The sequence below is a fragment of the Macaca nemestrina genome, chromosome 17 (genome assembly GCF_043159975.1).
Source record: "Macaca nemestrina isolate mMacNem1 chromosome 17, mMacNem.hap1, whole genome shotgun sequence".
Classification (NCBI taxonomy): Eukaryota; Metazoa; Chordata; class Mammalia; order Primates; family Cercopithecidae; genus Macaca; species Macaca nemestrina.
This window is the reverse complement of record NC_092141.1, coordinates 21,255,175-21,327,263: the sequence shown is the minus strand read 5'-3', so window position 1 is coordinate 21,327,263 and position 72,089 is coordinate 21,255,175. Positions and strand designations below refer to the sequence as shown.

At 43.9% G+C, this 72,089-nt stretch overlaps 1 protein-coding gene, 1 long non-coding RNA gene and 1 pseudogene across 2 annotated transcripts in view; 1 reads left to right on the top strand and 2 right to left on the bottom strand.

The window, feature by feature from the left end:
- LOC139359324 (eukaryotic translation initiation factor 3 subunit F-like) overlaps window positions 1-1,055 on the bottom strand; it is a 1,256-nt gene extending 201 nt beyond the window's left edge. The window contains 2 exon segments of the mRNA XM_071081943.1: window positions 1-287; window positions 290-1,055. The exon segment at window positions 1-287 is cut by the window's left edge and continues 201 nt beyond it. Of these exon segments, the coding sequence (XP_070938044.1) occupies window positions 1-287; window positions 290-1,028 (1,026 nt within the window). The 5' untranslated portion in view covers window positions 1,029-1,055.
- Window positions 1,056-16,970: 15,915 nt separating this feature from the next.
- Window positions 16,971-32,611, top strand: LOC139359475 (putative uncharacterized protein LINC02693; annotated as a pseudogene).
- A 7,665-nt stretch (window positions 32,612-40,276) lies between these two features.
- Window positions 40,277-42,790, bottom strand: LOC139359323 (uncharacterized). Its single transcript, XR_011615253.1, has 4 exons — window positions 42,492-42,790; window positions 41,462-41,671; window positions 40,774-40,907; window positions 40,277-40,437 (listed from the first exon to the last, which is right to left on the bottom strand). It is a non-coding gene; the product is annotated as an uncharacterized lncRNA (long non-coding RNA).
- Window positions 42,791-72,089: the final 29,299 nt, after the last annotated feature.

Sequence of the window (72,089 nt, the reverse complement as noted above, 5' to 3'; positions counted from 1 at the left end):
GTAGGTCACCATCAGCAGGTCATTGATGTTGCTGTTGAGCATGGTCTCGAAGTCATCAGGAACTATTTTGGGTACTTGGTTAACCAGGCTTATCAGGAAGCGGCCCACAGTATTGTCAGCTGACACCTTTCCAGACAGTACATCCTCTGCATATTGCAACACTGTGCTCAGGGCATCCTGGATGTGAGCTGATGCCCCTCCTACTTGCTGTAAGTCACTTGAGAGTCCAATCACTCTGTTGGGGCTAAAGCAGGTCTTCAAGATCAGGTCAACTCCAATGCGTTCAGGTCATAGTATGCGTATTTCACTGTCAGAGGTGTGAACATCACTCCCATGGTCCTCCCAGGGACACCCATTAAAGTACTGACATAGGCTTTGATGCTCATGCGGCCGTTCTGGAGACTTGTGTCCACAGTGAGGTGGATGGGGTTGGGGGCCTCTCGGCTGTAGTACTCATGGATTAGCACAGAGTGCTCTGTGATGTCATGGCCTGTAGCGTACCAGCCCAGGATGAGCTCATTTCGAGAAACATTTTTATGCAGTTCATACGTGTTCTTAGCAACCATGTCAACAGCCACTTCATCTTCTGACTCATTGTGTGGCACTGAAAAGCAATTGGTGACCTCCACTGAGTGCTTGTCGACAGTTCCCAACAGGGTCCCGATAACTCGGGCAGCACCCTCATTGCCTCTCTCGTAGCTGTCCACAATGGAGGCCAAAATGACTGGGTGCAGCCTGACCACGCGGCCGCCGGGGAAGGGCCCTGGGAGAGCAGGACCAGGCAGAGCGGGCGCTGGGGTCTGCGCTGGAGCTTGCGCTGAGGCCCGGGTCTGGCCAGGAACGGCAGTTGTAGCCGCTGCTGCTGCCGCAGGGTCTGAGGATGCGGCTGGAGCCGCAGCGGGAACCGGAGCCGCAGCCGGTGCTGGCATTGGCGCTGGGACTGAGACTGAGGCCGATGCTGGCGCCGCCACCGGGGCTGCGGCTGGCGTGGCCGGAGGAGCACTTGCTGATACCACCGGTGTGGCCATCTTGTCGAGAAAGGAGGCAGGAGCGGAAATGATCATGTGTGTTTTTACAGCTATCATTTGTTATCCAAACTTTTACTATCATGTTCAACAATTGAATAAAATCAGATAACTTTTTAGGTGAGTCCCTGTCTATATAAACTCTTGCTATTCATACTGGAGCTACATTCATTTAGATAGTGCTCTCCCTCCTGAGTCAAGCTCGGTGCTTGACTCTCCCTATCCAAATCAGAAGCCAAAGAGACTTGGAAGGTTTCGGCAGTCAGTGTACACAAAACACGCACCAAGCTTTTTGTTTAGCCATCTCTAGTTATCTCTAGTGGGTGTAATAACGAGAGACGTTTACTTTTCAAACACATTGCTGTGGTGGTTTAAGTTTTACAAGCATGTTTACATAACTAATTTTTATAAAATACACCTGTTGCTGATACCTCTTGTCCCTGTCTTGATAACCATCACCCAGATTTGCAAAGGAGGCCGTGCTCAAATATTTGGAAAATAATGCCCTCAGAGAGATGTCCCCCAGCCTTGTTCCTCTCGTTCCTGTTTAAAGATTGTGATGTCACTGGATCTTTCCCTAGGGTGGCCCCTGGTTTGCCAGGCTGGACACTCCTGTGTTGAAGATGCATCAACCCATGTACTGCATAAATGTTTTAGATTTTACTGTGAAGCAAACAATTCACTCCTCAGACCCTCAGTCACCTAAGGCCACATCTCAACTTGAGGTTCGGCTTCTCTGGTCCTAACTGGGACTTATCTGACCCTGACAGGAGATAACTTCAGTAGGAACTTTCCCTAATAGCGAGCATGCACGCTTCAAATTGGCTTGCCCTAAAGGTAACATTTACTCATTATAATGGTAAAAAAACATACCCCAGGGTGGCGATTTCAGACATTAATAAGACATGTGATATATGTACTAGCATGTATCACCATAGAGCATGTGTGCCCAGGAGACCACCCAAAACATGCTTGCTAGTAACACCCCTTCACAACCCCTTTCATGAATAATCATACAAGACCCTCATAAGGGAGCTTCCCCAGCCGATCAACGGTGTCTCTTTTTCCAAGCAGCCCGCTCTGACTTGGCTTTCAGAGTGTACTGTCTCTTTAAATGAACTCTGCAGCTGCTTCACTGTCACTGCTTACTTCTTGGCTGAATTCTTTCCTCCAAGAAGACAAGAACTGAAGACCCCACACCAATAGTAACATTACCAACTCTTTCTCCTTTTTCTCTGGAGCTGGTGCTCAGATGGTGAGAGACCTGTGCTAAGGGTCCTAGGGTGGGAGCCTGTTTGCCCCTGTCTGGTCCTCAGCAACATCCTTGGTCAGCTGCCTGGCAACAGCTGTCAATTACCAGAGGGAACAAGTGATCAGCACTAGAGTCAATCACTTCACAGAGGAGCTGAAGTGGACGGGGTCAGCTCAGGTCTCCTGGACCAGGGAAGGAATATCCCATGATGTCAGGTCAGTGTCTTCACTACCTTGGAGGCACCTCTTCATAGACTGCAGGGATCATTAGGTAAAAATGCAGCCTGTTGATTTTTACACCTTGCTGAAAATCTTTGCTAATAGCAATCTGTTAGCTGTGACAGTTACCATTGTTTTTTATTTTTCGTTTTGTTGCTTATTACTGAAGATATTCTACAGAGCTTTAAAGCCTCCTGCAGTAAGAAACTAGTAAAGAAACATACTGTTTGGAGAAAGGAAAATTACCCACAATTCTTGTTCTCTAAGGTGCATGGTTATCATTCCAACAGCCGTTCTCAGCAATGAACTGAGCTCAGATGTGTTTCATTCCCTTAGTATTTTAATCCTCTCCTCAGCTCTCAATTTTTCCCATGAATGGGGGGAGAGGGGTTTGGAGGGATGTCTCCCGTCTTGGGCCCACAGATTTTGAAGTTCAAGTCAGAAGCTCCAGTGATTGCCTGTGTGTAGTAATCAGGGGGTGAGACAGATGTGGGGTTAGTAGTCTTTCCTTCTCTGTACCTCTGGCAGCCTCTCTCCTTAAGTTGGGGCTTCATGGAGTCCCAGAACTTTGAACCTGAAGTAGTGTCAGCAGCCATGCTGCAGCTGGAGTCAGGCCAAATGTTGGTCTTTCTCCCTCGTGACTGGGATGCTTCGAAAAGCCAAACAGGCAGGCTTGGAGAGCGAGTACTTGTGCAACTCAAGGGTATCTTGAACCATTTCATTACGTTGTGTGTGTGTGGGTGTGTACGCATGCACGTGTGTGTTGGGAGGACATATAACAGCCTCAATGAGGGGTGATTGACATGTAGTAGAAGGACTTGTGCACCCGTGAAACCATCACCATTATCAAGACAGCGAGCATGTCCATCCCCCATAGATTTTCTTGTGCTCCTTTGTGATCCCTTCCTCCTGCCTTTCCTGCCATGCTCCACCCCAAGTAACCACTGATCTGCTTTCCATCACAATATATAGATTGGCAAACTACTTATAATACCAGTTCTAATCTCATCAGGTGTGGGAGAAAGAAAGAGATCAGACTGTGACTGTGCCTATGTAGAAAGAAGTAGACATAAGAGACTCCATTTTGTACTGTACTAAGAGAAATTCTTCTGCCTTGAGATGCTGTTAATCTGCAACCCTAGCCCCAACTCTGTGCTTGCAGAGACATGTGCTGTGTTGACTCAAGGTTTAATGGATTTAGGGCTGTGCAGGATGTGCTTTGTTAAAAAAGTGCTTGAAGGCAGTATGCTTGTTAAGTCATCACCATTCTCTAATCTCAAGTTCCCAGGGACACAATACACTGCGGAAGTCCGCAGGGACCTCTGCCCACGAAAGCCAAGGCATTTGGCTTGTTTCTTGGACAAGAACAAGGCATATTGTCCAAGGTTTCTCCCCATGTGATAGCCTGAGATGTGGCCTCATGGGAAGGGAAAGACCTGACCGTCCCCCAGCCTGACACCCATAAAGTGTCTGTGCTGAGGAGAATTAGTGAAAGAGGAAGGCCTTTTTGCAGTTGAGATACGACAAAGGCATCTATCTCCTGCTCGTCCCTGGGAATGGCATGTCTCCGTGTAAAACCCGATCATATGTTCTATTTACTGAGATAGGAGAAAACTGCCTTATGGCCGGAGGTGAGACATGCTGGTGACAATACTGCTCCTTAATGCACCGAGATGTTTGTGTAAAGTCAAACACAAATCTGGCCTACATGCACATCAAGGCACAGCACCTTTCCTTAAACTTATTTATGACACAGAGATCTTTGCTCACATGTTTTCCTGCTGAACCTTTCCCCACCCTACAGTCCTGCCACATCCCCCTCTCCGAGATGGTAGAGATAGTGATCAATAAATACTGAGGGAACTCAGAGACCAGTGCCAGTGCGGGTCCACTGTATGCTGAGTGCCGGTCCCCTGGGCCCGATTTTCTTTTTCTATACTTTGCCTCTGTCTTATTTCTTTTCTCAGTCTCTCCTCCCACCTGACCAGAAATACCCACAGGTGTGGAGGGGCAGGCCACCCCTTCAATCAGGCAAATGCTTTCTTTTTGCAAGTTGGGCTTTTCATTGTGTGCTCAACATTCTTGATTCAGAAACAGTGAGAGAGAAAGGCTGGTGTGGGCCCCTCCTGGGAGGCCTGGCCCTATCCACAGCTCCAGCATGGCTCACATGCCCGGGAGCCCCTGCCCACAGGACAGCCCTGACTGCCCATCCACAAGCTTTGCGGTGTCTGCCATTCCTGGGCAGGCTCTGTACAGTTCAGAACTTTCTCCCAATCCTTGCACCAAAATAACAAATGCCAGAGATAGTACATTTTGAGCCAGTGGCTCCGCCCTCACCTCTAGATGCCCGTAATACTGAGCTGCTAAGCAAAAGGTCCCTCCCTTCTTGCCCTTTTCTTGGGGCCTCACCCTTCATGCTCTGCTCTTCCTCACAGGATCTCTCTTCTATCTGCTCCTCTCCCACCTCCTGCAGTCTCTGGACCCCCATGGCAATACAAACAGACGATTCTATATCCTCAGTCCATTGCAGGACCACAGCTCTGACCCGGCTCTCCTCCGTTTTTGAAGCCCCGCACCTGTGGAGTTGGGAATTAACACCCACTTGACCCCATTGTTGCGTCAGGCCCACCCTCCCCAATGCAGGAAGAGCTCTCGATGTTGGGGAGCTATGGCATTATCCTGCACACATATCGTGTCCTGGCCTGGGAAAATGATGATGATATTTTCTCACAAAATAGACAATAACATCATGAAAGTGCCTAGTTCTTTTTCTAGCATAAAATATATATCAATTTTCTGGTTGGTCTTTAGAAATACCAACATTTGGCCTGACTCCAGCTACAGGGGTTTAGTAAGCATATGTAGATTTTAAAAGCTCCTCAGAAGGCAGGTAAAGATTTCTTCAATAGAAAAAAATCATTACCCCAAAAGGAGTAGATCAATACATTGGATGATAGTAAAATTAAGAAATTCAATAAGAGAGCGAAAAGATAAGTCACAAATGGGAAATACATTTGTCACAAATATAATAGGCAAAGGACTCATGTCCAGAGTGTAAGGAGAATTTCTACAAATAAAAGAAAGAATCCAACAGACAAATGAACAAGAGAAAGGAATAGGAACTTCATTTTTTAAAAAAAGAAAGGAAAGACCCCGTCTCTACTAAAAAAAAATACAAAAAACTAGCTGAGCGAGGTGGTGGGCGCCTGTAGTCCCAGCTACTCGGGAGGCTGAGGCAGGAGAATGGCGGGAACCCGGGAGGCAGAGCTTGCAGTGAGCTGAGATCCGGCCACTGCACTCTAGCCTGGGCGACAGAGCGAGACTCCGTCTCAAAAAAAAAAAAAAAAAAAAAAAAAAAAGAAAAGAAAAAAGAAAAAGGAAGTAAGGAAAGACAAGTGATCATCCAAATGGCTAGAAGCATATAAAAATGCCCAACCTCATAAACTATCAGACAAATGTTATCCACAATGAGAAGCCAATACACACTGACCAGCATGGCTAAAATTAAGAAGACTGTTAATACCAAGTGTTGGTGAGAATGTGAAGTATCTGAAACATTTATACAGTGCTGGTGGAAATGTGAAATAGCACAAGTACTTTGGAAAATTCTTTGGGAACACTGCTAAAGGTGAGCACCCCTATGATCCTGAATTCCCACTCCGATGTGAAAACCCAAAAGAAATGCATCCTGATAGAGGTATACTTCATAATAGCATAGTGTTAATCACAGAAGAATGGACAAATATATATTATACCATGGAATTTTTATGGTAATGAAAATAGTTTAATAACTGCCACACACAGTTGGTGAATTTCACCAACATAATGTTGAGTGAAAGAAGCCTGATGCAAATGAATGTGTGCTGCACTATTTCATTTCCATGAAGCTCCAAAACCAGCAAAATAAACCTATAGTGTTACAAGTCAGCATAGTGATTATCTTAGTGTTTGCATGGGAGCTCTGGTAATATTTTATTTCTTGATCTAAGAGCTGGTGTCCCAAATATGTTCACTTTGTGATAATTCATCAATCTGTTTTCTTGGGATTTGTGGCTTATCTGTACAGATAAACTTCAATTAAAGAAATCATTCAACTCAATGCCAACAACAAAAAAACTTGATATTTTAACATTTTGTGGAGTGTTTATTATGATCCAGTCAGGGTACTAAGTATACTATTTTATTTGATCCTTATAATAACTTAAACAACTTGATTTAAATATGGGCAAAGGACTTGAGAAGACATTTCTCCAAACAAGATATACAAAAAGCACATGGCAAGACCCTTGACATCATTAGTCATCAGGGAATGCAAATCTAAACCACGGTGGGATGCCACTTCACACATGTTAGAATGACTATTACCCAAAAATAAAACAAAACAGAAAATAACAAGCATTGGCAAGGATGTGGAGAAACTGAAACCCCCATGCATTGTTGGTGGGAATGTAAAATGGTGCAGCCGCTGTGGAAAACAGTTTGATGGCTCATCAGAAAACAATACACGGAATTAGCATAAGATCTAGCAATGCCACTTTCAGGTATATACCCAAAACGATAGAACAAAACACATAAAGAGACATGTTCATAGCAGTATTATTCAGAATAACTAAAAGGTGGAAGCCATGTTAAGTGTTCATTGACAGATGAATGGATAAGCAAAATGTGGTATATCCATACAATGGGATATTATTCAGCTTTTAAAAGGAAGGAAAGTTGATACATGCAACAACATGGATAAATCTTCAGGACATTGTGTTCAGTGAAATAAACCAGTCACAAAAAGACAAATACTACAAGATTCCAATTACACGGACACCTAGAATAGTCAAATTCATACAGACAGAAAGTAAAATGATGGTTTCCAGGCCCCAAAGCCAACATAAAGCAGTGGTTGTGGACAGCTTCATTTTCAGCTGAACTTGACTGTATGTTATACTGAAACCAGGGTAATCTGATGTCCAATACTCAGAGCCAGTTAAGACTTTTATTTCTGGCGACCTGGGGAACTGATGGTGCTTTTCAGGCACACCAGGGATAACTCTTATTTCCCAGATGGATTGGCAGATTGTTGTGGGTGCTAGGTCTTTGATGAAATGGATTTAGACACAAATAAATAGCCTGCTGGGATTTTGATTGGGATTGTAGTGAATCTATATTGAATCTATGTTTCAAGAGTATAACATCTTAACAATATTGAGTCTTCTCACTCATGAACAAGATATATCTCCCCATTTATTTATGGCTTCTTTAATTTATCAAAGCAGTGTTTTGTAGTTTTCAGTGTACAGGTCTTTTACATTTTTGTCAGATTTGTTCCTAAGTACTTTACATTTTTCATGCTATTGTAAATGTTGCTAATTTTTTTATTTTAATTTCTTTATTTTATTTTTTACTTCAGAAACAGAAATTTTATCTATTCATAGTATACAATATGATATTTTGCAATATGTATACATTTTGGGATGGCTAAATCCAACCAATAGTATACACATTACATTTTAATTTTGAGTTACAAATCTTTCACTAAACCATTTTTGTACTTTAATTTATGCTGAAACCTCGATAAACCCACTTAATAACTTATTGTAGATTCTATTGAGTATCCTACATAGACAATGATGTCATCCATGAATAACAGCCATTTATGTCTTTCTTTCCAACCTGAATGTCCTTTATTTCTGTTTCTTAGCTGATTGCACAGTCTAGAGCCTCCAATACAGTGCTGGATAGAGGTGGTGAGGGCAGGCATCCCTAGTGTGTTCCTGATGTGAAGGGGAAAGTATTCAGTCTTCCACAATCAGATGTGATGCTAGCTGAAAGATTTTTGGAATTGCCCTTTATCAGCTTGAGGGAGTTCCCTCTATTCCTAGTTTTCCTCAGTTTTTATCAAAAATGGATGTTGGATTTTGCCAAATGCTTTTTCTGTATTGACTGCAGTGATCATATAGTTTTTTAGTTTATTTATATGGCAAATTATATTGATTTATTTTTTATTCTTAAATCAACCCCTCATTCCTAGGATAAATACTACTTGATTATGATGTATTACCTTTCTATTATATTTAGGATTCCATTTGCTAAACTTTTGCATACAATTCTTGCCCTATGTTCGTGAGGAATATTAGTCTGTAGTTTTCTTTTCTTCTAATATCCTCGTCTGGCCAGGGTACAAGGATAATTTTGGTATCAGCATAATGCTGATTTCACAGAATGAGTTGGGAAGTATTTCCTCCTCTTCAGTTTTTTGGAAGAGTTTGTGAAGTATTGTTATTATTTCTTCCCTAAATATTGGGTAAAATTTACTACTATCACCATCTGGGCCTGAATTTCTTTATAGGGAGGTTTTCTTGTTATTCTTTTTTTTTTTTTTTTTTTTTTTTTGATACAGAGTCTCACTCTGTCGCCTGGGCTGGAGTGCAGTGGCACAATGTCAGCTCACTGCAGTCTCTACCTCCCAGATTCAAGCAATTTTCCTACATCAGCCTCCCAGGTAGCTGGTAGCTCCCAAGTAGTGGCACATGCCACCACTCCTGGATAATTTTTTGTATTTTTGGTAGAGACGGGGTTTCACTGTGTTAGCCAGGATGGTCTCTATCTCCTCGTCCCGACCTCGTGATCCACCTGCCTCAGCCTCCCAAAGTGCTGGGATTACATGTATGAGCCATGGATCCCGGCCCCCCCCCCTTTTTTTTTTTAGGGAGAGTCTCCTTCCGTCGCCCAGGTTGGAGTGCAGAGGTGTGACCTCAGCTCACTGCAACCTCCCCATCACAGGTTCAAGCAATTTTTGCCTCAGTCTCCCAAGTAGCTGGGGTTACAGGTGCCTGCCACCACACCCAGCTACTTTTTGTATTTTTAGTAGAGATGGGGTTTCACCATGTTGACCAAGCTGGTCTCGAACTCCTGACCTCAAGTGATCTACCTGCATCAGCCTCCCAAGGTGCTGGGATTACAGGAATAAGCCACTGTGCCTAGCCTATAGGGAGGTTTTAAAACAACAGTTTTCATCACTTCTAGGCCTTTTACCTAAGATCAAGTGTAAAAACAAATTTCAGTTTCTTTAATAGATTCAGGGCTATTCAGGTTATCTATTTCTTCTTGGGTGAACTTTAGTAATTTGTGTCTTTCAAGGAATTTGTCAATTTTATTCATGGTGCTGAATGTAATTGGCACAAAAGTATTCCTGATGTTATTTTACTATCCCTTTATACCTGTAGAATCTTTAGTGATGTCATCTCTCTCATATCTTCTACTGGTAATTTTCTCTCTCTTTTTTCCCTGATCAATCTGGCTAAAAATGTCTCAATGTTATTGATTTTCCCAAAGAACAAGCTTTGGGATTCATTGATTTTCCTCTAACCTATTTTCTTTCATTGATTCCCACTTTGATCTCTATTATTCCATTTTTCTGCTTACTTTGGATTTAATTTGCTTTTCTTTTTCCATCTTTAAGTGAAAACTGAAGTCACTGATTTGAGACCTCTCTTCTTTTCTAATATAATATTTAATGACAAAAATTTTCCTCTAGGCACTGTTTTAGTGACAGCCCACCATATATTCTATGTTGTTTTCTGTTTTCATTCACTTCAAATTTCTTTCTAATTTCCCTTTAGATTTCTCCTTTGACCTATGGGTTATTTTGAAGCGTATTAGATGTTGGATATTTGGGGATTTTCAAGGGTCTTTCTGCCACTGATCTCTAATTTAATTCTAATTTGTCATATGCAGTATGTTCCACAGAGAACATACTGTGCATGATAAATACTTTTGAATTTATTGAGACTTTTAAAAATGGGCCACAATGTGGTCTAGCTTCATAAATGTTCCATGTGCACTTGGAAAAAATCTGTATTCTGCTATCGTAGAGTGAAGTGTTCTACAAATATCAATCAAATCAAGTTAGCTGATAGTGTTGTCCAAATCTACTATATTCTTTTTTTTTTTTTTTTTTTTTTTGAGATGGAGTCTCAGTCTGTAGCCCAGCTTAGACTGCAGTGGTGCAATCTTGGCTCACTGTAACCTCTGCCTCCTGGGTTCAAGTAATTCTCCCTGCCTCAGCCTCCCAAGTACCTGGGATTACAGGGACTTGCCACATGCCCAGCTAATTTTTGTATTTTTAGTAGAGACAGGGTTTTGCCATGTTGGCCAGGCTGGTCTCGAACTCCTGACCTCAGGTGATCTGCCCACCTCGGCCTCCCAAAGTGCTGGGATTACAGGCATGAGCCACTGCACCCAGCCAAATCTACTGTATTCTTACTGATTTTCTGCCCACTTGTTCTATTAATTATTGAGAGAGGGCTTTTAAAATCTCTGATAGTTGTGCATTTGTCTATTTCTCTTTGATGTTTTATTAGTTTTTCTTTTATTCATTCTGAAGCCTTATTAGGTACAAAAACATTTAGGATTGTTGTATCTTCTTCACTGACCACATTGTCAGTATGAAATAACCTTTAATTCCTAGAAATAATTCTTTGCTCTGAAATCTATTTTGATATTAATATAGCCACTCTAAATTTCTTTTGACTAGTGTTAGCATGGTATATCTTTCTCCATCTTTATACTTTTAACCTATTTATGTCTTTATACTTATAGTGCATTGCTTATAGGCAGAATATAGTTGGGTCTTAGTTTTTCAATGTAATCTGACACTCTGCCTTTTAGTTGGAGTATTTAGACTATTTACATTTACTGTGATTACTGATATGATTAAGTTGAGCCACTCATCTTGCATATATTTTCTATTCATTTCATCTATTTTTATTTCCTTTTTCCATTGTCCTTTGAATTAATCAAGTATTTTTATCATACCATTTTATCTCATTTTATCTCTCTTGTTAAACAGCTACAGTTTTTTTGTTTTGTTTTGTTTTGTTTTGTTTTTGAGATGGAGTCTCACTCTGTCGCCCAGGCCAGAGTGCAGTGGCACAATCTCGGCTCACTGCAAGCTCTACCTCCCAATTTCACACCATTCTCCTGCCTCAGCCTCCCAAATAGCTGGGACTACAGGCACCCGCCACCACACCTGGCTAATTTTTTGTATTTTTAGTAGAGACAGGGTTTCACCATGTTAGCTAGGATGGTCTCAATCTCCTGATTTCATGATCTGCCTGCCTTGACCTCCCAAAGTGCTGGGATTACAGGCATGAGCCACTGCACCCGGCCTTCAATTCTTTTTTTTTTAATTGTGAACCTTAAGATAATACATTTTATTTGAAGAAAGGTGATGAAGATGTGTTATTTGTGTAGGGTGTTAAAATAATGGTAAGCTATGAGAAAGGGGAAAATGGCTTTGAGGCTATGGAGTTAGTGTGAAAAAAAAAAAAAAGAAAACAGACCAGTACACATGGGAATGTTGGTGTAGTTTTGTACTGGGATCTGCAGTCGCTGAAGCTAAGTATGTAGGCAGAGAATGAATGAGAGATGAATCTGGAATGACAAGTTCAAATTAGTCGTTAGAAGACCTCAAACAATCCCTCCTACAACCCCAATTCTGTAGCTATTGAGAGAATGGTGGACCAGGGGTCTGCTCTCTCTGAACTTGACTCCTCACTTCCCTATGAAAGCTGGCTTTGCTGTGTGCCCTGTGATATATATCTGTTTGTCCTCACTTTACAAATGTATGAACCTTGTCTCTGGTTCACCTCCAGTGCCTAAAAAAATATGTGGCAGAACACATGCTTCAGTAAATATTCTTTTAACCACTGAATATTTTAAGAATTCCACATAATTCTATATGACATTATTAACTATTGTAAATTTTTAAGTGGAGAAAAAGTACCAGGTTGCCTTTATTTCATGAAAGCAAACTTAAGAGTTGTCATGAACACATCTATCCATCTACTTGTATTTGTGCTCATATACTCATATCCCAATTACTATGGATGAATGGAATGATCTATCACCTGAAGTCATTATTTATTTTTCATAACTTCCAATCCAAGGACATTATTCCAGAAATACTTCCTTGTATTTCCTACATTATCAATTTTGCCCTCTCTATGGATGATTTCTATTGGCATGCAAACATGTTATTATTTTTTCTCATCTTATAAAACATTAAACACAGCGATCTTGACTCTACTTCCTCTATAACTACTTACCTTTTCTCTATTCCTTTTTTGAGTGAAGCTTCTTGAAATTGTTGTCTGTGCTTACTGCATTCAACCCCTCTACTTTGTTCTCTCAGAAATCCCTTTCAGTCGAGCTTTCTCCTTATCACTTCACTCAAAGGACTCTTGTGAGGTCATCAGGGCTAGTCACTTTACTAAATCCAATGGCTGATTATCAGGTCTCATTTTATGTCAACTTTCAGCAACATTTGACAAAGTTGGCCACCATTTTCTTGAAATAATGTTTTCCTTTGGCTTTGTGAACATGATACTCTCCTTTACTGGTTGCTTTTCAGTTTCTTTTTCTGATTCCTCTTTACCCTTCTTTATTCAATAGGTTTTTGTGGGGAACAGGCAGTGTTTGGTACATGAATAAGTTTTTTAGTGGCAATATCTGAGATTTTTGTGCATCCATCACCAGAGCAGAGCAGTGTACACTGTACCTAATGTGTAGTCTTTTATCCTCGACCCCTCCCACCCTTTCCCCCAAGTCCAAAGTCCATTGTATCATTCTTATGCCTTTGCATCCTCATAGCTTAGCTCCCACTTGTGAGTAAGAACATACGATGTTTGGTTTTTCCATTCCAGAGTTATTTCACTTGGAATAATGGTCTCCAATTCCATCTAGGTTGCTGCAAATGCCATTATTTCATTCCTTTTTATGGCTAAGTAGTATTCCATGGTGTGGAATTATCTTTATTCACGTTTTCTTTATTCACTCATTGATCGATGAGCATTTGGGCTGGTTCCTTATTTTTGCAATTGTGAACTGTGCTGCTATAAACATGGATGTGCAAGTATCTTTTTCGTGTAATGATTTCTTTTCCTCTGGGTAGATAACCAGAAGTGGGATTGCTGGATCAAATGGTAGATCTACTTTTAGTTCTTCAAGGAATCTCCACACTGTTTTCCATAGTGGTTGTATTAGTTTACATTCCTACCAACAGTGTAAAAGTGTTCCATTTTCACCACATTCACACCAACATCTATTTTAATTTTTTGATTTTTTTATTATGGTTATTCTTGCAGGATTAAGGTTGTATCATGTTGTGGTTATGATTTGCATTTCCCTGATAATTAGTAAGGTCGAGTATTTTTTCATATGTTTGTTGGCCATTAGTATATCTTCTTTTGAGATATACCTAGTGTAAATGATGAGTTAATGGGTGCAGCACACCAACATGGCACATGTATACATATGTAACAAACCTGCACGTTGTGCACATGTACCCTAGAACTTAAAGTATAATAATAAAAAAGAGAAAATTGTCTATTCGTGTCCTTAGCCCACTTTTTGATGAGATTGTTTGTTTTTGCCTGAACAGCTACAATTCTTTGGTTTGTTATTTTAGTGGTTGCTTTAGGGTTTATAGTGCATGTCTTTAACTGATCACAGTCAACCTTCAAGTGGTAATATATGACTTTAGTATAAGAAACTTACATCAGTATACTTCTTCCCTTCTAGTCTTTAAGCCATCACTGTCATCCATTTTATTTTACATATGTCATAGATTCCATATTACCCTATTGTTTTTGTTTAAACAATTATATTTTAAAGAGGCTTAAGTAATAATAACAAATCATATATTTGTCCGTGTTGTTACTATTTCCAGTGCTCCTCATTCCTTTGTGCAGATCTAGATTTCAATATGGTATCCTTCTTACCGCCTAAAAGACATCCTTTAATTTTTCTTGTAGAGCAGATCTCCAGGTAAGAAAGTCCTAAGTCTTTACACATCTAAAAATGTATTTATTTCTTCATATCCATTATTCTCTTTTTGGTAGTATCTAGTTGGCTGCGACTCTAATCCATTAAACTTTCCATTTTGATTACGGTATTTTTCAAATCTAGATTTCTATTTGGTACTTTTTCCCAATCTACTTGATTATTTTCATATTCATGCTCTTTAATCCCCTTGTTTCTTTATGTGTAAGACACACTTTATGTGATGTTTGGTGACTCTAATATCTTAAGCCTCTGTAGGTTGTTTCCTCTGTCCATTGTTTCTGCTGGCTCTTGCCCATTATACATGTTTGCAATTTTTGATTAAGAACTTACATTCCTTGAAGCTGTCTTCCATTTTGCTTTTGCCAGGCACCTGGAAGGCATTAAAAACCTCATGTTACTTTAAATTTGCAGCTTGAGACTTTTTAGATTATACAGCTTGTGTGTGAAGCCACCAGTGGAAGGGCTGCCCATGGTTATATGTTAATGTATACCCACTCTCAGGAGAGATGTTTTCCCTCAGGATGGACAATCCTGCTGCTGTTCCAGGGGCTGCAGGGACTGAGCGGGCAGGAGACAGGGGAGGCCGACAGGTTGATTCACAGTTCCCTCCTACACTAAGCCTATCTTTTTGGTGTCCTACTTTTTGAGGTCTTCTCCTAACCCTCCTAGCTTGGACAGGATCTAAACTTTGTCTGCTATTCTGCTGCCCCATCCTCATCCCAGACTATGAAAAAAGAGTTTCAGTATGACACTTGGCAACTATCTTAAGGGTGAAAAATGGCATCTAATTACTTCTCTGGGTTTCTACTTTCACTTTTTAATTTTGATTTTTTTGCTTGTGAGAACTCTTATTTTGCAGCTCATTGATACATTTTTTAAATGGTTCACGATATGTATTCCAGAAGTTTTTGTTGTTTTCTGGTCCTTGTCAGCCCATGTTGCCGGAAATAAAATTCTTTCAACTTGTTCTTCAACAATTTACAGTACCCATATAGTCCTTCCTGTTCCAGAGGCAATAGAGTGAGAACACACACTTAGGAGCCAAGCTGGCCTGAGATCAAGTAAGATCCACCAGCAATGTGACCTCAGTAGCCTATTTACATTCTGAGCCTCAGTTTCTCACAGAGTGGGTGTGAGAATTAAATGAGGTAATATATGAATAACACTTAAAACAGAGACTGACACTGGTAAGGATGGACTTTCTTGTTATTATTATCTGAAAATTTTGAAAACTTGTGAGCCTGAGTAACAGTTATACATCTTACCCAATGGTTCACTAACCTCTGGTCCCTGGCTACCCCAGCCCCTTCTAGCATGCAGTCACCCACACCCAGGCTTATACTGATGGAGAGGAGTCAACTATGAGCTATTCACTGGATGACAGGCCCAACTACTCTCACAGATGCACCCAAAGTCCAGGACAGAATGCTCACAGATGGCTGCTGGTCTGAGAAATGTCCTCATCATACAAGCCTGAGTGAAAACACAGCCCCTTTACTACTAAAAAATCTGAAAACAAACAAACATAAACAAACATAATTTTAAATTTGGTATTTTTTATGATGTCATTTGTCCCAACAGCCATTTGACATCAATAGTCCTGATTACTAAAAATCTCAATGTTATAGAAATGTTCTCCTCCTTTTGGAAAACCATGTTTACTTTTCCCGAACAATACAGGGCTATCTGCAAACCCCTGAACTGATAACATAGCTCAGGGGCTACCTCTGTCTTAGCAGAGTAGCAGCTGAAAAAAGCAGACAATTCTTAACAAACAGGTAGATCAGGAACGCTCACTACTAAAAACATTATTTATTCGGGGCAAGTGGTATTTCTGATGTGCAAATGAAGCTTAAACTTCAGCTTTAATTTGTAAGAATTAGAAAATGCAGATTAAATCTCTGATGCCATATTGTGAATTCAGTAAAAGTTAACTAATCTACCAGGGAAAGACAAACTTTAGCTATCCTATGCTTATTATTCTGGAAATTTAGTGAAAATTAAACAAGAAGACTCACAGAGTATAAGAATTGTCCCCCCGCCTTAACAGTGCTGTTTTCAGCTTCGGTTGCCTGAAACACTGCAGAATAATTCAGATTTTTTGTGACCCCACCTTTTTATTGAGTAAAACCAAAGTACTAAACTAATAAATGTGAAAAAGGATGTTGGCTTTAAAAAGAAAAAGCCCCAAGACATCGAGCCTCTTAGATATTTTAAAAGTGAAGAGTGAGAAGGAACTCACTGTTGCTAAATAGAATTATAGGATTATGGTCAATTTATAATCTTTTCAATACGGGATTTGAATGTTCTGATACTAGATACGATGTACATACTTTATTTATATAGTACCTCCAGAGAAGGAAAAAAGTCAATATTGGTTTATACAGCATTTGGCATGTTATTCACATATGCAGTGATGTATACGATGTCAGAGCTAGAAAATACCTTAGATGCGATTTGGATTTAGCGCTGGGAGAGCCCGCCCCCGCCGAGCCCGCCCCGTCCCCTCCCACCCCGCCACGCCTCGCCCCGCCCTCTCCGCCCCCTGCCCCTCCGCCCCCTCCCTTTAGTCCCCCGCCCCTCCGCCCCGCCCCCTCTCCGCCCCCGCCCCCCTCCTTCCAGCCCCGCCCCCTGAGGCATGCGCAGTGCGCCTGGCCGGCAGGGGTGCATGTTTGAGGACTGTGCGTGGGTCTCCGAGACCGGTGTCTGAAGTCGTCAGTTTACTGCTTGTAACGAACATAGCGATGACTGGGAACCTGGAAGTAGAGACTCCTTTCCGCCGTCCTTCCGTCCCTAGGGCTGCTGCTAATCCGCCCGCCGGCATCCAGGACCCCTGGCTGGCTGAACGCCCGCACCCATCTCGCGCCCCAGGGCCCGCTGAGCGCCTGGCATAATGGGAAAAAAATCACGACGGAAAGGTCCAACCCCTCACCATGCAGAGGGGAAGCTCGGCCGCACGTGTAAGGACCCTTACGCCCCTTGGGGTTTCACCCCCGCTTCGCTGGTTCCAAAAGCCTGGGTCGGGGCCTCTTTGTCCTGTGGGGGCCTCTCAGCCGCAAAAACACAGGCCGGAGCCCGCGGGCCTCCCACCCGCCATGCATAGGCTGCGCTTCTGCGCCCCAGCACTGCGGCTGCGGGACCACCTGGCTCACTTTTCCATTTGGATGATGTCCCTGTACTTCGTGGCTGCAGGCTCCTCAAGCCCCAGGTCTGTGCGGGAACAAGCAAAGCAGCAGAATATCCGTGCTACATCTTTCTGGAGCACCCATTTTACTACCAGATTTGGAAGGAACGAAGTTAAGTAATTTCCAAGGCAAGTAATTAAAATTTTACGGTGAAAAGGCTGGAAACTCTTCTGCCGGTAATAACTGTCAGACATATCTGTGGCTGAAATGTCAGACTTTCTCTGAGAAAAAAACTGAGAACTTGTTTCCCATTATTTAAAATAGGAAAAATTATAGGGCACAGCAAGTCAATAGAAAAAACCTACCAATTTCCTAACTCACAGTGTGGCAGTAGGTTTAAGTTGCACATAAGTTAGGATGTAAAATGCTTAAATGTTGCCACTTGGTCACCCACATTTGATATGGTTGTTACATGCAGTTGCCTTGTACGCAGTAGCAGTGGCTTGAGACCAGCAATATCACTCGTTTGTCAACACACCAAAGCTTTTCGAAGTCACCGTCATGATCCTGGTGGTCTACCAGTTGTTTCTGGAAGCAACATGTGGCTTTTCCAGCAAACGATTTAGTTTAAAATGTTATAATCTTTGAAAGCTCAAACTTTATCTCTACAACCATCAGCTAAAAAATTTGAGACAGGTTCTTGTCTTTTGCCAAAAGTGCACCACGATAGGGGCTCCACTGATCCACCTGCTTCAGCCTCCCCAGTAGCTGAGACCACAGGTGTGCACCACCATGCCTGTTAATTTTTATTTTTATTTTTGTAAAAACTACATCTCCCCACATTGCCCAGGCTGGTCTTGAACTTCTGGGCTCAAGCAGTTTTCCCGCCTTGGCCTCCCAAAGTGCTGGAATTACAGGCGTGAGCCACCAACTGAGCTAGGAGTTAGAGACCAGCCTGGGCAACATGGCAAAACCCCATCTCTACAAAAAATTTAAAAATTAGCTGGGAGTGGTGGCACTGCCGATACTCCCAGCTACTCAGGAGGCTGAGGTGGGAGGATCCTTGAACCCAGGAGGTCCAGGCTGCAGTGAGCTGTGATTGCACCACTGTACTTCAGCCTGGGCAACAGTGCCAGACCCTGCCCCATCCCCCAAAAGAAAGAAAACTATTAGTTCATAATGTAGTTGATGAAATAATGTAATCCACAAAGAAAGGAGCAATGATAATATGTGTGTAATTACTCAGTATTAAAATATTGTATCTAGTATTACATATATAATATTGAATACCGATAATGAATGGGGCACTGCTTTAAGCACTTTATACTCATTGTCCCACAAGGATTCTCTCTCGGGTAGGTCTGAGTATATTCAATTTAAAGGCTAATTAGTAAGCAACACATAGAATTGAACAGGAAACTGTTTAAAACATAGAAGGCTCTCAAAAATACAATGTGGAATGAGTAATGCAAGTTACAGAGATACATAGCACATTTATAGAAAGTGTAAAAACTTACAAAGTTAAACAGTATGTTTTTAGAGAAACAATATATTATTTAGAGATATTATTATGTAATAAAACTATAATGAAAGTCAGGGAAATAATACTTTTTGTAAAGCTTCAGAAGAATGATTGTCCAGATGGGGAGGCAAAGGGTTACATTTAGGAAGGGCCAACCATGCACGCGGCTTCAAGTGATGGCTACAATGTATTTACTTTACTTTTATGTGAGTCTGTGTGTGTGTGTGTCTGTGTCTGTGTCTGTGTGTAATTTTGTATGTATAAAATAGTTCATAATAATTTTTTTTTGAGTTGGGGTGTTTCTCTGTCTCCCAGGCTGGAGTGCAGTGGCATGATCCCAGCTCACTGCAGCCTCCAACTCTCAGGCTCAAGTGATCCTCCCACCTAAGCCTCCTGAGTACCTGAGATTACAAGTGCACACCACCATGCTTGGCTAAATTGTTTAAATCTTTTGTAGAGATGGGGTCTCACTCTTGTCCAGGCTGGTCTTGAACTCCTGGTCTCAAACAATCCTCCTGCCTCAGCCTCCCCAAGTGCTGATATTACAAGGTTGAGTTGCTCTGCCCAGCCTCATTTTTTTTTTTAAACAGCTTTATTGAGGAAAAATTCACATACCTTATGATCCACTAGGGTTTACTATAATCACAGATATGTGAAACCAACACCATAGTTAAGTTTAGAACATTTTTATCAGTCCTATACCCTTTAGCTATCACCCTGTTATTTCCCCCAGCCCCTACCCCAGCTGTAAGCAACCGCAAAGCTAGTTTCCATCTCAATAGATTTGTCTTCTCTGGGCATTTCATATAAATCGATCCATATAAGTGATTTTTCATGTCTGGCTTCTTCACATTTGTCTCAATCCAGAAGGTGACTGAATTGTTTCACAACTAGGAATACTAAACTGTGGGGTGAATGTTTGGTTCCCAAGTGAATGTGAATGAGGCAGAGTGGAAGGAGAGTTCTTTTACTGAGGGAAAGGGACAAGAACCAATGAAAGAAAGAGATCCAGCAGGAGGGAAGGGAGGAAGAGGGGTGGAGAGCTGCTGGAAGCAGATGAACAGAGCTCTGGGCCTTGACAGCAGAATAGAAGGTGCAATGCTGCGGGGTGCAGGTCCTGAGGGGGAATGTGGAAAACGGCAGGTCATAAACTCTGAATTCCAGCTGCTGGAGATGTGGATCCCAAGGGCCTGGTTATCCCGTCACAGGCAGGGGCTGGAAAGTGGGGTTCTGCTCAGGTCCAATAAGGAAGTGTGTGCACAGGTGGTGTGGACATGTGCGTGGAAGCCCACAGTGTGAGGTGCAGAACTTCAGGGAGAACCTGCATTTGAGCTCCAGGCTGGTTGGAAGTATTCTTTCATTCAGCAGCCTTCTCATTAAGTGTCTGTTGTGTGACAGACATTGCAGAGTTTATAGATGCAATCTTACCTGTCCCAGCCTTCCAAGGACTTCCCTGGAAGACTGGGACATGATTATTTTCCATCTCCCCACGGTTCATGGAACTGTATTCTGCATAAAACGGGCAAAGTAAAACTATCATTGATTAGTACTGGAAGAAACAAAGCTTTTACCTTCATGTTTTTTACAAAATGCAGTATCTGAGATGTAGCATTCTGTATCTTTGGCTTCTTTAATGTTAGCTATACAGAAAAAATAGAAAATGAAAAAAATTTTCTAATATTAAATATTCACATTGATGTCTGTATTAGTCTATTTTGTGTTGCTATAAAAGAACACCTGAGGCTGGGTAATTTATGAAGAAAAGAGGTTTATTTGGCTCATGATTCTGCAGGCTGTACCAGCCTGGCACCAGCATCTGTTTCTGGTGAGGACCCTGGGAAGCCTCCAGTCATGGTGAAGGGGGAAGTGGAGCAAGGAAGAAAGCAGGTGGGTGCCATGTGCTTTCAAACAACCAGCTCTCATGTTTCATAGAGGAAGGACTCACTCACTACAACCAGGACAGCACGAAGCCATTCCTGAAGGATCTTCCCCCAAGACCCAAACACCTCTCACTAGGCCCCACTTTCTTTTTTTTTCTTTTTTCTTTTTTTTTTTTTTTTTGAGACAGAGTCTCACTCTGCCACCCAGACTGGAGTGCAGTGGCATGATCTCGGCTCACCGCAAGCTCCACCTCCCAGGTTCATGCCATTCTCCTGCCTCAGCCTCCCAAGTAGCTGGGATTACAGGCGCCCACTACCACGCCTGGTTAATTTTTTGTTTTAGTGGAGATGGTGTTTCACCATGTTAACCAGGATGGTCTCGATCTCCTGACCTTGTGATCTGCCCGCCTCAGCCTCCCAAAGTGCTGGGATTACAGGCGTGCACCACTGCACCTGGCCTAGGCCCCGCTTTCAACATTGGAAATCAAATTTCTTTTTTTTGTTTTGTTAAGGATATAATCTGACTCTGTCACCCAGGGTGGAGTGCAGTAGTGCAGTTGTAGCTCACTATAGAAGCCATGGCTGAGCTGAGCCATAGCTTACTGTGGCATCCAACTCCTGGGGCTCCAGAGATCCTCCCACCTCCGCCTCCTGAGTAGCTGGGATAACAGGCTCAATCCACCATGCCCAACTAATTTTTTTATTTTTTGTAGAGACAGGGTCTCACTAGGAGATCAAATTTCAACATGAGATTTGGAGAGGACAAATTTTCAAACTATCAATGTCAATAGTTTTTTTTTTTTCCTCATAAAGAGTATCTATGTGTTAGGAACTTTAGATGTTTAAAAAGTGGTGGCAGGGGAGAAATATATAATAAGGGACACACACTGTATAATTTCCTCACATTTTAAATTACTCTGATAACTAATACATACATAGATTTATGGGTCTGGAATTTTTTCAGTGAGACATTTGTTTATAATTAAAATGTGGATTTGATCTCCTTATTCCTTTTTAATTCAGTCCCAGGCCTGAGCCACCATCCAAACATTCCTACATTGAAACTGGGATTTTTCCCTGAAAATGTTGCTTGTTAGGAAAACAGGAGACAGTTGCCTTGAGCCCTCTGGCCTTGGCCGCCAGGCCGCTCTCACAGAGGAGTGTTATTCAGTGGGAAGTCGTGCTCCCTGCATGGCACCACAGCCCCTCAGCTCTGAACTCAGCAAACACTGTCCCATTTTTCCCTCAGTAACAAGCACAGAGGCACCACCACAGGCTAGTACCCAGTGGGAACTCAGTCTTGGGAACTTACTGGAATTGTTGAAAGATATGTCCCTTTTTAGTAATGCATATGGCCCTAAATATTAGGTACAATCTGACTTCAGATTCAAGTCATCATGTGTTTTGGCTCAGCTGTGGCCTGCATATGGTATTGTTGATATTAGAAATGAAAATGCTGGTGAGCCACAGAAAGAAAAATCCCGTGTTTTCTGAAACTTTCAAACACCTTTGGCCTTGTTCGTTAATCACCTGGAAGGAAGAGAACCTATAAAAACTGCAAACGCAGTGGCCAGCAGCCAGCCCTTGAGAGGCTTGCTGAGCTGTGAGGTCTGAAGGAGGAAGCAGCTCTGCATTGCTTCTGCAGCCCCAGTTAAAGCAATGTTGAATTCCAGCGTGATATTGAAATGAATGGTTTTTTTTTGTTTGTTTTTTGTTTTTTGTTTTTTTTGTTTTTTTTTTTTTGAGACGGAGTCTCGCTCTGCCGCCCAGGTTGGAGTACAGTGGCCGGATCTCAGCTCACTGCAAGCTCCGCCTCCCAGGTTCACGCCATTCTCCTGCCTCAGCCTCCCGTGTAGCTGGGACTACAGGCGCCTGCCACCTCGCCTGGTTAGTTTTTTGTATTTTTTAGTAGAGACGGGGTTTCACCGTGTTAGCCAGGATGGTCTCGATCTCCTGACCTCGTGATCCGCCCACCTCGGCCTCCCAAAGTGCTGGGATTACAGGCTTGAGCCACCGCGCCCGGCCGAAATGAATGTATTTTATTGTAATGTTACACCTTACATTTTTTATTAAGTCCTTTGTTCATAAATGGAAACAACAAAATGACAAATTATTTAACATTTTCATATTTTACAACCTTCCTGGCCGCTAGCAAAAAAAAAAAAAAAAAAAAAAAGAAAGAAAAAGAAATTTGATTCCCAATGTTGAAAGCAGGGCCTAGTGAGAGGTGTTTGGGTCTTGGGGGCAGATCCTGCAGGAACGGCTTGGTGCTGTCCCGGTGGCAGTGAGTGAGTCCTTGCTCTATGAAACATGAGAGCTGGTTGTTTGAAAGCACCTGGCACCCACCTCCTTTCTTCGTTGCTCCACTTCCCCTTCCATCATGACTGGAGGCAGCCTGAGCTTCAGAAGGGAGGCCATCCTCTAAGACAGCCTGTCCGATATAAACAGAATATGATCTAGGCCTGTCTGTAGTTTTAAATTTTCTACTAGCCAGGTTGAAGAAACTAAAGAGAAGCAGGTGGAATTGATTTGTGATAATATAATTTATTTGACCCAATATATCCAAAATATCATTTTAATGTGTGATCAGTATAAAATTATTAATGAAACATTTTACATTTCTTTGTCCTAAATCTTTAAAACTCACCCCATATTTTACACTTCTAGCATATCCCAGTTCGGAGCAGCCACATTCCTGATGTTCTGAGGGCTCTGACTTCCTGACCTCAGGAAGGTGAAGGGCCTGAACCGAATTTCTCTGCCAGAAGCCAGGGAGCTCCCCCTCCCTACCCACATCTCTTTTCGGTCCCAAAGGAAGAGAGAGTGCCCTAAGAGGGCAGGGGCTGCCAGCAGGAGGTGGCCACAGGTACAACACTGCTACCCATCTGCTGCTTGGTGGGGCCATTCTCCCTCCAGAGATCAGAGGATAGCGGGGTCCCAGGAGGTGGGCCCTGTCCACAGCCTTGACCTCCAGAGATTAGATTTGGAGGGAATAGATTCCAGACAAATGCTTTACCTTGCTATTTGGCCTTGGCCCTAGTGGTCAGGCTGTCATCTGTTTCCTCCTGTGTTGTGTGATACTGTGTGAGTTTTAAGCACATACATGTGTACATGCATTTCTTTTTTTTTTTTTTTTTTTTTTTTTTTTTTTTTTTTTGACGCGGAGTCTTGCTCTGTGCCCCAGGCTGGAGTGCAGTGGCACGATCTCGGCTCACTGCAAGCTCCGCTCCCCCGGGTTCACGCCATTCTCCTGCCTCAGCCTCCCGAGTAGCTGGGACTACAGGAGCCCGCCACCTCGCCCGGCTAATTTTCTTGTATTTTTAGTAGAGACGGGGTTTCACCGTGTTAGCCAGGATGGTCTCGATCTCCTGACCTCATGATCCGCCCGTCTCGGCCTCCCAAAGTGCTGGGATTACAGGCTTGAGCCACCGCGCCCGGCCTACATGCATTTCTTTATAATTCGAGGGACCCAACTTCTAATAAGGGGAAAAGGAATTAGGTACCTAGATGGTCCCTACCGTTTGCCAGCTAACTTGTAATCAGCATGTTGTTAATCCTGGCATCCTGTCTGCTCTGGGTGTGTTAGTTCACTGTTACTGTGTAATAAGCCGTCCCAAAACTTATTTAGCTCATGATTGAGCAGGTCAGCAATTTATGGCAGTCTCCTGCCATAAATGAATTGTGATACCTATAAAACCTGCCATACCTTATAAGGCATAGCAATCTTCATGTGTGTGTATGGGAGAAGGGTGTCAGTGACCAGGCAGCTCTGCTGTTGAGAGTGAGTTGGCTGTGGACTGGGCAACTTCGGTTCTCTTCCCCATAATGTTTCATCCTCTAGCAGGCTAACCTGGGCTTGTTAATTGAGATGGCAGGGTTCTGAAAGAAAAGGAAGAAGCATTCAAGACCTTTTGAGACTGGGCCCAAAACTGCCAGCTGGATCCAAGTCTTGGGAAACAGATTCTACCCCTGGATGGGAGCAGCTGTAAAAGCACATTGCAAAGGATGCAGACACAGGGAGGGACGAAGAATCGCTATTGTTGCAGTTAGCATCACTATGCCTTTTCTTGCAGACAAAATGTATATAACTGTCCAAGTCAAGTAACTTGTCCAAAGCCCCACAGCTACTAAGCGGGCTGTGCTGGGCCTCAGTATCTGCTCTGCCTGACTCCAGAACACAGCCACCTCCATGGGCCGCACTATCACACGGCTTCCCTGGGCCTTCCAGGTTCTGGAGGGTGACTCTTCTGCAATAGAGGCAGGATTCCAGCAAGATTCTCATCCTTGAAGTGTTCTTCACCATTAGGAATATTCCTCTCCAGATAATGATTGGGAAGCGTCTTGGAATAACTTGGAATAATTTTGGGGAAATGGTTGAAGGCTGAGTTAAGAAATCAAGGCACTAGCACTATATTTTTCATTTCTAATCATAGGAGAAATTTGAAAACACGTATAAAGCACTCCACATGTTTGGAAATTCTTTTCATCCCATCTTGGCATTTGGAGGCTATTACTGGTCTTCAACACAGACTAAATCAAAATGCTGTGCCCCAAACAACCTCTTCCTCTGAAAGCACCTGCTGTAAAGATAGATCTGCTGAGAAGACATTTCCTCCTGCTGCAGTTTAGTCAAGCAGCTGAGCATGTCTTGAAGCCGTCCTTTGATTTCAACAGGGCAGAGCCATTTTCTAAGACTGCCCGCCACCCCTCCCTGTAAAGCTGAGATGCTGCAATGAGGCAAATCCCCACAGCACACAAGGGAATCAGGCACAGCCAATGCATCCTTTAGCACAGCTAAGGTTCTCACCCTTGATGCACCTTACAATTACCTGGGTGGCAGGGGGCTTTTAAAATTCCCAAAACTGAAGTTGCAACAGACCAGTGAAATCAGAATCCCTGGGGCAGGATCCAGACATCCTTGCTGTTTAAAGCTCTCCAGCTGGTTACAGTGTGTGGCCAGCGTTGAGAACCACTGCTTGAAACCAACATCTTTTGATGAACTAGTAGCAAATGATTTCTCAAATGAATGTAAAGTCTTTGCTGCTGAGCTATAGCCTTTCAGTCTTACTTGCATTATTTACATACTATCTTTTGCAGGACCTGACCTCTGCTACTCATTTTGTTTGACTCAACTCAATTTCACAAGTACTGAGTGCATATGATGTGCAGAGCACCATGCTAGTTATTGTGTCCTTGGTTTGGGGAGGACTTTGCTGGGAAATAAAATCACATCATCAGAAATAAGAGTCTTGCTACTTACCAAATTGAGGCAAAAATGGGAAGACCTAGGGGGTCTCACCCAAGGGTTAGGACATTAATAGATACATCAGAATATGACAGTTCATCTGATGATGCTGTGAGTAGAAGTGTCCCACTTTGAAACAAAACAAAACACTGCTGTTACTCAGAGATACTAAATTATGTGTGCAAATATGTGGTATTTAAATATTTTGTTGATATATAGCGTGCATACAGAAATACGAGCATAAAGCTCAACATATATTATGACAAAGTTAATACACGTGGGTAACCAAGAAATAGAAGCAGCCTCACTCATGTGGCCCACAAGCGCTTTCTCCCTGTCTCCTCAAAGGTACCAGTGTCTTAACAGCTGACGTTATAGATCAGTTTCGTCTTTCTGTGCAAGTGTTTCATTACAGAGAAGTTTAAATATATACAAAGTGAAAAAAATTGTATAATAGACCCGTGACCCAGCTTCAACAGCTAGTATTCATGTGCCATTTTTGTTTCTTCTGTACCTCAGCCCTTTCCCTACCCTTCACTTTATGTATTTTTTTAGTTCTTTTTTGGTGAGGTAAGATATACATGCATTGAAAGGCACAAATCTTAATTGTACAGCTTTGAAAAATAAATAACACCCATATAACCATCACCCCTTTTCAGAATGGAATATTTCCATCATCCCCAGAAACCTCCCTCATGCTCATTCCTAGGCAATTTTTAACTCCCCCAGAGGAAAGTACTGTTGTGGGGGTTTTTTAACCATAAGTTCATTTTGCTTGAAATCGTACAATATACATTTTTATGTCCAGCTGTCTCAGCATAATGCTTGTGAGACATCTCCATAGTGTGTATTTTAGTAGTTTGTTCCTTTGTATTGCTGAATAGTATTCTGCTGTATGAATGCACTGTGGTTTGTTCATACATTTCTCTGTTGATGAATATTTGGGCTATTTCCTGCTTTGGGCTATCATATTAGTAAAGATCTATGAATATTCTTATACAAGTACTTTTTTGTGTTGTTTTATTCCTTTATTAGCATTGAAGTGACACATATTTTCATTTTTTGGCAGTTGCTCCAGGGATTACAGTGTGCATCATTAACATTCTCACAGTCTAGAGTTAATATTGTTCTATTACAGTGAGTATAAAATAGAAAAACTTACTACAGAATAGCACCATTTATCTCCTATCCTTTGTGCTGTTGTTGCCATAAATTTCATATCTGTACATGTCAAAAACCCCACAACACAATATTATATTTGCTCTAGTCATAGATCTTTAGATGAAATTAAGAGGGAAAAAAAGAAAAATATATTAATAAATATTTGGAGGGAGATATTTTGAGGCCACAGAAACATACTGTTTCTTCTTTAAGTTTCATCACACCTTTTGCATTCATTGATGACTCTTTCCTGCAGTAATGATTACTGTAGTGTTCTAGTGGTAGTTTTCTATTTGTGCTATCCTTCAACATTTATTACTTGGAATTCTTCTGTAAGGAGATTTGTCTTTCCTTCCTGATTTATTTAATCTTTTCTATATCAGTATGGACTTGTGACTATTTCTTTTATGTTCTGGGTTATAATTTAGTGCTGTCATAATTATTTGCCACTTACATTGTTCCACCTTGAGTCACAGAGAGCTCTTCCAGGTTGGCTTCTTTTGACATGTCTCCACCCTTTTATGTTTTTTAAAAGCACATTTTATTTTCTGGCACTGCAAGATGCTCTAGTCTCATCTTGTGTTTTTCATGGCAGGCCTAGAATTAGTCATTTCTCCAAGAAGCCTGGGTTTCTTTTATAGGAGAATGGTATTTAGAAACTAAGATCTGGGTACTGGGTGTGCTCATTAATACTGGGATATCACTGCTTCTAGGCTCTCTCAGCATAGTTTGGAAACACGTGAATGTTTCCAAACATGTATGCATGAATACAAACTCAGCATCTACCTATCTCTATCTGTCTATCTAAACAGATACATTAAAATAGATAAGGGTTCATACTGACATTCCTAACTCTAGTGCAGCACCTCAGGATTTATTCTAGCATTCTCCCTTTGCTTATTTGTAACTCTTTCACCTACAGAGAGAAACTGGGATCTAATTCTCTAAAATATATTTGCTAACACGGAAAATCATTTCAGAATTGCTAACCCATACCCTGAAACAAATTCGCCAACAGTATGTTTGTGTACAGTTCTTGAGTCTTACAGTATGCAGTCAAAACAGTATTTTCCAAGGTTACTTAGGTGAAGACTTTTTTTCCTCACACTCTTCAATATGGGTTAGTCATAATTTGTAATGCAGTAAGATTCATTTGTCACCCACTGCATTCCATCCGACCCCCTCACCATCTTTGTTGATTTTTAAATTTATGTAGAATAAAACCTGTAGTAGACGCTTTTTCTACATCAGTTGAGATAATTGTGATTTGCCACTCCATTCTGTTAATGCAGTGATGTTTGAATGTTCAACCATCCTTGCATTCCAGGAATAAATTCTTCTTGGTCATAGTGTATAATTATTTTAATATACTGCTGAATTTAGTTTGTTGGTATTTTGTTGAGGATTTCTGCATTGGTATGCATCAGGGAAGTGATATGGATCTCTAGTTTTCTTGTCTACTTTTTTTTTCTGGCTTTGGTATCAGGGTAATTCTGACCTCATAGAATAAGTTTAGAAATGTTCTCTCATTTTCAATTTTTTCGAAGAGTTGGATTAATGTTATTTAAATGTTTGGTAAGATTCACCAGTGAAATCATCTGGTTCAGGGCCTTTCTTTGTCAGAAAGTTTTTGATGACTGATTCAATCTTAGTAGTTACGGGGTCTATTCTAATTTTCTGTTTTTTCATTATTCAGTCCTAGTAGGTTTTGTATACCTAAGAATTTGTCTATTTTATCTAGACTGTCCTATTTGTTGGCAAACAGTTGTTTATAGTACACCTCTTATAATTCTTTATTTCTGTAGAATTCATAATAATGTCCCACTGTTATTTCTGACTTTGAGTCTCTTTTTCTTAGTCAATCTAGCTAAAGTTTTGTCAGTTTTGTTCATCTTTTCAAAAACCAACTTTTGGTTTTGTGTATTTACTGATAAGGAGGGATTTATTTCTGTCATATACTGTTTGTTGTTTATATGTCTTACAGCTTTTTTGTTCTTCATTTCCTACATACTGTCTTCTTTTGTATTTAATTGATTTTTGATAATGAAATGTTTTAATTTCCTCATTTCCTTTTGTATATATTCTATTGTGTGTGTGTGTATGTGTATGTGTGTGTCATCATGGGTATTACATTTAACTTGCAAGTTTATTCATTTTATTCAATTGTATAAACATACTGTAATTTATTTATCCATTCTACCCTTTATGGCCTTTTGGATTTTAATTATTGGACTTTTTGTTAGAGCAGTTTTAGATTTACATGAAAAAAAGAGTCAGGGAATTCTCATATACCCAGTCTCCTGCCCACATGCTCTGTTGTTACCCTTACAACCTTGCCTTGTGGTACGTTTGTTACAGTTGATGAACAATGTAGAAATATTATTATTAACTAAAATTCATTAGAGGTCACTCTTTGTGTTGTACCTTCTATAATTTTGAGAAATGTGTAATGACATGACATGTATCCATCATTAATGCAGCATTCAGAATAGTTTCACTGTCTTAAAATATCCATTGTGCCTCAGCTATTTGTTTCTTTCTTTCACCCTCCCTTTCCCACAACCCTGATAACTGTTGCTCTCTTTACTGTTTCCATACAATATCATGTGCAATTTTACAGAATATTGTATGGTTGGAATTCTATAGTACATAGCATTCAAGTGGGCTCCTTTCACTTACCAATATGCATTTAAGTTTCCTGTGTGTCTTTTCATGGCTTGTGAGCTCAGTTTTAAATCAAGGAATAATAATTTATTGTGTGAATCCACAACAGTTTATCCATTCACCTACTGAAAGGCATCTTGATTGCCTCCAAGTTTTAGCAATTATGAATAAAGCTGTCATAAACATTTACGTGGAAGTTTTTGTGTGAATATAAGTTGTCAGCTTATATATAAGGGTATACTTAGCTTTATAAGGAACTGCCAGGCCAGGCACAGTAACTCATATCTGTAATCCCAGCACTTTGGAAGGTTGAGATGGAAGGATTGCTTGAGCCCAGGAGTTCATGACCAGCCTGGGCAATATAATTAGACCTTGTCTCTACAAAATAAATTTAAAAATTAACCAGGCATGGTGGTGCCTGTTGGTGTTAATATCATTGTTATGCAACCTGCTCTAGGAAGTGACGATCCTGTGTTCTCTTAGATGAACGTAATGAGAATCACTCAAGTCAGTAGTCACAATCCATCATTAGCAGAAGCTCAGAAAATAAGATGTTAAATGCCTGGCCATTAAGTTTTCTTATCTTTGTTTATTTCTACAGAATCATCTCCCTTGCCCCACAAACGTGAAAGAAAAGACAAGAGAAGCACCACAGAAGAGGAGGGGAGAAGTGCCCCAGAAGAAAGTCAACCAGTCTCTGAAGCTTCGCCCAGGTGGGCACAGGCCAGCCAGCCTCTCCTCTGGTTGCCCAGCCAGCTGCAGGCTGTCATATAACCTTCCACCCGGCGTGCTTTTGAGTGTGTGGAAGTGCTGTACGCCCTCTTCTTTGAAAACCTGTTGAGCAAATGCCTCCACATTTTATGCCCCTTCAACCTCCACCTCCAAGGGCCCCCAAGACCAAACATGCTGTGCACACACAGCAGCTCTTTGTGTCCCGCTCCTGGCCAATCTCCTGCATCACCTCGTTGAGCTCCATTGAACTCCGCAGTCTGCATGCTCTGTGGAACTCAGGGTCGTCTTGCTCCATGGAACTCAGGGTCTTCATTTTCCATGGAACTCAAAGTCTTCTTGCTCTGTGGAACTTGAGGTCTCCTGGCTCCGTGGAACTCAGGGTCCTTGTGCTCTGTGGTACTCGGGGTCTGTGTTCTCCAGGGAACTCAGGGTCCTTGTGCTCTGTGGTACTCGGGGTCTGTGTGCTCCATGTAACTCAGGGTCTGCATGCTCCATGGAAAGCACTGGGACACACTTGACCCCCCACACCCACACATACATCCTTCATTTTGTTCCTGCCCCTCACCTGTCCACCCTGTGAGGCTTCTTCACGCCCACTCTGCTTTGAGCTCACGCCGGGTCTTTCGGGCTGGCCTGAAGCATGGGTGTTGGTAGGAGGAAGTGGCTGAGGTCACACGTTCAGGCAAATTCTGCTGGTGTCGCACCTGATGGAGCTGCCTGGGGAGGATGTTTCCTTGGAGGACGTGCCCTGGTGTCCACTGGCTTCTTATGGTGCCCACACTGCTGCTGATGCCATGGAGGAGCCACAGGGCCACACTGGGGGCTGTTCGGGAATTGGTGGCTTTCATCTCCAGGTTAGGTAGGAACTGGCAGGCACCTTGGCTGTCCTTGTGGCCTCTGCCCTGACCCTGGTCCTCCCCAGATTGCTGATTTTCTGGGCTGCTGCTCTTCCAGGAGGAATTAAAGGTGGGAATGTCTGAAACCTATGTTTTGGATTAGCAGAGACCCTAGGCTCTGTCATGCAGAAAAGGGAAGGATTGCAGATGGTGGCGGGATCTGCCGAAGGCAGGGGCTTCACTGTGATGCTGGAGCCCTCCATGATGGGATGTTTGCATGCAGCCCAGGTTCAGTTAGGTGGCCCATCAGCGAGTCCTGGATCTGGTCTCACTCACAAGCCATGGACAACATGAGCTCAATTTGCCAGGGCTCCCTGGGAAGGGATTGGAGAGCCTGGGAAAGAGGCTGGGCTGCCTGTTACCCCCACCCCACACCCTGCCTCCTGTAACCCCTTAGGAGGTCCACACTTTGAGTTGTCAGCCAGAGACAGTAACTCAAAACCTTGGCTTTGGGCAGCCAGAAGTCCAGAAATGAGGGAGAGGGCAGGCCTAGACACCAAAATAAAAGTCTATATATTTTAATATAAATACCAGAGGTGTTTGAACCAGAACAACTCCATCTTGAATAGGTCCTGGGTAATTTAGACCCCACCCTTAAGCCTGGAGAATCTTGAATGAGGCTGAGACCTACTGGGCTGCATTCTCAGGAAGGCAGGCATTCTAAGTCACAGGATGAGATAGGAGGTCGGCACAAGATACAGGTCACAAAGACCTTGCTGATAAAACAGGTTGCGGTAAAGAAGCCAGCCACAACCAAGATGGTGATGAAAGTGATGTCTGGCTGTCCTCACTGCTCATTGTATGCTAATTATGCATTAGCATGCTAAAAGACACTCCCACCAGCATCATGACAGTTTAGGAATGCCATGGCAATGTCAGAAAGTTACCCTATATTGTCTAAAAGGGGGACAAACCCTCAATTCCAGGAATTGCCCACACCTTTCCTGGAAGACTCATGGATAATCCACCCCTTGTTTAGTATATAATCAAAAAGTAACAATAAGTACAAGCAGTTGAGCACCCCTTGCCACTGTTCTGCCTATGGCGTGGCCATTCTTTCTTTCCTTTACTTTCTCTAATAAACTTGCTTTCACTTTATGGATTTGCCTCAAATTCTTTCTTGCACGAGATCTAAGAATTCTCTGTTGGGGTCTGGATCAGGACCCCTTCCCAGTAACATAAATATGAAACAAAGGTCCATAAATTGCCCCAATTGGAAACACAAAATTTACTATGAGGATTTATATAACAAAGAGATAAAAGGGGCCCTGATTGTCTTTTGTGCCTATACAGCATGGGCTCCAGATTAACAAATGCTAAAATGCACCAATTGACAAAGCTTCATGAACTTAGTCAATGCTGGGACTCAAGTTACAGTTATACCTGGGATAAACACTGCAATGCCTGTAATCCTGGCAAAGTAACTATAGAGGAAAAATAGGCATGCTTTATTTTAACTGTAGCTTTGCCCAAATTTCACATAGGCATAATACTCATTGCCCTAAAATATGCTCAAACACAATGAATAATAAATATGATTCAATTAAGTCTTTGGCACTTATAAATTGGCTTGGATCTTTTAGGTCCCCAGTGAAAATAGCTAATATGACTATGACTATGAGACAAATTGGACCTTGTGGATCCCCAGTTAAAATAGTTCATATGACTCTGTGAGTTATAGCCAGATGTGTTAGTCTGCAAGGGCTACCAGAGCCTGGGTGACTTTAATAATCAGAATGTATTTCCTCGCTGTTCTGGAGGCTGGAATTCCAAGACTGAGGTGTGGGGGATTTGGTTTCTCTGAGGCCTCTCTCCTGACCTGAGATGACCCTTCCTATGAGCACACCCAGCACTGAGGTCTCTATGTCTCCAGATTTCTTCTTTTATAGCGACACCTGTCATGTTGGATTAGGGCCCACCTTAATGGTCTCACTTAAACTTAATCACACCCTTTAAAGCCTGTATCTGTAAATATGGGCACATTCTGAGGTACTGGGGGTAAGGGCTTCAATATGTAATTTTGGGAGAGACACAATTCAGATGTACAGGACCTTCAAGTTTAAAACTTAATATGTAAAACCTTGTTAATAAAAGGGTGATTCTCTCCACTGCTTCTCCATTTGACAGCTCAATCTTGCCTGTGCTTAAGCCTGGAAGAAATAAATGGTGCTTCATGGTGGATTACTACAACCTTAACATTGTAATCCTTTCATTAAGGCCCCTATACCCAATAGCCAGTATTAAAAAATTTACTGACCCCTTCCAATCAACAACTGGTAAAGATTTTGCTATTATAGATTCAGTTATCATGTTCTGTTCAGTGCCTACTTCAATAGCCTCTCTGCCCTAATTCACCTTCACCTGCAATGGGACACAGTACTTCTTTTCTAGGCTACCCATGGGGTACCCCAACAGCATTGCCACCACATACAGTCTTCATAGAGTGCTTAAGTACACCCAGCTTTCTCCAGGAGCTCAGGTTAACCCAGACACTCATCCGAGACAGCATTGCCCTGGAGCTCATAGCTGGAGATGACCTCCCCCAGGGAGTTTGATCTCTACAGGGAAATCAAACTCAGGGAAAACTTTGATCTCTACAAACCATGACATGTAGAGAGGCTCACACATCTGATTCAACAGTCCCTGATCCAGTGGTCCATGGACACATTTGCCCACAAGGAATAACCTAGAATCTCTCTCTGGTGGGGGTCAGGGGCTGAGTAGAACTTAGTTTTTAATCATTAGACATAGGCAAGGTGTTTAAGTTACTGCACTTTCAAGCAGTATGGCCCTCACTCAAAGTGAGGTAAATATTGCTGCAAAGGAGCAACAGCTGCATTGTTGGAGTTTTGCTTTTGAGGGCTGTGTGTGTGTGTGCGCACGCGTGCATTGATTTCTTTCACAAAATACATTTTCAAATATTTCCTTACTCCAATCGACATTGCCCCTTCCTTTTAAATAAAGTTTTTGAAAACTAATAAGCCTATTTTTTAATTTACATTTTTTATTTACATTTCCTTACAAACTGTTTGCTATTAGTCTACAGTGAAAAGTCAACACTTTATAAAATAAGATTAGCATTTAAAAGCTTGTCAATTCTAATACTTTGAAAGGCTATACCCATTTTCAGAAAGTCTGGGCTATTCAAAATATTTTACAAAATTCTGAAACTTTGAAAATTTGCAAGATTTGGGGACAGCAAGATGAGGTGTTTTCTCTAACAGCCAGTTTTGTTCACTGTATTATGAAATAAGTACTTTTTAAATTAACAGCTTGAATTCCAAATTATATTTTTGAAAATCAATAATGATTTTTGTAAAAATAGAAAGTCTGCTGTACCTTTATCTTAAAATTCATTTCTTATCTATTTTCTAGATTTGATGTTTTGCCATTTTAAAGGATACTAGACAAGAGGATCTCAATTTGGATCATTATCTTGGGCTCCTAATATCCTAATATAATTTTAAATCATCCCAAACAATGCATTATTACCATATATATCAACAATTCCCAAACTGCTATAAGCTATGTATACTACTGATATTTTTCAGCTAAAATATACTTATAAATACATAAAAATATAAAAATATTTTTAACTATGTGTTGTTATGCAATAATGCACTTTTCAAAAAGAAACGATATACCAGTCTCAAGAATACCTGGAAGCTGCACGAAAATTCTTGATTCCTTTTAAATATAGTGACAGAAAAAGATATAAATCTAACAATTGGCTGTTTTTATTGTATAAAGTTTTTTCTATAAGTACATGTGAATTAAGTATTTGTTATTCCACCTTTCCCATGTCACCGATGCTGTGTGCCCATGGCACGGCTATTCTAACACTGCAGCTGCGGGGCTGAGGGTGGCAGACCGGGCACTTGCACTGAGCTGCATTCGTCACACAGTTGGACCAGCCCTGAGCCGGGGGCGGAAGTATCCTGACGTGAAAAGCTGTTTGCCGAGTACAATGACCACACGTTTCGTCTATTTTGAATCCACCATCAGAACAAAATCTACACTCTCGACAGATGAGACAGGCAGATATGATCTTTGAACATGAGTGAGAAAGACGTTCACACAGAATCCCATCCTCCCTCACGTGACTGGAGGATTAAAATGGCAGTGGAGGAGTGGATGTTCAGCTCAGGGGTAGATCAGTGTCACTGTCACAGCTATTTTAGGACCTGAAATATTTATAAGAGCCTATTCCAAACCCTAATAATACATATATAATGAACTCAGAACTGTACACAAAGGGAAACAAAAAACCACTCTGACAGTGTCCAGGTCCCTCATCAACTCCCCAGAAGTCAAGGAGGTCAAGGCTGGTCTCAAACTCCTGGGCTCAAGCCATCCGCCCACCTCGGCCTCCCAAAGCTCTGGGATTATGGGCATAAGCCACCACACACGGCCTAGTAAGTTCTTTCGATATGTTTGGAATGAATATGTTTCCAGGATAAAAGCTTACAATGACATCTTTCTTACTTGTAAGATACCTGAAGAGCAGAGAGAGGGTCCCCAGGCTGGCTAAGCATCCGGAACACTGGGGGAGCTTTAAAAACACAGATATAAATGATTGTGCCTCACCCCTTACTTACTGAGTCACAATCCCAGGGATGGAAGCGCCCAGAGAGCTGTCTTTTCAGAACTTCTCCAGCTCTCCAGGTGGTGCTGACAGTCAGGCAGATTTAGAGCCAGTGCTGCAGGCAGCCCGTCCCAGACCTCGGGAGCAGGGGAGTCACCCAGGGCTAGGTCAGACTGAGGGTTCTGGTGCACCAGGGGTGGGGAGGGGCTTGAGAGTTGGCCTTTCCAACAAGCTTCCCAGAGAGGCTGGTTTGCTGATCCTCAGACCAGGCTTTGAGGGTGCACAGCACTCTTCCTCTAGGTGTGTGTCCACATACCTGGCACCTTTGTTGTTGCATTGCCCCAGGCATGAAGTGCAGGGTGCCCCCTCTATGCCTTCAGCCTCACTCTCTCCTCTGCTGACCCCCAAATTGCTGGGGCTTGGACTTGCCTTTATAAAGGGAGCTCTCAGCTCAGGGATGGGCCCTCCCCACTGGCCCCCTCTTCCCAAGGCCCAACATCAGCAGGAGCTGCTAGAGCAATTCATTCTGGGGAGTCTATGTGGTGTGAAAGGCTTAGGGAAACCATTCTGTTTATTGTCAAGGGCCAGGAAGCAAAGCCTGGAAACAAAGTCTGGTATTGCTCGACCCAGTGGTGATGAGTGACAAGATAGGGCCGGGTGCGGAGGAGACTCCCACACACAGCAGGACCGAGTGAGCGCCAATTCTTCCTTCAAACACTGGCACCAAGGAGAGACCGCAGTCCATTCCCATAAAGGCAGTGGACAAATGGAAGCATCGCTTGGTGTGCCAGCTCCTTTGGGGCAGGAGAACAAGAGGTGACTTGAAGCGGGGTCGGGAGCCCCGTCCCAAGCACAGTGGATGTTGAAAGGGGTCCCAGGCTCCCCAGGTCCTGGGCTTCTCTTGATTCTCAATGTTAAGCTTGTTGATTGAATATAGTTGCTTAATGCGGACCCCAAGGCAAGGAAAAGACACAGGCCAAGAACCGGGGGCTTCAGTCAGCTCTGAAAAGTCAGGAAGAGCATTTCTAACATCCAAATGCAAATATCTGCCACCCCAGGCTGCTCCCATCTGGAAACTGCACTGCAGGGCACAGCAGGTCGCAGGTTTGCCTCCACCACCCAGCTCCCGCCTCCCTCACTGTGCGGGATGAGAGGTCCACACACCCATTCCTTCTCACCTTTGAAATGGAAGTGGTGGCTGCAGCCTGGGAGCTGAGGCAGTCCTGAGCAGGTGAGACCACCAACAGGGGCCTTGGGTGCCTGCCAGCCACAGGCTGAGCCATCCAGACTGTGCACAGCCATGCCTCAGCCACCAGGATTTCCTTCCTTGGAACTGGGCCTTCCATCCAGAGAGGCTTGCAGCAAAGAGCAGAAATGGGTTTTTTCAGCCGGGAGTGGTGGCTCACGCCCGTAATCCCAGTACTTTGGGAGGCTGAGGCAGGCAGATCACGAGATCAGGAGATCCAGACCATACTGGCTAACACGGTGAAACCTCGTCTCTATAAAAATACAAAATATTAGCCAGGTGTGGTGGTGGGAGAATGTAGTCTCAGCTACTCAGGGGGCTGAGGCAGGAGTATGGTGTGAACCCGGGAGATGGAGCTTGCAGTGAGCCGAGATAGCGCCACTGCACTCCAGCCTGGGTGACGAGCGAGACTCTGTCTCAAAAAAAAAAAAAAAAAAAAAAGAAGTGGGCTTTCTCTCTGCTGGTGTAGGAAAGCCATGGCAGGAAGGCGGTACCAACAACGCACAACTGCCTGTCCCATGTGGGGTCCCAGACCTCCTGCCTCCCAGATTTCCTGCCCCTTTCCTTTGTAAGTGTGCTCTTTAATTAAGTGTCATCTTTTTAATTGTGTCCAAATGTTCACACGGTCTCAAGTGATGTTGGAGCCACAGCCTGGGGCCAATGCAGGTCCTTCCTCTGGAGCAAAGGGTCTTTGTCACAGTATTTCTCTAAAGCATATCCATCCTGAGTGACACTTATTTTAGAAACAGTTACAATTGGTGAAGCAAGGGTTGAACATTAGAAAATGTCTCTGGATTTCAAAGAAGTTGACCACTATCTATAGGGAACTAGGGATGAGTAACTGCTCTTTAAGTAAATGAGGACAGGCCAGGCAGAGTGGCTCATGCCTGTAACTCCAACACTTCGGAAGGCTGAGGTGGGTGGATCACTTGAGGTCAAGAGTTTGAGACCAGCCTGGCCAACGTGGCAAAACCCCACCTCTACTAAAAATACAAAAATTAGCTGGGCATGGTGGTGCGCACCTGTAATCCCAGCTACTCAGGAGGCTGAGGCAGGAGAATTGCTTGAACCCAGGAGATGAAGGTTGCAGTGAGCTGAGATTATGCCACTGTGCTCCAGCCTGGGCGACAAAGCAAGATTCCATCTCAAACAAAAGTAAATGAGGACAAAATCCCAAAGGCTAGAGCCACCGCCCAGAGCACGCTCAGGATTGAAGTGCCCCTGTGGTTCCCCTCCCACCTGAATGCTCTATTTTAAAATGAAGGTCCAGGACAAGGGGAGAGCATGTCATTACTAAGGCTCAGTGTTAAATAGAGACACTCTTCCACTGATGACAGCCACAATGGGCCACCTGAGCTTTCTTTGCTTTTCCCTGCCATCTGCGTGGTCTTCCACTGCACTTGAACAAGGAGTCCTGAGGGTCCGAGTAACTTGCAGGGATTGCTGTGCTGCCAGGAGGGGGTGAAAGAAGAGACAAGAGCAGCCGACTCCGCTAAAAAGCAAGCCAGGAGAGGGTGGGTATTTAGGAAGCGGGGATTTTTAATTTCAGTAAATTCTGTAATTAAGGAAAAGGGGTGGTGGTGGTGGGGCTCAGGACTGGGTGCTCTGACACTGCCCCTAACGGCAATCACAGTGCTGGCTTTGCTCCTGTGCTGCCATCCCTCCTCCCTCTCAGCAATAGGAAGAAGACGTGTGCTTTTGATGCATGTGGTGCAGCAGGCCTGGGATGCCACATTTCACACAAGCTTCAGGTAACCCCAGTGCTGCTGGTCCATAGACCACGCTGTGAGTAGCAAGGTCACAAACTCCCCTGAAGGAGGGAAGTAGCTGGGCTGGGTTTCTGAGAGACCCTATTACGACTGGAATACTTTGGACCTCCCTTCTTGAGAACCCACAACAGCTGCTGGGTGTGCTGAAGCCATATTCACCCCACCACAAAGACGAAGGTCAGCACCTTTCTCCACACAATGGTATAAGCTTTTGTTTTTATATAAAACCTCAACAGATGAATGAGGCCACTATCAATGATTCCAGAAAGAAAGGCTAAAATAGCAACTATTTTTTTTGACAGAGTCTTGCTCTGTCACCCAGGCTGGAGTGCAGTGGCTCGATCTCCACTCACTGCAACTTCTGACTCCCGGGTTCAAGCAATCTGCTTGCCTCAGCCTCCGGATTAGCTGGGACTACACATACACGCCACGCCTGGCTAATTTTTATACTTTCAGTAGAGACAGGGTTTCACCATGTTGGCCAGGCTGGTCTTGAACTCCTGACCTGAAGTGATCCACCTGTCTTTGCCTCCCAAAGTGCTGGGATTACAGATGTGAGCCACGATACCCGGCCCACAAATACCAACTATTCTTTAAACAAAAAATTATTATGTTGGAGGCACAGTGGCTCATGCTATAATTTCAATACCTTGGGAGGCCAAGGCAGGCAAATTGCTTGAGCCCTGGAGTTGGAGACCAGCCTGGGCAACATGGCGAAACCCTAACTCTACAAAAAGTTTTTTAAAAATTAGCTGGGCATAGTGGCATTCATCTAGTCCCAGCTACTCAGGAAGCTGAGGTGGGAGGATTGCTTGAGCCTGGGAGGTTGAGGTTGCAGTGAGCTGTGATGGCACCACTGCACTCCAGCCTGGGTGACAGAGTGAGACCCTGTCTCAAAAAATATATATATATACACACACACACACACAAATATATATACACACACATATATATGTACACATACACACACACACACACACACTTTGGGAGAGATGTCCCTCATAATTAAACTAGGTTAACACAGATGATTTTATTTAACAGCTGAAATGGTTCTGTTACCTGGGAGCTTGTTTTATATTTAGTTGATCTTGGAGGATCCATCATTAGTCCCCCTAGAAGTGCCCACAGTGACGTGTTCCATGAGTGCTTGATGGAAAACCATACATTTCTAACGCTCTGGTGGCAGGCAGCAGTTATGCGATGGCATGAGGAAAATCCATTTAGTAGAGTTGTCCAAAAGTGCAATGGCCTGGCTCGGTAAGCTGTAAATTATCTGTCCCTGTGAGGGGTAGAAAGTGAGGATGGAGAAGGAAGGAATATGCCAGAGAGGGGTTGAACCAGACGGGCTTCTTCCAGCTGTCAGCTTCATGACTACAGGTACTGTCCACGTCTCCAGGATCCACCTAGGATGCCTCTGATAATGTAACCATGTACCCCCACTTTTCTTGGGCAGTTTATTCCAACAAGTGAGCTGTGGTGCAGGCATTGGACCATGCAGTATCTGTTTGACTTTCAGGGGCTTAGGTCAGCTTGGTGGAGTTCTCTGGGTCCCTCTAGAGAAATATCCAACCCAGCGATGGCCTGCAGGGTCCTGCCCCACCCCTAAAGCACTTACATTCACACAAAATCCTGGAGCTGAATGTTCTCAGCAGGCTTTTTCCTCATAGCCAAAAGCCAGAAACAAATCCAGATGTTCTTCAAGGAGCAAATGGCAAAACACTTGGGGTCATTGTGGAAATGGAGGGAAGCCTTTGCAGAGATGTATAGGAAGAATGAACAGGACTCGGTAATGGATTGTTTATGATGTGGGGGGATACAGGTTGAAGAAACTCTTCTAGAGTCTGGAATGGGGTCCCTAGGTGAGCCGTCACACCATTTATTTAGACAGTAAGTCTGGGTCACAGCCAAGTCAAGGAAGGTGACCTAGACTATAGAGCGGGATCAGTTTTAATATGTAATGTCAAAGAGGCATTTCAGTCTGGAAATCAGCTAGGCAGTTGTGCATATAATTCTGAGTGGAGATAAAATCTGGAGGTTGTAAGAATAGAGTTAATAATTAATGCATTAAAAATCAATTTGGTCACCCAGAGGGCTTGGGGTTCTTTTTTTCCCAGCATACCAATAAAAGAATAACAGAGTTCGGGGTGAGTTATGACGCACTTCAGATTTTAAATCCCAAGCAGGGGTTGTGAGCGCACTGGCAAAAATTGGGGAGGAGCATTCAGAAAGGTAGGACGTTCCAGAAGGAGAAGCATCAGTGTCAGAAGCCAGGAGCAAGATGGAAACAAAAGGGAGCCACTTACCTGGACTGCTCCTTGGACGTGGTAAATGGAAAGTGGCCATTAGATTTTCCATCATGGAACTGTCCAAAGACAAAAGTACAACAGATTTAGTTTAAATATCGTAATTGGCTTTATTCGCTATTCTAGAATCAGGCAACACTTCATTCCGTAAAACAGACTGAGCGTTCCTCCCAGCAGAGCGGGGGAGATGGGCTTCATGGATAGAAAAGGCTGAAGCAGAAACAGAGAATAAAACACGGATTGGTTGCAAAGTTACTTTCCATGTAAACATTAAAGCAGACGGGAGGGACTGCTTATCATGCTGGCTTAACCTGGCCTGTTGGGGATTTGCCTGTTATCTCTCTGTGTCCTGACTTCTCAGAAAGTCAATCAACAACTTAGTTTTGGTTTGGAAAGATGGAACTTTAGCGCGAGGAACTCCATTCCAGTCTAGTCTTGTTACTGAACTCAACCTGAGTCGGCTTGCCCCGTGTGGTAAAACCAAACACACACACTGAGGTTTGCAGCAGGAGAAAGGAGGGTGTTAACTTACAGGACACCAAGCAAGGAGAATGGGGCAGCTTGCACTTCAGACCCAATCTCCTGGATGGTTTACAGGCAAGGGATTTTAAAGGCAGGGGAACATTTCAGGAAAGCAGAGGTTACAGGGAGACCATAAATCAATACAGAGGGTATACCTTGGTTTGGACCAAAAAGGTGGAAGCTCTTGAAGCAAGGGACTTACAGGTCATAGGTGGCTTCAGGATTCTTTGATTGCAATTGGTTAAGGAAGGCAGGCTTTGCCTAAAACCTTGGGGTCAGCAGAAAGGAATGTTAAGGTCTGGCCTATGGGCCTGACTCTCTCCAGGCCCCTGAGGAAGAAATTTAGAACAAAGAGCAGCTGTCAGAGTGCAGCCCTCAGCTCCAGGTCACCTGAGGTCTCTGTGATGATGGTCAGTATTTTCCATCTGAAGTGGGTCTGGGTTTCTGAAAAGCCATTCAGGGACATATGCTAAGATGTAACCTTTAGTTTCAATAGGGGACCAAACACCTTGTGGCTCTGACTTGCTTGAGTGGCTATTACTTGAAGCTATGATTCCCTTCTTGCTTGTCAGGTGGCTCATTTACTTCTCAAGGCCAGCTAGGTGCCTGAATTTCCCTTGAAGGAAATCAAGATTTTCCTTTGTGTCCACGCTTGGAGGAGGCCCAGCAGGCCTCTAATAGGGGTCCCTGCTCCATCTCAGTCTGTTGGGCCTAGTGCAGAAGCTCAGTCCAAACCAATGGCCTCCTGTAAATGTATCTTACAGAAGTCAGCAGTGTCCACAGCAAGGGAGAGTTTCTTGAGCAACCTGCTGGGAAATGTAAGAGTGAAATATGGAGGGAATGTCAGGTGAAAACATTGAAAAGATGAATACTGACAATTATTTACAGAGGGCTAACTCTGAAGTGGTTCCAAGAAACTGGGATCTTGAAAAGCAGGTAGTGGAGGGGAAAAATGGCTTCCCCTTCCCGTTCTAGATTCTTTGGCTGGGCTAGGAATTAAATTGACATAAGACAGGCTAATAGGAGAAAAACCATTTTAATTACGTCTGTATGCACAGGAATCCCACAAAGTATAGACCAGGAGAAGGGCCAGATGAATGAAGCTTAGATAGTGTCCTGAGTTACAGAAAGGAACAGGGGCTTGGGGCTTCTTGGGGATGGGCACAAGTTCTGGGAAGGTGAGGGGAGGCAATGTCTGGTAAATAAAAGGTGTCTTGTTCTGCAAAGGAAAGTCTCTGGGGTGGTGGAAGTTGTCTGGAACCAGCCCTCTTCCTGATACAGATGCTTCACTAATGTAGATTTATTTTATAGTTATAAATTTCTTTTACAAAAGGGCAGCTTTTAAGAGCTACTCCTGTGTCTGCAATTTCTTAGAATAACAGATCAAAATTTGCCTAAGAAGTATATTTTTTGTTCACATATCTGGTTTTGTATTGTCATATTTTGGGGGTGGTGTGTCCTGAGCCCCACCAGCAAGGACCATGTTAGAGGAATATAATTTTTAATTAACTTTTTTAGAGTTGTTTTGAATTCACAGCTGAAGGAACTCAGTATATTCCATCCCAAAATATGCCACTCTGACATAAAGATTATTTTGAGCTGAAGACAACTGAGACCAAGCAGACACAGGACAAACTCTCTGCCCTGCCCCATCTACCAGAAAGGCAGGATGGCTCTTACCAGTCCAGAGGTGGCACCAGAAAAATCAACATCACAAACATGCCAAATCAAGCTTATCAGTCAGCTTCCCCCATGTATCTACCTTCCCACAACTTGTTATCCAAAGAAGCTCAAGGTCCCCTTCCTTTGTCTTTCTACTTCTCTACAAATATATTGCTCTCCCATTAGTGTGCTAATAAGCCCAAGTTCTAACCGCCTTTTTGAGTTATTATTTATCACTGAGCTCTCCCATGTGTATTTGTGATACAGGAATTAATACATGTGTTCTTTTCCCTTATTAACCTGGCTTTCATTGGTCTAAATTTGTGGGGCCAAGGCAATAAATCTAAGATGGGTGGAGGAAAGATTTTTTCTGCACCTATACAGCAAAATTGAGCCGAGCATGCGGAGAGCTCTCATATGCACCCCTCACACCCCACCCAGCAACACACACGCAGCCTGCCCTACTGTCCATGTCCCGCATCAGTGGGGCACATTTGTTACTACTGCTAAACCCACACCAACATATCATTATCACCCAAAGTCTGTAGTTCACATTAGGGTCACTCTTGGTGTTGTATTGTCAGTGAAAAGAGTCAAACTCTGTAAAATATTTGAAGAGATTTATTCTGAGCCAAATATGAGTGACCCAAGGTACAGTCTCAAGAGGCCCTGAGAACATGTGCCCAAAGCGGTTGGGTTACAGTTTGGTTTTACACATCTTAAGGAGACATGAAACATTAATCAGTACATGTGAGACGTACATTGATTCAGTCCAGAAAGGTGGGACAGCTCGAAGGCGGTTGGTGGGAGGAAGGCTTCCGGGTCATAGGTGGATTCAAAGATTTTCGGATTGGCAGTTGATTGAAACAGTTATTATCTAAAAACCTGCAATCAATAGAAAGGACTATCTGGGTCAAGATAAGGGGATTGTGGAGACCAAGGTTCTTACCATGTAGATGAAGCCTCATGGGGGTTGCCCTTAGAGACAATAGATGGCAAATATTTCCTGTTCAGACTCTTAAAAGGTGCTAGACTTTCAGCAAATCTCTAGAGGCTTGGGAGGGCCTGGAAGGGGAAAGAGTTGGCTATGGTAATAGAGATTCTTTACAGATGCAAATTTTCCCTATAAGAGACAGCTTTGCAGAGCCACTTCAAAATATGCAAAAAAAAAATCCTATTTTGGGGTAAAATATTTTTATTTCCTTCTTTATCTGTCATATGATGTTATACAAGAATCAGGTGGGAAAGTAAGCTGTGTTATATATAAGGTTAAATAAAGTCCAACTGTTGAAATGTTATGGTTTACAGGGTATGACTCCCTAGACCCCTTAGATGGGAATTTGGGCAAGAGAGAAAAAATGTCAGTTTAGTCCTCAGTACATTCTGTGAGTTTGGACAGATGTCTAATGCTGTATCCACCATTGTCATATCATACAGAGCAGTTTCAGTCCTGCAAATCCCCTGTGCTCTGCCTGTTCATCCCGCTCTCCCCCAACCCCTGCCAACCACTGCTCTTTTTACTGTCTGCATAGTTTTGCCTTTTCCAGAATGTGACAGAGTTGGAATCTTACAGTACGCAGCCTTTTCAGATTCATTTCTTTCAGTTAGTAATATGCATTTAAGGTTCTTTCATGAAGCTCAATAGTGTTTGGCAGAAACTCAAAGGCAGGGAGAGGAATGGGAAATCTGTGTGGTGGAAAAGGGGAAGAGGAGTCCTGATGGGGTTGCCAGCTGCTTCAGGAAGCCAGAGGTGGCTGCTAGTAAAGTGGCTTCATTGTCTGGGGTGACACCAAAGGTTCATTGTCTTACAACCACAGAGATAAAAGGCGCAGACACAAAAAGGGTGAGGTTAAGAGTGGAAATTTAATAGGTGAAAGAAAGAGAATAGCTCTCTGCTACAGAGAGGGGTCCTGGAAAAATAGGTTGCTGATGCACAGTGAAATGCAAAGAGTTTTATAGATGAGCTAGTGGGTAGCAGTGTCTGATCTACATCAGGTGCAAAAAAAGTTAGGACCAGATGTGCCATCTGCATAGGGCACAAACCTCTGGACACCTCCACACCCATCTTTTATTACACAGGTGGGTAGCTACTCCATGTTGCTTATTTCTTTCTTACTATGCATGTGTTAACAAAAAAAAAAAAAAAATTAGGGAAGGTGAATCCCCCATGGTGGACATGTCTGGCCCCAAGTAGTCCATCAGTTTGGCTGCAGGCCTCCCCCCAGGTAAGTTTCCAGCTTCCTTATCTATGTTTGCAGCTCAGTGTTTCAGGCTGCTCTTTGTTAGAAAGAAATGCTTTCTTGGGCTGCTTTTTGTTAGAAGTTCTGCCAAGGACTGGTTTGCCCTATCTGCCTATTTCTTTCTATCTCCTGTATCACTGGAAGAGGGGATCCTACCTGACTGGAAAGAGGGTGTCTATTTGGTTCTCCCTTTTGGTCCTAAGTTGGAAGCAAGGGCTAAAAGGTGGGAAGCCATCAGTGCAGTCTTGACCATTAGGGCTGCTGTATGCAGAGCTGTAGTTTGGCTTTTCCAGCTGGTTACTTCACAGACTGTGGGTCAGAGCACCACCAGGTTCTTGGGTGGATTTTTTAAATCTCACGGACTGAAACCCTTCTTTATTATCTCCAGTCGCTTGAACGTCTTTCTTTGACAGAGACAGTTTATTCAGTGTTGTTACTTAAAAAAAAGCTGCTACTACTACTACTACAATTACTATTTATAATAGTGCTAATAATTACAATAATGATGAATCACAGCAAGACCAAATAATTATAATTACTGATTTAATATTTATACATAAATATTTATTAAAATATATAATCTATATATTACATATATTTATACATTTATAGTATCTACATAATTATATATTATTTGTGTATTTATGACAATTTATATTAATAAGTAACATAATAAAAAGAAGAATATTATTACTACTACTACTATAAACCTCAGGACTCCCCCATAACCCCAACATAACCGAATATCCCCTTTAACCGTCTGGCCACCCAATCCCACGTTGCCCCTGCCGGTCGAGCTTGCTATATATAAAGGCGGCCGCCAGGTGTCGCCAGACAACCAGCCTGAAAGCCAGCCGGAGGGATCAGGATCGCGGGCAGGCGGGCAGGACGCCAGGCCTTGTCCGGGTCCACCTTGGGTCGCATTTCCACCTCGGGGCTCCCTGGTAGGCATGAGTGGAACCGTGAGATCCCTGGCAGCCAAAAGAAGTCTTGGAAAATTTGGGGGGAAGCGCCCGAGGCCAGGGACAACTGCCGGGCAGGGGACAGACTCCCCAGCGCCTCCTAGGCCAGATCCCCACCCAGCGTGGATTTCAAAATTTACCGGAATCGGCCTGCCTCAGCCTCCCCAGGGGCATTTAGAAATTTCTGCGGACCGAAAACCCCTCCTGCGTCCTCTTCAGAACTGTAACTGTTTATATCTAATCACTATTTATGTAGATTTAGTATTTATAAAGTATAATTTATACGTACAATTATTTAAAATGTAAATAATTTATTTGTTTATAATACTTGCTTATAACAATTACTATTGCTATATAAACCTCAGGTTCCCCCATCCCCCTGCCCCTACCCTTCCCTCCTCACCTCCCCACAGGCCTCCCCCCACGCCCTTCTCCCCTCCCCTTGCTCCCTTCCCCTCGCCCAAATTCTAGTTGCCCATCTGCTGGGTTGGGCTGCTGGTCGGTCTGATCAACTTTCTGAGGCCACATCAAAACTGCAGAAAAGGCTGATCAACCCAGCCACTCTAACAAAGATCATCCATCGGACATCTGGTCACCCCTCTATCTCGGAGCCAGAGGCTGCAGGCTCTTCCCCGGTGGGGAGAGTGGGGCCCCAAAGTCCAACCACAATATCCTCTTATGCAGGCCGCAGCTAAATCCACTGCGCCTTTCCCGTTTTTCTCATACTGCCCAAGCCAGTCTCCACCTACGAGACAAGACTCCGAAAAAGGTGTAAAGCTCAAATCGGATGATCATGACCCACGCGTGGCCACGGACGGTCCCATATTACCCTTTGCAGTCCTCCTGGAACAGCCGGGCCGGTCCTCATCTCCGGGGTGGGGCTGAGATAATGGGTGTAATGGAAGGCCTGAGGACAGGGCCCCAAGCCAGTCCGCGTCCGGGCTGGGTACCCCAACCCCCATTCACACTCTCGGAAGGCCCATCGATTCCCGCGTGTACTAGTTGACCCGCTCAGGCCACAGTACTCCGAGTTCAAGAGCGCGCCTCCAACGCTGACCTGCAGGTTTAATCTCCGACGAAAGGACGAAGAGTACACCCGGCAAAGCTGGGCTCATCCTGCCAGTGCTGCCAGTCGCCTGAACTCTGCAAGGCGCCCTGTGGTCAAATCCCCTTTCTTGCCGGCTTCTCCAGAGCGCCGGAGAGAAAACCTTAACAGTGCAGCCAGGTGGCGCCCGACAGCCGGTGCGAGCAGCCGCGGATCCGATCGGCATAGCTGGCGGTAGAGGCCTCTCCAAGTCCCGGGACACCTGGTATCTCGTTTCTCAGCCGGGGGCAAGCGGAGGAGCTCTCAGTTGGCACGGCCTAGAATGGTGCGACACCGCAGCCGAAGGGGACTTGAAAATTTTTCCTAACCACCGATCCGTTCCGAGGGACTGCTACCTGCTAGGACAGACTGCCCTCGCGGCTCCGGGATGGGCGATCTTCTCCGCGAACCGGGAACGTTTCCGGAGACCCCCGGGGCCGGCGCCCAGCCTCATCTTCCCAGCGCAGCGGGGTCCCGGGCTCCCCGCGGATTCGAAAGTTTTGAGGCGGGAGAGAACGTGAAGTTGAAACTGTGAAATGGAGAACGTGGGTGAATCGCTTTTATCCCGTCTTTTCGGAGTGGGGAAGCCTTTCTAAACCACAAAATAAACCCAGAAGCCATCAAGGAAATGATTGATCAGCTTGACAACATAAAGTTTGAACAAAATACACAAGCAAAGTCCAAAGATAACAAATGACTGTGGGAATCACTTCTGCAAATACGCGGGTGATAAGAATATTGATTTCATTCACAGTAGCCAAGATACGGAAGCAGCCTAAGATCTACCAGTGGGTGAACAGATAAAGAAAACGCGATGTATGCACACCATGCGGTACTATCCCGCCTTTGAATAAAAGGAAATCCTGCCATTGGCGACCACATGGATGAACGTGGAGGCCACTGCATTAAGCAAAGTAAGCCAGGCACAGACACAAATACCACTTGGTCTCTCCTGTATGTGGAATCTGAAAATAGCTGAACTCATAGAAACGGAGAGTAGAACGGTGGCTACCTGAGCCCGGGGGGAAGGGCAGGAGGCGGGGAGACGTTGGTCAAACGGTAGAAGGATTCAGTTAGACAAGAGGAATACGTTTTAGTGATTCACATGACACGGTGACTGTAGTTAATGCATTTTATATGTCAAAATTCCTAAAATAGTAGATTTTAAATGTTCTCACCACAAAAAATAGATGTGTTGGCGATGGATATCTTAATTAGCTTAAAGTAATTGTTCCACCAATGTATACATGTATCAAAACATCACATTGTATCCCATAAATATATACAATTATGACTTGTCAATTAAAATAAACTTTTAAAAATCCTTTTAAAAGATTTCTGCATTATTTACTATGACAACAAAAAAAACTGGGGTGGGGGATAATAGCCATTCATTAAGAGGGGCCAGTTTAAATAAACCCCAGTACATCCACACTATACCCTGTGTGAATTTGTTTTGTTTTGTTTTAGATGAGACAAATGTTGATGATGAAATGTTAAATGAAGAATTTAAAACAAGAATTAAGTTGCCCCTATTTCATCACATTAAATAGCTATAAAGACTATGTGGTATGGACAGAGGGAGATGATCTACAGAACAGAATAGAGACCCAAATAAATGTACCCAGCTGGGTTTTTGACAAGCATGCAAAAGCAACTCGTGGGAGGAAAGGTGGCCTTTCCATCAAATGGGAGTCGGGCAATTGCACATCACAGGCACAGCAAACAAGCAGGCAAACCAAAACCCTTGACCTAGACACTGTCAACTTTAAAATCCTAAGCCCCCACCAAATGAATGGACTCCCTCTTGGCCAAGGGGACCTCAGGAAAATCTTAAAAATTTAGTTCTAGTCATAATGTGGTGGGAGGTCAGACACGCCTCATTATACACCCTGCCTTTTGAGGTTTAGACCAGCATTAATGCTAACATAGAGATCAGAAGACTGACAGAACAGACTCTGTGGCAATAAAATACCAAATTATAAATAGGACCTAAGGCCACGCCAGGCAAGGGTTAAGTCACTACGCCTAAAGAATAAAACTGTATTCTAAGGACCACAAGGCTTTTCTTTTTCTCTAGCAGCTAAACAACCACTGGCCTCCAGATAGACAAGATTAAAACAATTTCCAGCTCCACCACCCACTAACTTACTGAACCCCTGCTCTACCAGACATAACTTCCTGATAAGACCACCAACCATGGAGTGTCTCTGGCTGGTTTACAGAGGCTGCACACTTGTGTGCCTTCATGCCCTGAAAAGACCTGTTGACATATAGGACCTAATTGTAACACATTTAAATGTTAAGTCTCCACCCCAAAGTGAACATGGGTCATATGCTACATGCATGTCTGTTCAATATGCATGTCTCAGGACCACCTTCATGAATATTCATAACTCCTCCTATAACCCATTGAATATGTATGTTTAGCCAACCTGCTCAGCATAAAGCTCCTACCCCAACCCCTCCTCCTTCAAAGTGCCTGTTTCTGGTCCCTTGGCTGGGATGGCCACCTTGCAGGCTGTAATCCTTATGAGAAATAAAGTCTCCTCACCTTTCTAAATGGATAAATTGTGGGGGTTTTACCCTCACACCTCATACAAATATTAACTCCAAATGGATCACACATTTCAATGTAAAATGTAAAACTATAAAACTTCAGGGAAAAATAATTCTTAGAGAAAAATGGGATCTAGGCTAAAAAAGGAGATTTTGTATTTGATATTGAAAGTATGATTCATAAAGAGAGATGGATAAATTGGAAGTCATCAAAATTAAAAACCCAGGCTCTGTGAAAGGTCCTCTTGTTTTGTTTTTTTTTTCCTGAGATGGAGTCTCGCTCTGTTACCCAGGCTGGAGTGCAGTGGTGCAATCAGCTCTGTGCAACTTCCGCCTTCCAGGTTCAAGTGATTCTCCTGCCTCAGCCTCCCAGGCAGCTGGGACTACAGGCATGTGCCACCACTCCTGGCTGAATTTTCTTTTCTTTCTCTCTCTCTCTCTTTTTTTTTTTTTTTTTTTGAGACACAGTCTTGCTCTGTTGCCAAGGTGGAGTGTGGTGGCGCGATCTTGGCTCACTGCAACCTCCGTCTCCTGGGTTCAAGCGATTCTCCTGCCTCAGCCTCCCAAGTAGCTGGGACTACAGGTGCATGTCACCATACCCAGCTAATTTTTGTATTTTTAGTAGAGATGGGGTTTCACCATATTGGTCAGGCTTGTCTTGAACTCCTGACGTGGTGACCCACCTGGCTCGGCCTCCCAAAGTGCTGAGATTACAGGCTTGAGCCACCACGCCCAGCTGAAAGGTCCTTTTAAGAGGATGAAAACAAAGTATAGATCAAAAGAAAATATTTGCAAACCACATATTCTACAGGAATGTGTTAAGAAAAAAAAAACCTCAAAATGTAAAGGTGTTTTTCTTCAAAATCCAATTACAAAATTGACTAAAGACATGTTAAAGTATGCCCCCTGCAGAAAGACAAAATGACTCCCAGGAGACTAACTGAGGTGCTCAAAGTTAAAATGGAACCAAGGCAGTCATAACTGGGTGAGAGAGCCTTCATGTACTCTGTGTTCTTAGAAAGATGTTATAAAAGTATCACAAGACCTCCCACAATCAAACCAAACCAGTTCCGGTTGTCAGTGCCAAGATAACTGTAGCCTGAGCACCCCTCCCCTGGGCACCCTGACGGCCATTTATAAGAAATTTCTGACAGTCTTCTGTTTAGGGCTTAAAGAACAACAAGTCAGAACTCCCCTGCCTTGGCCAATCAGGACTCCCCTGCATCGATCAATCAGGGTTCACCTGTATTGACTAATCAGGATTCAGCTACATCCGCCAATCAGGACAGCACGAGTTTCAGTCCTTCATTTACATAAATGAAAGTAATTGGAAACGTGGACAGAAACTTTTACCATAGAACCCAAATTCTTTCTTAGTTTTCTAGAACCTACTTTCCTTTTACACCGAAGGCTGCAACTCCCCCATTTACAAACTGTTCACTGAAATAGAGTCACTTTCCACATTCCTTTTCAGAAAACTTAGTTCACAGACATGAACTAGCATTTCACTGAGCGGGATGTACAGATGGCAAGTCAGCACATGAGAAGACGTGAGCCTTTTGTGGGAGTGTAAATTAAAATCACGGTGAGACGTCATGACACATCCATCAAATGCCTTCAACAAAATATAGGAACAGCATCAAATGCGGGCGAGGCTGTGGAGGAATGGACTATCTCACACACTGCTGGTGGTAAGATAATATTGTACTGTCACTCTGGAAAACAGTGTGGCTGTTTCAAAAAAGAAAACAGTAACAACAAAAACGTGCGAGTGAAGTGTGGCAGAATACGCCACCCCAAAATATGCCACTTTAGCATAAGGGTTATTTTGAGCTAAAGGCACTTGAAAAACAGCAGACACAAGGAAGATGCCCTGACCTCCCCTTTTTCTCCCTGAAGGTAGGAGGTCAGTCTCCCATGGGAAAGGCACCCTCCCTGTACCAGGAGGAAGGAAGCCATTCTTACCACCAGTGGCAGGGAGTTGGGGCCAAGGGGAATTTGTATGAACAAATCTTGTTGAACTCACCCTCATCTGCCTCATCACTTCTCCACAATGAACTGCCCTAGCCCAGACCCCATTGTCTTGCACATTTTCACAACTTACTCTTTGTCCAACCTAGTATATAAGCGTTCAGGCCTAACTGCTTCTTCGGATCTTTCTTTTTCCTATGGGATTCCATTTACATGTGCAAATCTGTGTGCTTTTCTCCTGTTAATGTGTTTTATGTCCACTTACTTCTTAGGCCCAGCCAGAGACACTAACCGTAGAGGTAAAGTTTTGCTTCCCCTGCATAAGGGCCATGTAACCCAGCAACAAAACCTCTGGGCATTCACCCCAGAGACACGGGAACTTGCTGTGCGTGAAGGGCTGATTCAGCACCTCTGGGGCCGAGGACTTCCCCGACCTCTGCGTGTGAGGGATGTCCAGGTTCCGGCAGGAATTAGAGTATTTCCCAGCCTGAAACTCCTCCTTCCTCATCTTCAGTCAACCAGACACCCCTCGTGGATGCAAAAACTTCATTCAATGTTTTTATAACAATGACAAATAATAATGGTAATCATTACAATAATGATGAAAAACAGCAACAGTAACTATTATTATTATCAACCTTGGGGGATGAAAGGGTAGGGTTCAGACCTCAGCACACACTCCTGGAGAATGACCAGCTACCCCTGCTGGGTTCCAGGGTGGACTGGAGTCGGAGCCCCAGGTTTGCACATGCAACATGCTCTGTGAAGGCAAGGGGTGAGCAGCAGGAGGAACGGAAAATTGCCCTAAGATGATGTGGCAGACCAGTGAGGACCCTGGGAGGGAAAACGGTGGAGGGGCGCACAGGGAGAAGGACACAGGTCGGGCACCCACTGCCTGGTCAGTGAGGTGCCAAAGCTTCCTCCACAAGGGCTGGACTCCTGGTCCACGCCTGCCTACCCGGCCCCAGGCCAGCAAACTGTGGGCACCAGCTCATGGTGCACAGAAATATGCACTCCGGATGAATCGCACAGCTCAATGTTAAATGTAAAAGAGAAAACCTCAGGAGAGAATGCTAAGCTTTTGTGTCCCCTGGAGAAATGTTGTTCAGTGTGGCAGAGCAGAAACCCAGGTGGTCGGCAGCCGTCTGGTGTGGTGCCAGGGCAGAGCACTGACCTGTTAGAGCAGCCTGGAGTTCTGCTCGCCATGACCCACCGTGGCGGCCTCTGCATCTGCAGGGTGAGGCCTTCAGGTTTAGCACCGCAAACCCAGGCATTTGGAGCCTGATGGGCCAGTATCGCTGATCAGGTGCAGATGGGCCGGCTGACTTCACCTGAATTGTAGCTGCCAGGCTTCGTGAGAAATGTGGGTGCTGCTGGTACTGGCCGGCTGGGGTCTCGGGTGCACCATTTCTGCCTGAACACACGTCCCCCAGGCACTTGAGCCCCCAACACCCAAAGCGGCCACGAGGTGCGGGGCCTCCCTCTGGCTAGGCGGAGCAAGGAGACAGAGTGTGGCAGCCAGGCTGGGCCTCAGTGCTCCCAGGGGAGTGGGGGTGTGATGGGTGCCATCAGACCAGATCCACAGGGAAGGTTTGTAGAACTGGGGCTGGGGGCTGGCCTTGAATCCTGAGCCACCCACCAGTGGCAAACTACAGTTTTGCAGAGTTTGACCCTCCGGCACCACTCTAAGGCAGCTAGGCTGGGACAGGACTGGCAACAGCAGCACCAACACCTGTGTGTCCTGAGCGGGGAGGGGTGCTGCACTCACAGGCTCCAACCAGCAATGTCATTAACATTTTTCCCCACTGCAAGGGTCATGCAAACCCTACCAGTTTCATTCCAATGTTTTTTGAAAAACATACTTGAACACAGAGCTGGGAGTTTTGACAGATAGGCTTTAGGAGCTTTGTCACCGCCGCCAGGACACAGGGATCTCCTGATGAGATGCTTAGGGACCTGTGGGGCCCGGAGGCCAGGGGGTTGGGAGCGCCTGGAGTGGCCGGCAGGGAGGCCTCAGAGCCACACCTCCTCCTCCCCTAGTCACCCCAGGAGACCAGGGAGGGGGCATCTGTCATTCTCTGCCTGTCGCTTTCTTCTCCATCCCACCACCTATGCATTGAACATAGAGAACGCATGAGGTCGCATTGTCTGGAGTCAGCCACAACCACTGCTCCATCAAAGGACTCTGCACCGGAGGCCAGCAGGACACCCTGGGCTTCTTGCAGGGGCTAGGCCATGCAGGGCCCCAAGGCAGAGAGAAAGGTTCAACTTGGAGGCTGGTGGTTAGACATAGGTCCTCGAGGGTCCCTTTAAGGTCTCAACCCTAGGATCCCATGGGGTCCCGTTGCTGTGGTTCGAATTTCTCAGTCTCTCCCTTGATTTTGCTGATTTTGACTCTTTACAGATTATATCCTTTTGGGTTTTCTCTCCTTCCAAAGAATTTTTTATTGTAATTATTTCTGACACTGCCTGAGGACTGAGATTTTATGGTTTTCAGGAGTTATGGTTTTCAATACATCTTTATGTTCCCTCGTCTTGTTCTCCTAGAAGCTGGCTCTGTGCTGTTACTGCCTCCACACATGTGCACTTCATTTGTTAGGACTCAAGTGTCACATCTGAAATGGGGGCTAGCGAGGTAGATCTGTAAGAGCCATCCCTTGGTTGAAGCAGCAAGCCCTGGAGTGGCCCAGCAGGTGCTGGTAAGCTGACCTGCGAGAGACTGAATATACAATGACAGCGGCCAGACTACATACAAAAATCAAACTCCGAGCCACTATCTGCAGCAACCAGTCCCAAAGCCAGCCCGGGATCTGCAGCAACAGCCCAGGAAGCCAGCCTGCAGGAAGCCAGCCCGCTATCTCCAGTCAATCCAGGGAGCCTAACACCACCCTGTAACAGTCAGCCCACAACAGCCAGAACTTGACTAGTAACAGCTTCCCTAATTTTTGTGCAGGCTTCCAACTTAGAACCAACCAGAAAAAGTGAAATCTGCTGCCCTAACCGACCACACAGGAGACGCTATTTCTGGTCGGCCACCCCAGCTTCCCCAAGCCAACAGCCTCCACTCGGAGTGTACCTGGATCCTCCCCTTTTCCCATGTGAGCCTTTCCCATCCTCTGCCTGTCTGCAAGTCTCTACCAAAATGCAAGTGGTGATGGCTGACTCCCTTGCTGGGGCCTTTGCGTCTCTCATTTGATTGGTCTTTGTTTATCTCCAGGCTGCTTCCCATGCTACTATAGATGGGCATTTCCTGCCCAACCAGAAAGATTTCACGTGTATGCCTGGGGATGGGGAGTGCCCAGGTGCATTTCTCCTGCCTCCTCCTTCTCTCTTTATCCCGCAGTCTTCCTCCTCACCCAGCTAGCCACAGGTGTCCACACGGAGTACAGTCTGAGGAGAGAGCAGGGTCAAACACAGTCAGGTTCTAGGCGGAGCTGAGTAGTGTTTGACAGGAGCCAGGTGCTCCCCTAGACAGATCTTTTACATCATAAAAATGATTTTGTGCTTGAGGATGTTGCTTCAGATCCACCAGGCATGAAGTCACCGCCTGAAAGTAGGAAGAAAACATCCAATAAAGAGACCTTTTTCACTCCAGCATCCCTCTCCCCGTGTGCCTTCTGAAGCTTCTGCAGCAAGCCTGCAGATGGCTTCAGAAAGTGTTTCCAAGAGGAGCAGTTCACAGCTCTAACACACACACACACACACACACACACACACACACAGTCAACATGGGGGTAAGAATGAGGAGAGTGATGGCATGCGGTGCCTGAGAGAATCTAGTCTCGAGGATTAAGGGAAGGCTCCCCAGGCGAGTGGGAAAGTTGAGCGTGTTCAGCCTCTCAGAGGCGTGGATGGCAGTGTCGTCCAGGCAGAAGACAAATGCACAAGGCTTGAAGCCGGAGCGAACAGCTTCCATATGCAGGAGCCCAAATGCTAGGCGCTTCTATGGCAAATCCAAGAGTGAGGCAGGAGGGGTCAGGGTCCGGCATGCCAGGTCAATGACTTCGTGGACCCAGCAAACCTAGCTAGGCAAAGAGTGGCATGTTACTTCCTTATAATATTTTTAATTAGAATAGTAATATTTTCTCTTTAATGCAAAGAATAAAGAAATTCTTAAATAATACCTATCCCAAGCTCCACTATCCAGAGACACTCATGCTGCTAGAGTTTTTAATGTATCCTTCAAGAGATATTTTCTATATAAACAGAAGGCTGAGATGTATATGCCATTTTTTGTGGTCTGTTCCACCAAAACTTCCTCAAAGGTATTAAGAGCACAACACTTGAAAGCATGTTCACACAGAAACGTGCACACAAACGTTCTTAGGAGCATCATTCATTATAGCCAAGAAGAGGAAACAACCGAAATGTTCACCAACTAATGAGTGAATAAACAAAACATGCTCCAGCCACACAACGCAGCATTCACACGTAAGGAACGCCTCACTGTGGTGAACACTGGAAACAGCACGTTCAGTGAAAGAAGCCGGTCATAAATGACTCCATTCATGGAAATGTCCAGAATAGGCAAATTTGCAGAAATAGAAAGCAGATGAGCAGTTGCTTAGGTCTGGAAGGGATGGGGAGCTTCATGGGATGACCTCTGATAGGTATGGGAAGTCCTTTCAGGATGCTGAAAATGTTCTGCAATTGACTGGATAATGGGTTCCCGGCTCTGTGAATATACTAACAGCAGCTAAATTGTACACTTCAGTGGTGAATTGTTTGAAATGCAAATGATGTCTCACTAAAGCTCTTACTAAGAAATAAATGAGTTGATGGCAAATGACTATCAGGATTATGAGGGTGACATCGCAGAGAAGGGGCTGTGTGTGTGGAGGGGCCAGCACTGCACAGGACGCCAGCCGTCAAAGGGTCCTCTGATGGAAAAATAGGAATTGTGGCCTGAGTAATTAATGAGAAGCTGGTTGTCCTGAATTTGCAGCTAGCAAAAATGTTGTAAGGCAGGAACAAGCTTGGGTTTTCCATAAGCTGCTGCGTAAGAGAATTGGCTGGAAGAAGCACCATTTCGCAAGCACTTACCGTCAAGAAGCAAGAAGTACGAAGCACTCACCGTCAAGTAAGAGGGTCAGGACTCCCAGTAAGGGGGTAGCAGAGAGATGGTGGCAAGTGGACAGATGCACGATACACTTGGGAGGCGACACTAACAGAACTTGTCTCTGGGGGCATGCAAGGAGAACTAGGAAAAAGCATAGGTCATATCAGGGTATGTCAAAAACAGTGACAGGAGCAAATAGATAACTTAAATTGAGGAATGCTGATTTGAGCATTCGCAGACATGGAGTATTGATGGAGAAGGCAAACTCTGTAAAATATTTGAAAGAGGTTTCCTATGAGTGAATGAGTGACAGTGGCCTAGGGAAACGGTCTCAGAGGTCCTAAGGAAGCATTCCCGAGGCAGTCGAGTTACAGTTTGGTTGTATACATTTTAAGGAGGAAAGCATTCTAGGCAAAGACATAAATCAATACATGGAAGGTACATTAGTGTGACCCAAATAATTGGGACATCGTGAAGCAGGGGTTTACAGGTTATACATGAATTCAGAAATTCTCTAATTTGTGGTTGGTTAAAGGAGTAAGCTCTGTCTAAAATTTGATGTCAGCAGAAAGGCATGTTTTAAGTTAAGGATGCTATGTAGCAAGGTTGATGGCCTGCAGGACTGACTAAACCCTTGCCTGGCATGGCCTTAGGTCTTGTTTATAATTTGGTTTTTTATTGACACAGAATCTGCCTTGTCAGTCTCCGAATCTCTAATACTAATGTTGGAGAGTTGCACCTAAACTTCAAAAGGGAGGGGGTGCAAAAACGCTTGGCGTGCCCTTGGCCAAGAGAGGGTCTGTTCAGTCAACGGGGGCAGCTTAGGATTTTATTTTTAGTTTATAGGATGGATCAGATTGTTTTTCTTTTGTCATTATAAATAAGACTGAGGCTGGGCATAGTGGCTCATGCCTGTAATCCCAACACTTTGAGGGTTGAGAAGGGAGGATCATATGAGCCCAGGAATTCAAGACCAGCCTGGGCAATATAGGGGAACCTCTTTGCCACAAAAAATAAGAATTAGCTGGGCACAGGAGCCTACTCATGTGGTCCCAGCTGCTCAGGAGGCTGGGGCAGGAGGATCACTGGAGCCCAGGATTTCAAGGCTGCAGTGAGCCATCATTGTGCCTCTGCACTCCAGCCTAGGCAACAGAGTGAGACTCTGCCTCAAAAAATAATAAATAAATAAAAGAATAAATACAGCTGAAATGAACAGCTTCATCCATATCTTTTCATGAACACCCACCAACTTTTCCCTTCGAATAGCTTTCTAAAACTATATTTTTAAGTCATGCAATGACTTAACAAATTGCATGTTAGAAAGCCTGTTACCAATTTAGACTCTTGTGATATTTTGAAATATATACATAATCTTCATCCCCATCCACATTTACTGGCAAAAAAAACTCCTTAAAACCCTTGGAATCTCCAGAGTACTAAGAGTATCATTTGTGTGCTAATGAAATGACTGGTGGCTGGGGACCCTGGAGAGCTTCAGGATGGGGGCTGGCCACCAGAAAGACATAGGTGGGATTAGGGGGTTGGGACTTTCAGCCCCACCTGCCAACCTCTGGAGAGAGGAGAGGGACTGAAGATTGAGTTGATCACCAATTGCCAATGATGTGGTCGATCATCCCTCTGTAAGGCCACCTCAGTGAAAACCCACAAGGACAGGGTTTGGAGAGCTCCCAGATGGCTGAATATGTGGAGCCTGGAGGGCGGTGTGTCCGGAGCAGGTGTGGGAGCTCTGAGCCCCTTCCCAGATGCCTCACCCTGTGCGCCTTTTCCATCTGCCTTTTCCTTTTCATACTTTGAAATATCCCTTGTAATAAATGAATAAGTGTAAGTAAAGCATTTCCCTGAGCTCTGTGAGCCACTGTAGCAAATTAATCAAACCCAAGGAGGGGATACTGGGAATCTTGATTTGCAGCCAGTTGGGCAGAAGCAGAGGTCACAACCTACTACTTGTGACTGGTATCTGAAGTGAGGCAGTCTAGTGGGACTGAGCCCTTAACCTGTGAGGTCTGACACTGTCCAAGTAGAGAGTTTCAGAATTGAATTGAATTAGGAGACACCCAGCTGTTATCTGCTGAAGGAGTGGCTGGTGTGGAGAAATCTCTATGCATTTTAGTGACCAGTGATCAGAGAAATACAATTATCCTTTGGTATCTTCAAAGGGATTGGTCCCAAAACTCCTCCTCTGGAAGGGTTTTGGTGATTTGGACACCAAAATTACCGGATGCTCAAGTCCCTTATATATGAATGTGTAGCATTTGCATATAATCTACAAACATCCTCCACATGCTTTAAATCAGGGGTGTCCAATCTTTTGGTTTTCCTGGGCCACATTGGAAGAAGAATTGTCTTGGGCCACATATAAAATGCACTAATACTAACGAGAGCTGATGAGCTTTAAAAAATCGCCAAAAAAAAATCTCATAATGTTTTAAGAAAGTTTACAAATTTGTGTTGGAGGGTAGGCCACAGGTTGGACAAGGTTGCTTTAAATGTAAATACTATGTAAATAGTTGTTACATTGTATTGTTCAGAGAATAATGGCAAGAAAAAAAGTCCGTATGTTTAGTACAGACACAACCTTTTTTTTCAAATGTTTTTGAATCGAGGTTGGCTGAATCCATGGATGCAGAACCCATGGATATGAAGGAGTGACTGTACTCTGTGTGGATCACTGTGTGAGAATGGGAAAAACACTTTGGTTTGGCTTTCCTGGAATCCTTAAAATGCCTGAGATCGGCCGGGCGCGGTGGCTCAAGCCTGTAATCCCAGCACTTTGGGAGGCCGAGGCGGGCGGATCACAAGGTCAGGAGATCGAGACCACAGTGAAACCCCGTCTCTACTAAAAATACAAAAAAATTAGCCGGGCGCGGTGGCGGGCGCCTGTAGTCCCAGCTACTCAGGAGGCTGAGGCAGGAGAATGGCGGGAACCCGGGAGGCGGAGCTTGCAGTGAGCCGAGATCGCGCCACTGCACTCCAGCCTGGGCAACAGCGTGAGACTCCGTCTCAAAAAAAAAAAAAAAAAAAAAAAAAAAAAAAAATGCCTGAGATCATGTGTGTGCAGGCATCTATTATTGCACCTGTCATCTTTGGTAATGTTTTATCTTTGCAAATTAGGAGAAAAGTTGTCTTATTTGAAAATACATTCAAGAGCTTAAAGATTTTTAAAATCTTTATTAGCCTTACATTTTTCTAAGAATTGACTACTTACTGCTCTTGATAGCAGTGTGAACACCAGTAAAGCAGTCAACTGATAAATCATGCAGTTCATGCATTGGAAAGGAGAGCTTTAATTCTTGTTAAGGACTGAAGCTCACAGGCTGGGAAGTGTAGCCTCTGGCTCTGCCAAAAGCAAATGCTTCGAGGGAGGGGCAAAGGGAGTCGGAATTTATGCTGAGTTGGGTGGCAGAACATACATATTCAATAAGCTGTAGGAGGAGTAATGAATATTTATGAAAGGAGAAACATGAATGTGCCACTGAGTTTCATGCCTCTTCATAGGTCACGTGTTCATGCATTAGCATGATCTGGGAGTGGAGTTTTTAGCCTCTGACATCAAAAGGTGCAGCAGAGGCCAGAAACCACTCACTGTGCATCCTCTGTGAGCCAGTCAAAACTGGCCCAGAGGCAGTGGTCCGTTTTAGGAAGGATGCACTGTGAAGCTGGTGACTATCACTCCAAAACTGCAAAGAGGTAGGGTGAGTCCAGCCACAGCCTCAGAAGATTGGCTAAAGATGATAAACGAATGATTCCTGTGTTTCTTGTTTGCCAGAGCTGGTTTCTGCTTACTCCTTAGGAAAGAGTTCGGTTAAAGGTTAATATGGAAGGGACGTGCTGAAGTGTGTCTGATGTCCCATCCTGTCATGGCCAGGAGCTCAGTTTTTAAGGTTTCTCTGGGGTCCCTTTGGCCAAGAGAGGGTTCTATCAGTCAGTTGGGGGAACTTATGATTTAATTTTTATTCCTCAGGTCAATTTAATAGACCTTGCAACTTTAAAATAAGCATTAAGAACTCAGATCTAAGAACTCAGTGTGTGAGCACCACTCAAGTATCACAGCCTGCTGCCAAGAAGCTAAATGTTGTAAGAGAATTAATAACTTGAGGTAAAAAGTGACCTCCATGAAGAGGAAAAGCCTGAAGACATTGTAACTCTAGAGAAAGCAGCATGTGTCCCCGCAGGGGGGAAGGTAGTATCCATTTCAGGTCACAGTGCAGGCATGCCAGGGTTTTTCAGGAGTCTGTCAGGAGCCCTGTCCTGTCACTGGAGACTCCAGCTCAGGGAAAGACAGAAAACCGGAAGACAGCACCTCCTGGCTAGGATCCCAGCATCTATTTGAGGGAGACAAGATGAGAAGGAACAAAATTATTGTAGCAAAAATAATAGGTTCTCCACTTCCCTACACAGGAAGAAATTCCCACACCTCGATAGGAGGCAGTTCCCCTTCCTGCCCACCTTGGCACAGGCAGTCACACGCCCCACCTGTCTGTTGAGGGATGGTGCAAGAGGGCAGCACTGTCCGTGTTAGGACACCCACAAACCCCTGCTACAGCCCACCCTTGGCTTGAGTGCTGGATGGCAGTGACCCTTCTCAGCCCTGGCCTGATGTCCTCCACCCTTCTTCAGTTCTCCGTCTCAGATTTCCATCATCTCACAGCTTTTCTTCCAATCCCTCCTCTTTTTTCTTTTTGATGATGTTTCAAAAGAGTCAGCATTTTGGAAGACAACTGTGGACTTGCTTTCAAATGTAGTGTGTCAGAGAGCCATGGTCTGCCTACAGGTGGCCTGTAGCAGGGCAGAGCTGTGCCTCTGACGGCCAAGGGGGAGGTCACAGTTGCTGCTTCTGTCCTCCTCAATGCTCCTGTGACACAACTAAAACAAAACCTGACTGCTGTGATGAAGAAGAGGCGAACTCGTGCTGGTGGGTGTCTTGTCCAGAGCACGTCAGCCACCCTGTGAGTTGGCAGAGCCAATGGACAGACACACAGGATGAGGTTACAGGAAGATGCTCTCCTACAGCAGATCCAAGGAGACAGAGACCCCAGCAGATGGCCCAAGAAGCTCCCACCTGCACCTCCAACATCAACAGGCAGACAGAGCACTCCTATGAGAGGGGACGGGGCAAGTCTGAGGCCTTGGAATACTGCAGGAAGAGCTGCAGAGGGTGTGAAGTAGGTTCATTAATGACCAGTCCAAGGGAGGCCCCCCCACTGCATGGAGAGCAGCAGAGACCATCACTGCCCCTCCCACAAGGAATATCTGGCCTGGAATATTTGCTACTTACTCAGTATGAATCTCCCGGTTACCCGTTGGTGTGCTTTTAACTAACTTGAGAAGCAGAGACTGGGCTATTTGTTGAGTATTATGTCTTGATATTTTTTCATTCAATTGTACGTGTTAGTAACAAGGGTAGGAGTGGAGGCTGTCCTCATGCATGGCTGCTATAAACGTCATGAGCAATCAAAAATATAAATAATTATTTTCATTAATTGGGATATTATTGTAGGATGAAGGTGGAGAATTATGCTCTGAATATGAAAAAGAGGGCTTGGATCACGGCTCCACCTTCTGATATTTTGTTTGTTTGTCTGGAGCAGGTGCTTGATCCTATAGGTAGAAAACAGGCTTAGTGAAGTTAAGTGATTGTCCAAAATTATGCTGCTTCTTACCAATTGGCTAGAATTCAAACCCGAGCTGACTTGAATAAGAGCCCAAATTGACACGGGTTATGTGGGAGGGGGTTGCTTTTGTTTATTTCTCATTACTGTGAAAAGACATCTTATACTCAGCAGGGGATATAGAGTCTATTTTTATACTCTAAAAGTTATAATGAAATGGACACGCATGTACTATCACCCACTGGAGATATGCACGGTCCACCTGCCTCTGTAGCTCTGATTTCACACTCCAGCCGCTACACTCACGTCAGCGGTGCACAGAACTTTGGTTATTACTCTTGTGACAGTTGGTCTTTTGCAAAGGCTGATGGGAAGTGGATGACCAAGAACTGAGTTTTATGTAAAGGAGAAGGAGAGGTAATTGATAGATCAAGGCTGAGCGCATGGCAGGAAGGATGGAGGGCGTGGGTGGAGGGGAAGGTCATCATGGCAGAAATGGTGATATCTCAGACGAGATGCCCAGAGGTGTAAGAACTCTGATAGGAAGCTGTGCTGTGTACCACACACCTCTGCAGGCTGCAGCCCGGTTTGGGTCTTACTGGTCTATGTATCATGATATGGAATGAGCTTACCCTCTCCAGCGTGCAATTCCTGTGAGTTTGTCTCTTCTCTTTGGAGTCTGAATGTGTTGGTTCTAGAGTAGCTTTCTAGCCGGGAATCTGGGGTGAGATGTCACCAACCAAAGGCTGTTGGAAGGCAAATCAGGATTTTGGGTATGGGCTGGGCTGACTGCAAGACTGGACTGAGCACTGGACCCTCAGGGTGTCACCCCTGGGGTGGGGTGGGCTTTGGGAGGAACACAGCCCTGGCAGGTGCCCACCTCTGCTTAGTTTGTGCTGGTTGCTATGGGAGGGAAGGGGCCCCCAAGTGGTAGCTCCAGGTGGGGCTGGCCCTCCAAATTCCAGACCTACAGTTTGTCTGGCACATATAACCCCTCATTTGAGGCTTCATTTGTTTCCAAACCCTTGGGTTTGAGAGATCTTATAAAACGTTTATTTTATTGTCATCATATTGTGACAAGTGAAGACATACCCCAATAAAAATTGAGCATAAACTCCAGTTTGATGAATTTTTCCTCCTTTTGGTGTGTTGATAACAAGGACCCTGTTAGATATACGGATTAATATCAGGTCTGCTTTTCAGACACTGACTCAGCCGGGAGGAGGGGGACATGGCCCTGGCCCAGCTGGTAGACATAATAGATACGGACCTTAGGTGGCTGCAGGCCCAGGCACATGGGCACAGAAGCCTGTGGTGCCAGCTGAAGAGGCTGAGACTTGGAGGACAGCCAGATTCCTCCTTGGCTGTGCTTAGGACGCTGCATTCTCTAACCAGGCGTGGCTGTTGGTTCTGGCCTCTGCCTGCCTCACAATCCCAGTGAGACCCCTTCCAGATTGTCCACCCGGGAGATCAGTGAGCCTGGAGAGAAGGGTGGGTTATCAGAGCTGCAGGTGGGGCTTGCCTTGCAGCAAGGAATCTCGGGCCAAACTAAGCAGGGAAGCAGCAACATTGAGTGTCCCATCGTGTGATTGGTTTCGTGTGTTGAAGAATCTGCAGCCTGGAAAACAAGTGGCAAAAATCTGAATGGCAGCATGGTCATGGACATTGGCTGACTGAGAACTTCAAGTCCGTTCTGGTACTATCCAAAGGCTTCTTTTCCCTTACTGGTCCAATTAGAGTTGACACCAGACACACTCTAAGGTCAGCTGATCCCAGTGTCTCCTGTGGATTCACTGCTATCTGGAGTCAGGAGAAGGGAGTGGAAGGCAGTAAAATCCTTTAGGGCTTTAGTTCTCGTGGACCAACATGTTAACAAGTGCAGCTGTCTCAAGTTCTTCATTACTGTGGTGGGCAGAGCAATGCCCCCCAAAAGCTATTCCCATCCCAGGCCATGAAACCTGTGACCATGTTACCTATGTGGCAATGGGGATGTGCCCCTGCATTGAGGTGTGGCTCTGGAGAGGATGTCCTGGATCTCACAGGTGGGTCCAAGATGATCACAAGGGTTCCTAAAGAGGGAGGGAGGAGGGCCAGGTCATAGAAAGAGAGATGGGCATGGAAGCAGAGGTCGGAGTGATGTGGCTGTCAGCTAGAGAATGTGGGCAGCTTCTAGAAGCACAGATGGTGAGGAACAGTCTCCCCAGGAGTCCCCAGAAAGGAACGCAGCCCTGCAGACAACGTGACTTTAGCCAGATAGACTCATTTGGGATTTCTCGCCTCCCGAAGTGTGCAGTTTTAAGCCAGTTTGTGGTATTCAGCCATAGCAGCAATGAGAAACAGATATAACTTCCGTGTGATTATTTGACAGGCCACGTGGCTCAGGACTTCCGACTCCTTCCTGGCTTTGTTTGGCTGACTGCAAGACACAATGGGGCTAGACACCTGCTATGGTCTGAGTGTGGCCCCCAAAAGCATGTGTTGGAAACTTGGTCCCCAGTGCAACAGCATTAAGAGGTGGGACCTTTTATTTTTTAAAATAAAAAGGTTCCATGAGGAAGGGCTGAAGTAGGTGGAATCTTTAAGAAGACATGATTCGGCCATGAAAGCTCTACCCCCATGAATGGATTGATGCCCTTATCTCGGGAGTGGGTTAGTTATCATGGAAGTGGGTATCTCTCTCCTTCTCGCTCTCTCTCTCTCTCTCTCTCTTCTCTCCCTCCCCCTCTCTTTGACCTTCCACCATGGGATGAGGCAGCAAGAAAGCCTTCCCTTACCAGATGTCAGCATCTTAATATTGGGCCTATCAGTCTCAAGAACTGTGAGACATACATTTCCTTATAAATTACCGAGTCTGTGTGGTGCTCTGTTGTAGTAATACAAAATGGACTAACACAGCACATAATGTTGTATAAATAAATCGTATTCATGGGGTGCTTTTTTCTTTCCAATCTCTCCAACAGAAGACAACTTTGCAGGCCTACTTCTGTTTGCAGGCCCTCTGAAAAGCCATCTCAAAATGTGCCAAAGTATCCTTTGTCTTTTTTTCCAGAGTCCTTTTTTCCAATGCACCAAAGTATATATTGAGATAAAATATCTTGGTTTTCTCCACTCCCTACTTTGAAACTTCAAATGTTTCACACACAAAAATGGCAAGCTGATCCGTTTGGAGAGATTTGGGTTAGAGTTTGTTAGATAACAGATAGGCAACAAATAGAAATTACAAATTTGAATGAGCAGAAAAGAACAAATTTAAATATTTTGTTTCAGATCTTTTTGAGACATTTCTATGGAAACAGAAGAAAAACAAAGGTTAATGTCTAGAATAGTCTGTAGACTAGTTTTCCAGAGTCGCTGAAGCATCTTCAAATTGTAGTGGTAGTCTGACAGATTTTTCTTGGTATTAGTTTGAATCAGGTATTCCAATAAACTTTCTGAGTAGTCTATACATCAACAGGTACAAAGGCTGTTTACATGTGAAGTTGCTATAGTGATTTCTCCCAAAGTTTATATCAAGTTTTCTAGCTTCAATTTGCAGGGCTTTAAGAAAAGCACAGTGTTTTATTCCTAGTGATTCCAAGTCAGAAAAATGTGCGAAAATGTGAAAACATTAGCTTGGAGACTTGTAGCCAGAAAAGAATTCAGGATTTAGTCCCACTTGTAGACAAATAATAATAACTGAAAAGCAATGGACAGGGCTAGAATATAATAGTGGGTATACTATAGTTTTTTTCTCAAACATAATTTATCTCTCTCCAGTTCCCCATTTCTAACAAAGACAAATCACAATAGGACCAATTTATTCACAAAACAAGTTTTAGTTTTGTTATAATTGTCCTGATTGTTTGAATAAAGTACAGAAAAAATGGTGGCTGGCCATTCTTTTAAGTTGGCCTTGCTGGAACTTTTTCATAAGGAATTTCAGCTTAGACTTTTAAAATCCTCTAAAGGCTAGGAAGCCAAGCCAAGGGTTTGCCATCACACTGTGCCTGTAATGCCTGTACAAATTCAGTGAATTCCTCTCCTGATGAGGTCCCAATATATCTTGAGGTTCTTGGGCCCATCAGAAAGTGACATTCTTTACTTACTGCAAGGTCCAGAACCTTATAAGGGAACTGTGTAGACAAGGTACCAGGCCAGTCTTTCCACAAGGATTTTTATTAGCTCTACAAAATCAACTTTAGTTCTTCTAAAAAGGATCGTCATATCTGAAAATACGCCATTCTAGTTAAAACCTTGGTAAAATAACCAGTGTCTCCAATTGTGTCCTGTTATTTAAAAAAAAAAAAAAAAATTCTTACTGAACTTATGCAAGTAACTAGATTGACATAAATTAAAAATACTTACAAATAGTTTCCAAATTCTGGAGAAGTCTGGTAGAGAGAGAGATTGAATGTTTCAATTTTGTTCAATTGTTCAAAGCTATAGATAGCTTAAGAGAAAAAAGTTTTCTTGACTCTGGAAAACAAAGCATAAAAAGAATCCACAATGTTTCAAACCAAAGAGTCAAGAAAAAAAATTTCAGTCCTCTATCAGTTTAGTCCCACGTAATTAACTCTTGTTCTGCTTAATGTTGGGTTAGCAATCTTCAGGAATCCATCACCTTTTCTTATCAGAGTTCTGGAAGTTTTTGCCTAGTTCAATGATATGATATCCAAACTTAACAGAAATATGTATCCAAGAGTACTTGTCAAGGTCTTTGTTATAAATTTCCTTGAAGGAGAAGCGAGCTTTTGAGTATAGTAAATCATAAACTGCTTTCTGAGAAGAATAAAAGTAAAACAAAAATTGTCTGTGGATGAAAAAAGACTTAAAATAGCCATGGTTAAAAACACAATTGACAAGGAAATGTGGTTATTTCTGTGACATTCGGCAATTTACTATAATAATCATAATTATTACTGATAACATATACCAAGACATATCAGAATTTCAGTAATCCCATACCATTTTGGAACACATATTAATGACACATTTTTATAACTACAACTGAAAGAAATTTAAATACAATTTCTTATTTGGCCAGTCTTTCCATATGATTTTTCATACAAAAGAAGCCTAATATGTCCCTCTCAGACTTCCAGAAGTTCTTCCCGAAAAATACTTAGTTTTATAATTTGAAATTAGATTTTGGGAAGTTTTCCAAATATCAACAGTTCAAAACAGGATTGATAAAAACAGGACAGATAAAAAGAGGATGGATAAAAATGCTTGATAAAAATAGGATGGATCACAAGCCACTATAAAGTAATAGTCATTCATTAGTGATGATTATTCCAAGTGGTAATGTAAAGATTTTAAAAACCAAAATCTTTTACTCTTTGATAGAAAGGAGACTCTGTTTCTCAAATAATCAAAAGATGTAATGAAGACAGCATGAAGAAAACAAAATCCATCTCTCCCCTCTTTTATGTGCAGTTTGCTTACAAGGTAAACAAAAATCATTTACTAATTCTTATGAATACTACATGAAAATTTTGTTTAAAATAGAAAATCAAATTCTACCTTTGCAACAGTGTATTAATGCTAAAGCTAATTTTAATAAAATCTTATAAATAGATCCATTCAATCTCGGTTTTTATCACACAAGACAAGATTTTCATAAATCTTCTATAACCTCTTGAAATTTTTCTGTTTTCTTTTTCCCCCAACTATCCATTCAGTTTTATGATCTTAAAACACCTAACAGAGACAGTACAAATCTGTCTGACTAATTAGACCCAGGCAAACATGTCTAAATTAAATTCTAAAGATATTTCTGTTTTATTTACTTTTCTTTTAATGTATTTATTTGTTTTTAGAGACAGGGTCTCGCTTTGTTACCCAGGCTTGAGTGCAGGGGTGCAATCATAGCTCACTGCAGCCTTCAACTCCTAGACTGTAGCTGAGACTACAGGCATGCATCACCACACCCAGCTAATTTTTAAAGTTTTTTTGTAGAGATTGGGGTCTTGCTATGTTGCCCAGTCTGGTCTCAAACTCCTGGCCTCAAGTGATCCTCCTGCCTCAGCCACCCAAAGTGCTGGGATTACAAATGTAAGCCACTATGTCTAGCCCTTCTATTTTATTGTAACAACAACATAAAAACTATCCTTATGGCTGGGCATGGTAGCTCATGTCTGTAATCTCAGCACTTTGGGAGGCTGGGACAGGTGGATCACTTGAGGCCAGGAGTTCAAGACCAACCTGGTCAACATGGTGAAACTCCATCTCTACTGAAAATACAAAAAAAAAAAAAAAAAAAAAGACCAGGAGTGGTGGCATGTGCCTGTAATCCCAGCTACTTGGGAGGCTGAGGTATGAGAATTGCTTGAACCTTAGAGGTGAAGGTTGCAGTGAGCTGAGATTGCACCACTGCACTCCAGCTAGGTGACAGAGTGAGAGAGTCTCAAAAAGAAAAAAAGAAGAGTAACTTTTTTTTGGAGACAGTCTCACTCTGTCCCACAGGCTGGAGTGCAGTGGCATGATCACAGCTCTCACTGCAGCCTTGATTATGCAGGCTCAAGAAATTCTCCCAGCTCAGCCTCCTGAGTGACTGGGACTTCAGTCCCATGCCATAACACCTGGCTAATTTTTGTATTTTTGTAGAGACAGGATCTCACTTTGCTTCCAAGACTGGTCTTGAACTCCTGGGCTCAAGTGATCCTCCTGCCTCAGCCTCCCGAAGTGCCTGGATTACAGGAGATTGTACCATTGGATCTTTTTTTTTTAAACAAAGGTACCTCCCCAATTGGCTCACCAAAACCAATAAGGCTTAATCAAGATTATGACTTAACCAAGGGCACACGAGGCATCTCCAGAGAGGTGCACAGCAGTCCTCACCGGATACAGAATCACCTCAAAGACAGCTCAAAGAAGGGAAAGTTTTACTGGCCACAAATGGGGTACAACCCACATCTGCCAGTCATATCTCCCAGGGTCTCAGCCTTTCAGCTGACCATCTATACACAAAAGCCTAAGAACCCCGTGTAACCCCTCAGACAGGAGATGACAGAAAGCCAAAAGTCATCTATGGAAGGGGAAAGGATCAATGACAAGTGGGTACACCACAAAGTCAAAAGTCACACAAATATCAAACAAAAAGGGACTGGCTTCCTGACCAGGGCCTGCACCCAGGCTGCGGCAGTGAAAGTGTGGAATTTCAACTACAAGACTGCAAGGTGGGGCCAGGCGTGGTGGCTCATGTCTGTAATCCCAGCACTTTGGGAGACCGAGGTGGGCAGATCATGAGGTCAAGAGGTTGAGACCATCCTGGTCAACATGGTGAAACCCCGTCTCTACTAAAAATACAAAAGTTAGCTGGGCATGGTGGTGCATGCCTGTAATCCCAGCTACTCAGGAGGCTGAGGCAGGAGAATCACTTGAACCCAGGAGGTGGAGGTTGCAGTGAGCCGAGACCACGCCGTTGCACTCCAGCCTGGGCAACAAGTGAGAAACTTGGTCTTAAAAAATAAAAATAAAAAAGAACTGCAAGATGGAGTGGCCGGCACTGCAGACCACACAGGGGACCCAGGGCAGGCAGTTGGAGCATATGAAGGATTTTAGCTTTGTTTCAGGTCAGACTTTTGCTCTTTAATCTCGTCAAGAGAATTTCTTTTTTTTTTTTTTTTGAGACGGAGTCTCGCTTTGTCGCCCAGGCTGGAGTGCAGTGGCCGGATCTCAGCTCACTGCAAGCTCCGCCTCCCGGGTTTACGCCATTCTCCTGCCTCAGCCTCCCGAGTAGCTGGGACTACAGGCGCCCACCACCTCGCCCGGCTAGTTTTTTGTATTTTTAGTAGAGACGGGGTTTCACCATATTAGCCAGGATGGTCTCGATCTCCTGACCTCGTGATCCGCCTGTCTCGGCCTCCCAAAGTGCTGGGATTACAGGCTTGAGCCACCGCGCCCAGCCTCGTCAAGAGAATTTCTAAGGCAAGCCATGACACTATTACGTGTCTTTTAATTTAATCTTCCAGTGAATATAAATAAGGCAGTTGTTTAGAATAAGAAATCTCTGAACTATTTTTTTGTAATTTAGAGGTCTTTCTAACTTAAAGAATCCATCTTTTAGCTGCTAATGACTAGAATTTCCAATGATGTACTTATTCTAATAGTAATCTATCCCACAGCCTCTTCATGGAAAGCCCCGGATGTGATTTTCCAGGTTTAAAGTAAGTTATTACCATTTAAGAAAGAATTGTTTCCTGAGGAGGGCACAGAATAGACAGTTCCAAAGATGCCTCCAGTAAAATTCACTCCTATAATAGACTCAGATAGCAAGAGACTTTTTTTTAATTTTAACTCACAGATTTTACTGGTTGAAATAATAAAATAAAAAATTAGCTCCTTAATTCCAATTTCTTGCCTATTTTTTTCTTTCTTTTTTAAATTTTAATTTAATTTAATTTAATTTAGTTGTAAGTTCCTGGATACATGTGCAGGACATGCAGTTTTGTTACATCGGTAAACATGTGCCACGGTGGTTTGCTGCACCCATCGACCCATCACCGAGGTATCAAGCCCCGCATGCATTAGCTATTTATCCTGATACTCTCCCTCCCCCACCACCGACAGGGCCCAGTGTGTGTTGTTCCCCTCCCTGTGTCCATGTGCTCTCATTGTTCAGCTCTCACTTATAAATGAGAACATGTGGTGTTTGGTTTTCTCTTCCTGTGTTAGTTTGCTGAGGATAATGGCTTCCAGCTCCATCCATGTCCTTGCAAAGCAAGAGACTCTTGTTGCCACACCTGGTTAGGATGGTGTTTGTGTGCACAGTGCCTCTGGTGACCCACATGTTTCTGAGGGACACTCATCACAGACCCCTTAACCCATGACACTGGGCAGCTCTCCTAAGATGGGACTTTCCCAGGACTAACCAAGCAGCAAGGGCCAGACCACAAAAATCCCTTATGGGTGGTACTTCTTATTAAGACAAACTTCCCCAACAGCTGTACACATTCAGA